General features: G+C 41.1%; 1 protein-coding gene and 1 long non-coding RNA gene across 2 annotated transcripts; one reads left to right on the top strand and one right to left on the bottom strand.

Annotated features, from left to right (window-relative positions):
• Positions 1-27,017: 27,017 nt before the first annotated feature.
• On the bottom strand, positions 27,018-37,112 carry LOC119502773. The gene is made up of 3 exons (XR_005210166.1): positions 36,413-37,112; positions 34,465-34,554; positions 27,018-27,213 (listed from the first exon to the last, which is right to left on the bottom strand). It is a non-coding gene; the product is annotated as an uncharacterized LOC119502773 (long non-coding RNA).
• A 427-nt stretch (positions 37,113-37,539) lies between these two features.
• Positions 37,540-71,244, top strand: tshz1 (teashirt zinc finger homeobox 1). Its single transcript, XM_037795493.1, has 3 exons — positions 37,540-38,158; positions 38,285-38,912; positions 66,648-71,244. Exons 2-3 carry the CDS (start codon positions 38,873-38,875, stop codon positions 69,989-69,991), a joined length of 3,384 nt encoding a protein of 1,127 aa, XP_037651421.1. The 5' UTR covers positions 37,540-38,158; positions 38,285-38,872; the 3' UTR covers positions 69,992-71,244.
• Positions 71,245-72,089: the final 845 nt, after the last annotated feature.

The following is a 72,089-nucleotide window of genomic DNA, read 5'->3' as shown; positions in this document are numbered from 1 at the left end:
TGAAGTATAATTTCACCAAGATATCCGCAAGACACCATTGTGTGTAATGGTGTTGTGCTTTAGTGTGTGTGTGTTCATTTATGTGCGCTCACAGTGATTGGTTGTCATTGACACTAAGCTATTGATTTCCACAAATGGCAATTTCTTTGTCAGAATATAAAACATGCATTTACAGTATAATACCCCTCCCTGTACATCGTTTTAATTTTGATATAAATGCTTGTTTAACACATTCATACATGCCCCTCATGTAAGTATGTGTGTGTGTGAGAGAGAAAAGCAACAGCTGTCAGGATGTGATGACTCCATTTCTTGACAAGCCTGGCACTGAGCAGCCATTTGGAAACTGAAGGAGGTACTGGCTGATGAGGAACTGCCACTGCCTATTAATTCAAGCAAAGAGAGAGGGCACATGGAGAGAACTGCTCGCACAGAAGTTGTGTCATGTTTTATCTTGAGTGTGAGAAGAAGCACTATTTTGTTGCTTTTGTCGGTGCACATGAGTTAGCTCATCAGTTTGTTTCTGATTTCAAAAACTAGTGGCTGGATTGGCATTACATTTGCTGTACACACTCATGGTCCCAAGAAGAAGAAGCTTATGGGATTTGGTGCATCTATACTGTTTCAGCATTATACTAAACTTGGGCTGCCAAGGTACCAAGTTGATGCCAAAATTCTGAAAACCAGACGGTACTTGTTTTTCTACAGAGACTAACAGCGTCCCGCTCCGTCCCGTCGTCAAAGGGACAATAGAAAATGTGTTTGGGACGCAGTAAACTCAGTAGACGCATCCAGGGTACGCTCCCCTATTTTTTCCCTGATAACCCTTTATTGTGAACAACAAATCTGTGTTGAAATCGGCATGTAAATTACCATTGATTTACATTATGGTGTGTTCAGGCTCTATTCAGTAAGTGGGCGAAGGTATTCAAATGTTCAAATGTAATCTTGTAAAATGACGTTTTTGGCGAGAAACTTTAATGAATACAGTTGTTTGAAGGACGAGTTTTCACAGCGCTATAAAAGAGATAATAGAGAGGGAATTATTAGCACCTGTTAAACTTCCTGATAAAAACCAGTATGCAAACGGTAATACAGGAGTGTATGTTGAAGTACATGGGATTTATTGCTTTTTAACGTGGTATTGAATTGATACAGAGAATCGTGAGCTAACTTGAAAGATTATTAGAAAGGTTTCAGACAGGTCTGTACAGTATTAAAAGTGATACTCTACTTACTGTATACTATTGAATGGTCCCCGTTTAAAGTTTGCACGTTGCCCTTTTCACGATGAAGGGAGAATTGAAAGCAGTTATAATGGATTTCAATAGTGACATATTCTCACAGCAGAAAAGAGTATCAAAACATCCATAAAAGCTTCTCAAACCCCCTCTACAGTATGATTCACATCTCTGCCTTGTTACATTTCTCTTTGTGCAAAAGTCTGTAAGCAACCAGTTTTTTATTTTCTTACTTTTCTTACAGAGGAATCTAAAGGAAAACCTTTGGATGGTATTTTATAGCATATATCTGTATTGTTAAGTGCTTTCCATCACCTAAGTATCCAAACATTTACTATTCATGCTGTTGTCGGTTGAAGAAAACATTGTGTAACTTTATGTACAGTATGTGTATGCACTGTATGCGGCCGACTCCAGAGATCCGATTCAAGGTCGTTCAGTGGACATAATAGTGTCCTCTGTAGCTTATCTTCACTCAATCCCTGTATCACAACTGACAGAGAGAAAATAGCCGCATTCTATGTACAGTACAGCACACACACATACTAATCTATTCCCTATGAGATATAGATAACCCCAGAAACCACAGGTAACACACAAACAAATCACAAGAAGTTCACTTTATCAGCAGCCAAAGGAGACCTGGCAACCTGTCTCCTCGCTATTGTTAATCGTTCTTTCTCTCTCTCTCCAGCCTCCATCTGTCTTTCCCCCTTTTCTCCCTCCCGTGATCTCTCTCCCTCTCTCTCTTGCCTTCCCTCCCACTCTCTCTCTCCCTCTCTCACTCTTTCCTTGAAGCCCGCAATTTAATAACATCAAGTGCTGTCAGAGGAGGCATTGAAAAATGGCTTCTATAAAACATAACGGCCTTAATCAGAGTGTGCCGAGGATTCTCCCTGCTGCCGCCGATCCCCCCCACCCATACTCCTCCTCCTCCCTCCCCCCAATCCCCGCCTCTAATGAATTAATGTTGAAATATGCAGGGGCTCAGTAGTCATTAGATGTGCGCCGTGAGACGTGATTTAAGATGGCTGCCTTTATGTGTCTGCCAGGCAAGATGGAGCGGGACGGGCCTGGCTGGACAGTGATTGTCTTGGCTGACTGAGTCAAAAGTGCTTTAAGACCATTCTTTGGTGAGGCTGATGGGTTACCTCACAAGTATTTCTTGTTGTTTTGTGTCTTTTTAAATAGGAAAAGCAGGGAAGTGGAGTGTTTATCTTTGTGTGAATATGGCCATGTGCCATGTGGAGACAGAGATGTGGACTGATAAGTTCAGGAGATTTATGTCCTTCCTCTGCCGGTTCAGTATGGCATGCTTTAGCCATGGCGTGGCTTTCTGCGATCATATGCATTTTCACCATGCCACCAAAGCAAGGCGTCACTGCTCTGACCTGTAATAGTATGGCCCTGATTGGCTTAATGTGCATGGTCATGTTCTGTAGGCTTCTACAGAGGAAGCAACGTTTCTAAAAAGGATTTCTATATTCTTCTGTCATCACTTTTTGGAGCTTATGTGTAACATACTGTACATACGAATCAATAGGAGTTGTTTCACTTCTACATTCTTGCTTGTTATTTTCATCTCACAATTCTGTGTTAAACCTGCAATAACTGTTTCTTTTTGGCCACTTGGGGGCAGCAGAAACAAGTTGTGAACACATCATTGACATATCATCACTTGTTAGCAAACAGTGGTCAACCTCTGGGTTCTGAAAAGTGAAGCCAATGCTGAAGTGTCTTAAACCTGCATTCTTTCTCATAGTCGCCAGCAGGGGGCGACTTGTCTGGTTGGGAAAAGAAGTCTGATTGTATAGAAGTCTATGAGAAATTGAGCCTACTTCTCACTTGATTTACTACCTCAGTAGATATGAGTTTATGGTCTCAATCATGATGTTCATTTAATCACTTTCGCCGTTGTTATCACTGTTAGCACCGTTAGTTGCGAGCCGCCAGCTCGCCTTCGCCATGTTGAGAGGCTATAGAAATGCTCCCCAACCCATATTTAGCATCTTTAATAATTTAAGTATTCTTCTAAACAAATGTGCCCAAACTTCTCTGGTTTGAGCTTCTCAACATGAATTCTTAGTCTTCTTGAATATTTAATTGAATATTTAAGGGTTTTGGATTGTTGATTTTCTGGGTTTAATTTTGCTTTATGAATCTAACAGTAAACTATTTTTTATTCTTCAATGTTTTCCTTAGGTGTCACCTGGGTCCAAAATTAACACTCGCCAGTCGCCAAATGTGCAAAATGTAAATTTAGTCTTTGGCAAGTAAATTATGGAGATAATTGCAATAGTAAAAAGCAATTTAACATTTTTGGCTGATAAAAAATCTGTCTGGCTGGTAATTTCTTTTTCATCTACCAGCCACCTTGAACCAGAGGTTCAAAAAGTTCATTTTGGGGTGTCATATAATTCATACATGTACATGTACTACTTCAGTCTTCGTCTCATACTGCTCATGTTGTCATTTTGAGATTGCTTCGCCAAATATGTTAATGGTTAACAGTATATTGATACTGTAATATGTTCTCAATTAGAAACGCTAAAATGTAAAGGCTGTTATAGTAATACATCTGACCAGTGAGCTCTACAGAATTCATAAAATCCATGATACTTCTTCAACACAAGCATTACCATCAAACATTCTTCAGACGTGTGTTTAAAAAAAGGAGCATCAAAGTGAAGATGCTGTAACTTTTCTGAACATTTTTTGACAATGTTTCATTACTGCCGGGCAGGTCTATAATCTATTTCCTTTGAGACTTCCTTCTTAAGTCGAGATCACACAATTATGAGAGCTCTCATTCTGACGGCAGGGCGGAAATTAATTAATAAATAAACACTGCATTTTTACATTCATCAACATGCGGTAAGAATAGCTCTAATTATCACAGGTGAATTAACACTTTCATTTTTGTGTCAAAAAATTAATTGTATCCCTTAACAGCTATTCCCAGGGGGAAGTTAAAGAAGAGAATGGGGAAGGTAAAAGGAGGAAAAAAACACAACAGTGCAGACCACCAGGAGTGCTAATTGCTGCTTTCAAAGCCTTGCATCAGTGTTACCGTCTTTCTAGGAGAGTGTACAGTGTCCCACAGAGAGATGCCGTAGGTAGAACCTTGTTACAAATACACGGATGTCAAGTCTTGATCTTCAGGACCTGGCAGGGAAGTTCTCTTCATCTTCACTTAACCAGGCAAGCTGACCGAGAACAAGCTCTATTTAGAGCAGTGACAGCATGAAGTAACTATTATTGTGAGACAGGACTGAACTGCGTATGTCAAGTGAGGCATTTTTCATGTTATTGCATGCCAGTTTTGAATCTTGACTTTGATCATGATGTACAGATATTTATATAAAGGGAGATCTATCAATTTTGGAAAAGTCTTCATGACTGTGTGCAAAAACATGCCAAAATGCATGACAGAAAATACACATTTTGTGGTCCAGTCCTTCTGTAAAAGGTTAAAGCATATAATGTATATTGCACACCCAACGTGTTCTCATCTCAAATCGTCATATACTGACGCTTTGTCAGAACCTTCGGCGTCACTCTTTTCGGTCGCATTAAACACGTGCTTAATGTTGTGAAGTAAACAAACACTTTCTTAGGTTCAGGCAATAAAACCTAGTTAGGTTTAGGAAAAAAACAACACGGTTGGCTTAAAACTACTACGTTTGTACAACTGAAATGACATTGAACGTTGTAAATAGGGGACGTGAACGAAGAGCTGATTGTGACGCACGGGACACGAACATCGGTCTGCTGGATGAAAGCCTTGTTTACGCTGAACCCATGTACCACCCCTCCCTCCCACCCAGTGTGTCTCTTTTCATTCTTAAAGCTACATCACCACACTTCTGGTACACTTTCCCTGAGTGTTTAATATTGACGCGGATGGGTTTACATTGTTAATCGAAAGCACTGTGCGTCTCATACCGACGCTCAAGGGTGCCTTGTGTACGGCCGTGACAAAGCGTCGGTATTTGACGCCTTGGGAATGAGAACGGTATGGCACACCAGCTCTGTATAGGGAGAGAGGAAAGAACAGAGTCAAGCAATGTAAATTTGCTTTAAGATCAATATCATGACACTAAAATCTACCTTCACACGTTTATAGGGTTAACTGTGAAGTAGGGCTGCAACTAATGATTATTTTCACTTTCAATTAATCCGTCAATTATTTTTCCGATGAATCGATTTAGTTGTGAGAGCATTGCGAAAAATGCCTATCGCAGACTTCCCAGAACCCAACGTGATGTCATCATGTTACTCGTTTTGTCCGACCAGCACTCCAAAACTAAAAGATATTCAATTCACTATCACATAAACAGAGAAAGGCAGCAAATCCTCACATTTGAGAAGCTGGGAATGTTTGGCTTTTTACTTTCACTGTCGATCGACTGAACAGTTAATGAGCCAATTGTTTCAGCTCTACTGTGAAGTAGTGTGCGGTCTGTTTTTGATTTTCAGAAAAGAGAAAGACATGAAGACTGAAAACCTTTTGACAAAATGGCTAGACTCGCTCACCTTTTTTTGAAATCTAAGTGTATGTTTGTTCTTCTGACTGACAGATTGTCTGAGTGGGCATGCCCTACTGAGTGTCTTTAACTCTTCTCCCATTTTGTGTGTTAATGTCTGAGTGAATATCCTTGTACCTCGGATGTGACTGAATGACAGAATGAGTGGGAGTGAGTGTAGGGATCACTTCATGCATGCGTACTGTGTGCATGTGTGGTCAACCCACCGGTGAATACCACTGCATTAGCTAGGCCATTAGCACATTTAGCTGTCTGTAATGCCCGACTGTTAGTGACACGTTTGGGTCCCCCCTCCACTTAGGCACCACTTTTGATAGACAGGACTGACATGCCAGGTGACAGTAATGTCACTATGTGGCAGCGAGCGGTGCCACCGCTCTGGAGACCACATGAGATGTTGTTGGCCTTCCATCTCAAAAAAAATAAAATAAAGAAATCGGCAGTGTTCCTGTCAAGTATATCATTACAGTAACATTTAAGCCATAATAACACAAGTGAGACATACCATGCAGTATTGGCACTGATGTGCTGTAGTTGTTGCCTCAAGGCCAGTTTTAGACATTTACAGATAAGTTGGTGAGACAACTATCTGACCAAAGAGGGTTGGAATTTTCTCAATACATAATCTTAAGTCTGATCTATATTTTTGTTGTTGACAAAAAATCGTATGTAGCCAAAGCCTGGTATACAGTAGCTTATTCTTTCATGCCATAGACCTCCACTTATAAATAAGCCACAAAAGCTGTGTTTCCATTCACGTATTTTATGCACATTTTGAAGTATCGCATTAGAAAAGCTGTACGGAAACAGCAAAATTCGATAAAACTTCATCGATTGCGCAAAAAGATTTTTTTGTTCGCTTGTGGTGGTTTTTGCTTTTTGACAAAAAAAGAGTCGATGAGCTAAATTGGATATGGAAACGCCCTTGCCGTATAAATTCAACATTTAACTCACATGACTGATCAGCGATTTTCCCATAACGTGCAAATTCTTGTTCCCAATACTAGCTGTAATGAAAGAACAATTAAAACTTGCTCAATTGAAACAAATTCCTGAAGACCTTTCTCCATTTTTGTCTCGTACGTGAGTTAAATGGCCAAGGCATCTTATTTTGTTTCCGGTCCGCAACCTCTACTTCTTCTACTCTGTTTACTGGCAGATTACAGACATGCGTAAAGCGTCGCCTATAGCACCAACTTCTGATGAAACTACGCTGTAGCCAAGTTTATTTGCTCCAAACCAGTTGATGGAAACGTGCCTAATTCGTGTTTCTTTACTGCGACATTTCAAAAGTTTGCTTATAGTTCGCTTGACAGTTGAATGGAAACACGGCTAATGTTTACAATGAGTAGGTACGATCAATAAACACATTGTTACCTTGGGTTTAGTTAGGCTGCTTGGTAATTGTACGGTTAGATCCTCCTTTAAAGAATGTCTTATATGTTCAGCAACCAACTTGAAGGACACATGTTTTAGGCATGTATTTTCAAAATAAGACTAAGAAGATAATTACTAGGGCTGTCAATTGATTAATCCATAATCAATAGTCCATAGTTAATCAAAAATCCTTGAATTTTATCTGTTCAAAATGTACATTAAAGGGAGATTTATCAAGTATTTAATACTCTTATCAACATGGGGGGCAAATATGCTTTCTTTATGCAAACATATGTATATATGTATTATTGGAAATCAATTAACAACACAAAACCATGGCAAATATTGTCCAGAAACCCTCAGTGTCAATGTACACCTCAGTATAAGCTGAGGTGTACATTGAGAAAATAAATTTTTCTCGTTCTCCTCATGTGTCTGACTTCGTGCTGCGGTCAAGCACTGGACTGTCACTGTCAGATTAATCCGTAAGTGTAAATCCAAATGTGGATGATGTGAAGTGCTCCTTAATCTTGGCTCAATATACTGCACACCGCCAGTTCACCATAAATGAGGCCATTTGATGAGCTAAGTTTGGACACAAGAGCGTAATGGCGGCATTAAAGAGGAGACCTGGGAGAATAGATGGCCGGACATCAGTCACTTTAATCACCTGTTTCATTATTCAGTGGATGGGTGCCACCTGGTCATACATGAAGGGTGTCAATGGGATCCGGGGTCTGGAGGGGAGCGAGACATCCTAGAGGGGAGCTGTGTGGCGAGTCCAGTCCAGAGAAACCTCTTTATTTTCAGCAGAGGCAGGAACACATTTGTCCGGCTCAGCGACTGTGTGTTCGCCTTTTTGAAAGATAGGAAATAAAAGAAATTGATTATATCTGTGTTGGTCCGATTTATCTTTGGAAATGAGGTCATTTCTTTAATCTCCTTCACTGGAGATTGCATCGTTATGATGAAAATCCAAAGAAACTGTGTTCACAGGGGTTGGAAGGTGCTGCGGTATTACAATCTGTTACTTCAAGTTCTGCTTTACTTTATGTGTTTGGCTGATTGAATGATTGGGGGCAGCCAGATGCAGGCTGGAGTCCTAGTTTGGGCTGAATCTGGATCAGTTTCTTTCTCTGCATCAGCAAGATTATTATAACTATCTTGTATATCATCTTTTCCTTAAAGTGCAGAGGGAATTACGAAATTGAAGAAACATCAAAATGAATGTAAAAACAGATTGACCCTGGCTTCCTTTAAAGACGACCTATGTGAACAGTTGATCTCAGTTTTTTTAACTGTATCGTTAAAGGATAGTACAAACAAAACTGACCTCAGCCCCAGTTAAAACATTTGAATTGTGGGTAAAGGTCAGGATACAGGAAAGGCAACCCATACCTATAGGATGATCCACACCCTCGCATCTCAGTGCAGTCCCATCGTCCACTTTTCACTGGCGCACACCACAGCAGAGGAGATAAGAGAGAGAATAAGCTGTCAGCAGACTGAGTTCGCCCGTCCCCTCTATATTCTTCACATTACTACAGAGGGAACAATGTGTCTGCAGTGGCAGGTGGCCATAGTTCATAATGTGCTGATGCTGACCAAGTGTCAGTTTGATCCATGGGATCGGTGAGTGGGACGGGGCTGTGGCTCCTGAATCCTTAAGCAAGCAACTGTGTGGCGCTCCTATGGGGACGGTCGGAGACATGATACAGATGAGACCGGCAACTATCTGCCTAATGGCAGACAGATACAAGGCAGAGAGAGGGGGGGGAAGAGAGATGGAGAGGGACAAAGACAGTAGGCAGGACAGATGAAGGGTTGAGTATCACGTTTGAAAAAGGCACAAAGGCAGATACTGCACTTGTCATTCGGTGTTATTTGTCATCACGGGCCTGTAACTCTAAAAACTAATGTGCTGTATCCGTCCCACAAACAGGAAATGTAAATGTTTGTAGGCCATTGTGTCGTAACAGTTGATGTTGTGTGTTTGAATGCGCTGCTGAGGCTGAAGCTTTGCTTCATAATAATTCCTCCATTTGGTGGTTAGAAAGCAAACAAAGTCCTCAACACTGTCCGCCGGTATTATAACCTATGTATGTGATAATGCATGATGGGGCATTCTGATATAAGGTGATGGATGAGGTGGAGACGAGATGGCCAGTTAGCAAAGGGAACAAGGGAGTCTGTTTATAAAATGTTTTCCATTATTTCAGTTGGATGTATTCAGCTTAAAGGTGCTAAATGCGAGATTGTGAGCATTTCTATTGCCGCCGCACGGCTCTCAACGTGGCGACAGCGGAGCCAGCGGCTTGGAGCTAACAGTGCTAATAGAGCTAACAATGGTAGTGTTTTTTTATGCAGCTAACAGTATTAACCTTGGAGGGGGAGCTGGAGGGTGGGTGCCACGCTTCCACAACAGTGCCATCAGTCGGGACGGCGTTATCAGCTGTAACCGCCGTATGAGCGCAGTGAGCTAGCCAGTGGGGTAACAATGCACAGAGAAGCTCGGATTATAACAGTCACAGAAGGAGAGTGACTTCATTCTCTGCTCAGGTAGACATTACTCCTTACTGTCTTTACATAGCAGATAGTTGTTTGCTGCTATATTAATGCTCTGGATATCATAGAGAGAACCTTTTAAAGTATAATTGCGCTGGGAAATAGCTGATGGGGATACAAACAATTCCTCAATAAGAAAATGAGAATCTTCAATATACCTTTTGACAATGTACTAGAGACCAATCACATCACAGAAACTAGGCTACTTCTAACCAGTCATATGGCAGTCCTTTAGGAATGGACAGTCCACTTCCCAAAATTGGCATCACAAGGTTGGATGAGCTCGCTGAACGCAGCATATGCTATTGTTTTGGTTTTAAAAGTTGTGAGGTGGAAGAGATGACGCATGTCTTCATTGTAACAAACTCACAAGACGTCGGTTGCATGGTGACATTTTGGCTTCTTAAAGCCCCATGTGGCCACGAAGTGGATGCCGGGAGGCGTATTCACGTTACAGGCGGGAAGGAATGCTTTTCTAACATGGGTCCGGTTTATTGTTTGGTCCTCTCTGGCCGCACTACACCTCTAAAAGTTCAACTTTTCCCAACTTTTAACTTGGATGCACTTCGCCACAGAATCAAACGACCCCAGCTCGCTGAGCTTGGAGCGTCCGCCGCAGCTTTCCATAGACGTTGCATGGCAGCTCTCTGCACTTTGCCACTGCTCTGGTGTGAATTGGGGATGGTTCCAGTGCGTCATCGAGCCATGATTTGAGGCCTGTCCAAAGAATCCTGAACACAAAAATGGAAAAACGGTCTAACTCCACTAATTCAGTACTATACAGTTCACAGTCTTTTTACATGTTTTCAGCAATTATTTTCTAACATGTATAATGTGTTTAGAAGCAACTCTCTGGACTTCAATATACCTTCAGCAGCAATTTAGAACAATGGTTAAAGTGTTGACTGGACTGTTTGAGGTGCCCTGATATTTTACTGGACACTGACCAGCCAATCAGAAACAAGTATTTTCTGTAGCCATGGCATAAGATACAATGATATTTTGTGGCAGTGTTTCAGGCTGCATGTCCACACCACAGCAGCCTAGGTAGAGACTGAGATGTACTTTTAGTCTGTAGCGCTGACACGAATAAACTCAACTTTGGAGGGACATAGTTAAGACACATTTGTTTACACACACACACTCCTTGAGGCAGGTTTTGCAGTGAGCGATGAGCCGAGTGAGCGTGATCAAAGCAACAAAGCGCAGCAGAAGAGACGCACACATCTTGAGCAAATAAAAAAAAAAGTGTAACTCACACACGCATCGACAGAGCTACTTTATCAGTCTCAGGATCTGACTCAACAGCATTTACATATTCAACAAACTGTCACATCCACAAATGCACGCTGGGGCCCGAGGCATTAGTTTGAAATAAATTCATTAAGAGACGAGTGAAATATTTACAGAGTGACAATATATTCATGTCACCTAAACAATGCCAGTTGATAAACTGTAACATGTAACAGCATATCTGCGAATTTAATACAATGTTCACTTGTTAAAGCTGTATTGTGAGAATACAAAATGCAATAGCTTAAGTGTTTTTTGTTAATCGATGAAGGGGAAAGTCAGATGGAGACAACAAATGCAGATAATCAGATTTATTTTTGTAAAGATATTTCTCCTACAACTGAGAGAAATGTTTTTGTGTGCAGGTATGTGTTTCTTTATACGGCTCCGTTATGTATTCTTTTCCTTGTTCATATTCAACTGAGCGTCGATGGGTTTACCCTCCACAACATCCCTGACCCCAGCTCATCTTCTCTCATCGTCCCTCCCTCCTCTTTCATTCCCAACTACTCCCTCCTTCCCTCTCCTTCTCTCTCTCTCTCTTCCTCTTTTGGTCTTCCTCTTGCGATTTATTGCACAGGGCAGGCAGACAACGGAGAAACCTCCCTGTATGGAACGATCTGTCATCTCAACATTATCATCCAAACACACCGCCTTCCATATTGTGCTACAAGGGCTTGGGCAAATTGCTATTTTTATGGGACATGATAAAGGAAATGCTACCTTATGTTCACATTTTTTACTGCCCAATGTTGGAGCAGGACATGCCATGATTCACTATATTGGAAACTAGTCTGTGTAGTGTGTGACGTGTGTGTGTGTGTGGGTTGAAAGAGAGAAAATGAACATGAATGTAAAATTGTCATCCTTTAAACAGTTCTACAAAGGTTTCATTGAATATATCCTAAAGTCGTGTCAGTCATAACGGCGACGAGTCTTGCACATTTGGTTTAAATTAGAGAAGAAAAATCAAGTGATGGATTAATCTCATTCAGAAATAGCCACACTACTGTATACGGAATATGTTTAATCTCGGTTTCAAATACACATATATGAATTATTTCTAATCTATTTGGGTCAACCACTGGTTCTCGTAAATCAAAAAGTCGGAGAGCCGGAAAGGGTAAAAGGGCAAAATAAAATGTGAGACAGAGAGAAAAAGAAAAACCTCTAAAGGCAAAAGGTAAACCTATTACCATGTTCTGTTCTGTGGGTAAGACGAGTGCATGTTGACTTCATCTGTCTGCTCTCTTTTCTCCTCCTCTCTCCTCTCCTCTCCTGTCTTTTTCCTCTCCTTCAATCCGTCTCTCCCCGAGCCCTCGGCGTGCCTGACAGCCAGCGCCGCACCAAACTGACAGGCCCTCAAACCGTGGCCAAGAAAGCGAGCATTAATTAAGTCATTGCTGGACTGTAATTTCCTTGAGAAGTAAAAAAATTTCCTCACACGCGAAAAGGTTACCAAGACCTTTTCTGTGTCAAAATTACCATGCGTCATGAATATTAATGCGCTTAATGAAGACAACCTTTGGTTCATCAAGAATGTTCCAGTAGCAGGTGCCAAGCTGATAAACTCACTCGGTGAAGGCTGTTTTTTTTCAGTTTTTCCTCTATCTCTTTCTTCTTTTTTTCAGTTTTATGTCAGATCCTTAGAGAGTCAGTTATTTAAATCAACATCTTCCTATCAGAATTTACTGACTCACATGAAAACACACACGCACATCTAAACACCGTCTCCTCTTATTCACTCTTCCTTGTCCTTGGGTTTGTTTCTCAGGCCTGCTGACTTTGATTTAAAAAAAGACGTGTTGATTTGAACTGTTTATTTCTCAGTCTGTGTGAGAGATTAAAACGAACACATGTCCTGTATATTTAGCTATATACATTCAGTCAAGCCTGTTAGCAAGCCAGTTATATCCTTAAACATGTTTCAGACAAGCTTTCGCTGTCTATAAGAAATCCTGAATGTTTAAGTGAGAACAGAGTCTGGTATTGAGTGGCTGAAAACCACTAGCTGGCTAGTTAGCACACTGGCTAACTAGTATTTTGTATACAGCATTCACCTTCAGACCAGTCGGGTGCCAGCAGTCAAAAATGCATCCATGTTTTTAATTCCACAACTGTCAGCAGTTTAGTCTCGCATGTATCCAGTGCAGCTCATGTGTCTCTGACTCTTTGAGAGTCACAGGAAACATCCTGACAAACAAAGACACACACAAGGTCCTCCACAGCACATTGGTCTGCACAGACTTAAAAAGATAGGTTTGTATTTTGTCAAGTCTTTCTTCTAAAAACAGTCAGCGATTGCTGTAATCAGTTATAGTTCTGTGCAAAAATGTGTTCTAAAGTTCATCCAAAGTAAAGTCTATATTTTTCATCCAAAATTGTCTCAAAAATAAATATGACCTCACGTTATGTCAATCACGTTTACATACCAACTCCGAAGGTTCGTGCGTCATTAAAGTTTTCAGAACAGGTTTGATTTTCTGCGTTTTTTAACATCTGTCGAAAGGCAAAAGCCTTTTAATATGAGGCTTCAACAGCCGCAGTTAGCCGAATTGAGTGGTTATCTGCGATTTGTAGTTCGCTTGTAGGTTTTCTGCCAGTGTGTGACAATCTGGAGACATCGCTCCGCCACAGCTCAGCAAGGAAACACTCCAGTGTCCAATGAATTGTAAAAAAAAATTGGAAGATTTGGCTCAATCAGACTGCTGAAAACTCATATTAACCAAGGACTGTAAATAGCGTACTGTTAGCTTCTAGACCACCATTTGCCATTGGTTTGACTCCTTTTTCCAAGTCATGTTTAGGAATAAATAATTAAGGAAAATTATGTTTTGTGCCTTTTACAAGAATTGCCTGAGCTATGCTGCCTTTAGTGTCACTATCAATTGGCACAACGAGGCTAAAGGAAACTACTTCCGTATCATATTAAGTGGTTTGCAAAGACCTCATATAGAGCAACTAGTGTCAACAACATGGATCGCTTCGTCTGTAACTGATGAAGCCGTTTACTTTGCATTGCTGTGTACTCAGTACACAGCAATGCAAAGTACACAGTACACTGTACTGTATGACTTGTCACTGACATGACTTAAGAGAGTTTACTTGACCTCAGAGGAAAACCAGTGATTTGCATGATTTGGTTGATTCATATTAAAGACGAATGCTGCCTTCGCTTCATACCCTGCTATCACTGAGTGGCCAGAGTGACCACGATCATATTCATTTTCATTTTTACACATTGATTTTGAAAATACCATTTGTAAACAGCGATGGCGATGCTACATCTTACCGAGTGAGAGCAAGTCACCAAGTGTCATTGACGGAGCTTTTGATCTCTCCGGCTCCGTGGATGAGCTGCCCCTGTACTCCTCCTTCTCCTCCTCCTCCTCCCCCTCCTCTGCCACGCCGCTGCCTATTATATCCGTTGTGTAATTGAGATGCAGAAGCATTGACAGAACTCATTTACTGCGATGGAGAGCTGTGTAATGTGGAAGGGAACACAGATTATTACATCAACGCACGCACACACACACACAATCACACAAAAGCAGACGGACACACACGTGTTAGTAGGAGAGAATGTAATTTGGCACCATGTTTGAAGAGCCTCTTCAGTTGTTCTGTACTTGTGGTCTCATGTAGCCAGGGAGGCAGAGGTGAACAGAGGTAGAAACGTGTTGGGTTGATTGCTTCCTGCACTGTTGCATCCTGGGGAGTATGTGCACAGGTGTTTATTATGACAATGTGGCTGTGAGGGACTGGCTATTGAAATGGGATTTTCATTAAGCCAACAAATCACTCGCTTAAACAAGAAAATGACAAACAAAAACTCAAATCAGAGAGGTTTATCTGTGTCAAAATGCGAAGAAATGTCTCGTCTTTTTGTCTCTCTCTCACACATCGCTCTACCTATTCTTCCTGCATCAGGATGACAAAGAAGGTGGTTCATCCTCTTGAGACAAAGGACCTCACTCACACACATGTGGACACACTCTCAAACACACACACGCATGCTCGCACACACATACACAAGAGCACCGAGGTCTGCTGTCATACACCTCTCATTAATTCCTACCTGTCAGCCGGCTCCCCCTACCGTATCGGCCCCCCGAAAGGTGACAGCTTTCCAATGACTGACAAAGGCTCTTTAGGTGATACAGAAGATCCCTAGCAACCGCCGGCTTCTGTAAAGTGCCCCTCAAATGTCACTTTTGCTGCTCCGAGACGTGCGCGCACACACACCCACACATAGTATTTTTAAAACAGAGGCCTGCTCTCAAGTCTTCAACCATCTTTGACATCCAGAGGCTACGGATGTCACAGAGGCCTCAGCTCTTAAAGCTTTTAACATCCGAGAGAGATGGCGTTGTTTGACAGTCCTATTGGTGGATGCTATTGTTGCGTGTCGTTTTCCCCCCTCGAGTGCATTGGATTTGCTTGTTTTTTTGTCTGTTGTAAGAGGCAGATAAGGAAGAGCGAGAAACAGAACCAAACTTTCCCTCCGTGTCCATTCAGCTGTCACGCGTTGAGCGGCAACAGCAAGCAATATTGGTGTCGACTCGTACTAGTTGGGAAGGGGTCAAGTACGTAGAAATGTTGGCTTTCTTGCGTTGACGTCATTCAGCTGTCGAGGCTCATTCCAGAGTGCAGCCTTACCTGTGTTTGGTGTTATCTGTGTTGTAGAGCTGGTAATAGTGGGCAGAGACGTGTGAAATATGAGACAGTAGTAAAACTTCACATCTGAGGAAGGAAGAGCAGGACAAGTACTTCTTCTTCAAGACCTTCAAGCACGTATTTTGACGGAATACTATGGGTGTAATCGAATGTGAACACATTATTCGAACGTGCACAGGTAATGCGCTCTGAACAGATACGAAAAACATCATTTTGTAGTATTCGCCCCCCTTCAATTTACTGCAAATATAACCCTACTTCCTTTCAGAGTTACACAAACTAAACTACTTAGATTTAGGGCTGTTCAATTAATCAAATTTCAATTACAATTTTGGCTTCCAACGATTATGATAACGAGGTAATCAACATAAAGCGATTATTGTGGCGCATTCTGTTTGGCAATGACTCGCTCATTTTGTCTTGTCTTGTATATCCAGCGCACCCTTTTCCCTTACAGTGGTGCGCTTTCGTCCCGCACGGCAGGTCAGGTACGGCTGCTAGGTGTGGAAGGATCTCCTCGTGGGACCTCTCCCCAGCGCTGGCTGGCCGTCGTCGGGTGTATTTCCTCCATTGCGGTGCGCCGTGACCGGTTCTATGACGGCTCTGAAAGGCCTGGGGTGAAGGTGGCGCTTTACAGCCCCCCTCACCCGGACCTCGCCGCTTAGTGCTCGATGTACCCTCTCTCCCTGTGGAGAGGGACGGAGGTCCCTGCTCTTGGCGTGGACAGTCCACAGTGCAGCTGATGTTGGTAACCCACCCGACCCGTCTTGAAACAAAGACCTTGCTCGTTTACCACGATTTGTGGGTGTGACTTTTTATGCCGTGTCATCACCGTTCGTATCCATACAACCAATGTGTTTATGATTAAATTGTTTACTAGAACACACTTCATAAATCTATCTCTCTTAATTTTGCTCTCAAAGTGCACCAGATGAGTTTAGCTTTAAAATGTAGACTACAATAATTTCTTTCTAAATGCATCATGTTTCCAAAGTCAATGAGTAATGGAGTTAAATAATCGTGATCTCAATATTGACCAAAATAATTGTGATTATCATACACAACTTGTTACAATCAGGGGAATTCACTCTTTACAGTGGTGTCAGGCCATCAAGACATCCATAACTCCGTTTATAAATCCTATAAAAAAGGAGCTACACATGACAGATCTTGTCTCATTATAATCAGATTCAGACCTTTTCTTCAGTATTAAAGTAAACAAGGTGACTGGACTGCTATTAGCCAAACCAGCAGGACTTTTCATGATAAAGACTAACAAACTTTATGTTTCACCCAAAAATTAGAACTCTACTTTTTAAAATTGCAATTCATCAATTGATCTAAAAGCGGCATGAATAAAAAGTAGTAAAGAACTAGGTAGCTTAAAACATCTTCATCAGCAGGAGGGCCGGATAAGCATCTAGAAACTAAAAAGAGTTTTGTAATGACGACGTGGTTAAGGCGAGCATCAGCTTTACACTGGTTGATGCAGTTTAAAACAGGGAACGTGTGTGGGAGAGAGTGAGGGAGAGGGAGCTTATCAAATTAGCAAGTATTACACACTGTGACTCAAATGAAAATCCCAACAGGGTATCGCTGCATAGAGAACAAAAGCTTTCGGTCTGTTGGTACGCTGTACACAAAACTAGATGGTTTCTGCAGATGGAAAAGTGCTGCTGTGTAACTCGGAGTGCAGAGTGTGATGCTTACTGACTTTATTGGGTCTGCTTATGTTTAAAATGTACACTTTTAGTACAGCAAGTATGCACTAGTGTTAGATGGAATCAAGACGTTGACTTATTGTTGGTATTTTAGCCCTGATGCACTTTATCACGGATGAATAACCCATCAGATTTTAATAATCATAATCACCTTGTAAGATGTTAACTGGATTTAAGAGCTTTGTCAAACAACTCAAATGAGTCTTGAGTTGCAAAGTTGTCAGACGCTCTACACATGAAAATCTTTTCCAGAGCAAGTGATTTTAAGATATGAAAAAGTGCCCCAGAAGAAACCAATTATCACAAGAACTGGAGCAAAATAATTTCACATTCTTATGCATGCAGAGGATGTCATGCAGGTTGAAAATTAACTCCATCAGTAAACCAGATGATTACATTCAGTAAATAACCACAATGTGACGAAGGCTCTGAGCAAATAGCCCTCCTACATTTGAATGCAAGTAGATTAAATGCGCCGGTACAGATTTGTAAGAGAAGTGTAGTAACCATCTACAATCCTGTTTTCTCTTTAAATGATGACAGAAACGAAGGGGAAGTATTAGCGCTGGGCAATATGGCCAAAATGTTCTATCCCGATATAGATCATTTCATACCTCGATAACAATACATATCATGATATAGCATGCTGGTAGTTCAATAAATAAAGGGTTAGGGTTAAATAGTCTATATGAAATAAACACATGGTAAAGCCCTTTTTTGTATACTCCTGTATGTATTAAATATTTGACAAATAAAAAGTACGGAATATTTTTTTCATTTAATTAAGAACTTTAGTGCAAAATGAATTTCAACAATTTCAAGTGACATTATAGAGAAAAAAATGATAAATATTTCCAGCTATACACTGACTATGTTTACATGCTTGCACACAAATACAGAGTAATCAGATTAAGACAACAGTTTGATTTAACTACACTGTATTCCCATAAACAGAATTATTATCAATTCAGCTTTTCTGAAAAACATAGTATGTGCTTTTTATTATCAATTTAGATGACGTAATTATGTATCATGATATCTCGATGTATGATTTCATCATGATGCGATTCCACTGAAAGACGATAAATTATCATATTGAATTATCATTCAGCCTTTGAAAGTATCAACCATAGACTGTATATAAAGATGTACGACATGACAGCTCCCCAAAAGTGAAGCTAAAACATCTGGATCGCCCCCTTGTGGCTGGCTGCAGTATAGGTCATAAAGCCCGCCCCCTTAATGTTAGTGGATGGGAATTTAATTAGTTATGATATAAAAAGGGGGTTAGACATGACAGATCATGATTGGTAGCTGTGAGTCTCTCTCTCTCTCTGACAAACTGTAGCCGTGCTCAGCTCGCGATTGGCCCGGGCGGAGGACCTCGATTCCGCAGCTCCATCACCCGATCACTACTGCGTAGACTCTGGCTCCAAATGATGTAAAAATCTCAAGATGGAAGCTCCAGTATCCGGGACATTTTGGCTTCACTTCTGTACAGTGGGAGTCTATGGTCTATGGTATCAACAGCTAATACTATTGCACACTTACACTGTTACCATGTGTTGGTTTACACCATAAATGACCCCTAAAGGTCATTCATGGCAGAAGAATAGCTGATGATAATATATGAAAACATTTGCATCATTTGCTTCTCGCAATTTTCTGAAATATTTCTTTTTAACATGGTTTATCTCATGGTATCTGTGATTTAATCTGTTTCCAAGGTTATTTACTGCGTTGGAGTCAATGATGTCGAACTTTGAACCTTGCTGCAAGATGATAATTCTTACATTCTCCAACACCAAGGCGCTATCACCCTGTAAGAATGAGGAAAGTGTTGAAAATATATAGCTCAGGGATCCCTGCAGAAATTAATTATATAACCTATTGTAGCATGCCTCAAAAGTTCACGGTGCATGAAAAACTTAATATGCATGGCCTTCACCTTTACAGGCTCATAAAATTGTAGAGTTGTGCTTAATTTTTTTTATAATATGACAGAGATAATTTATTAAGACCGGCATATGTTAATAGCACTCTACATGGGTGAGACTTTAAAAAGTTGGGTTTGATGTCCACTCACACAACCACAGAAAGGTCAGTGCTATTTTTTAATACGGCTCTAATGATATTCATGTTCTTCTTTGTCGCCACTTTGAAATTGGACTTTTTGGAAAGCAGTGGAATTAATACTATTGTATTTAAGAAAGAAAATGAGGTTTGCGTGAGTGTGTGTGTGTGTGTGTAAAATACATGATCATAATCAAGGTTTTTCCGTGATTACAGTGCATGATTTAGTGGTATAACCTGTGTGAGTGGACAATGCATAAGGGAAGTACAATATTATACAGAGACTCACAGGATAACTACACACAGATACTTTTGGTATAAAAGTTCATTTGATTCCTCCCAAACCAGCTGCTTATTTTATGGGAGTCTGTCAAGTAAAAGATGTGCCACAATGTTTTTGTGTCTGAATGACTAATGGGGACCACAATTTTTGAAATTGGTCCGGTATTGAGGGATAACGCTGTAACCGGCAGCCACGAAACAAGCTGCGAGGGCAAGTGAGCAAGGCCAATGTAACGTTACGTTTGTGAAACTGACAGACTCAGATCTTTATCATAAGTGTCTGACAACATTATGGAAATGACCCTACAGAGAAATAAAAGGTTTCACTTGATCCGGTCTATTTGTTATAGTGTCCAAGTCCTGCTCAAGGAGAAGACTGAATATCCGTATACTCTGGCTCAAATAAATACGGGCGACCATCGAATTCAAAGACCTCATCCACATTGTGGAAATCATATAAATATTCAGTCATGATATTGAAAATCTTTTAGATAACACTAAGCTACGCTTTCTGTACTGCAACACAACAAACTCTGCCCGGCTGGGCACCATGGATGTATTCTACTATTCCACCGTTGTCTTCCAGCAACACATCATTTCGCCAGATTTCACAACGAGACTTCCCCTTAATCGAGACTCTTTCCATAATGTCATACACTTACATACATAATAACAATCGTCTGTCATGGCAAAAACAAGCACTTTTAGTGGACGTAAATGACGGTGCCAGCTTGCCCCAATAGGATTACATTGCAGCCCGTGAGCAGCTGCCGTCTACAGCGCTCTCCCTCAATACTGGACCAGTTTCAGAAATTGTTGTCCCTATTAGTTAGATAGACACAAAAACATGGGGAAATAGGGTCCAGGTTGAAAAATATTGAAGTTAGCCTTTAACTAATACTGTTTTCTTAATAAATGACCTAGAAGCTAGTTGTATTTCATTTAAAAAATTTATATTTATATTTAAGTATATTATTTTATTTTCCTGGCCCTGCGATGGACTGGCGACCTGTCCAGGGTGTACCCTGCCTTCGCCCAATGTCGGCTGGGATCGGCCCCAGCCCCCCCGCGACCCCTAACGGGATAAGCGGTTGCAGATGGATGGATGGATGGATTATTTTATTTTCAGTTTGTATATTTGTTCAGTGTAGACAAGATTTCTCATACTTCACTATACTTCTATTTGACCCATATCTTCACCATGCTTTCTGTGTGAAAGACAACCTAAACTGAATATGAAAGAAAGGTGTAATTGTCACTTTTCTAAACCCTTTTTAAGCACATGTTTGAGCTGGACTGATGAAGCCGGGGCTGTGCATGTTCTCAGACCAGGCCAGCTCTGGCAGCCCTGCCTACTACTTGATTACGCCACTCTGACAACCCGGCAGCCTGGTAAGGTCAAGCCCTACAGAGTGTCAGAGAGGTGGGATGATGATGCATCTCTCTGATGCCTTCGTTTTTCACCTCTTGACTTTGTTGTTTTTCTCCTTTGCGTCAGTGTCAACTTTTTTTCGCCCATCTGCCGGGGACGTGTCTCCCATCAGAGCTGGACAGTCGAACTGTTAACCCTCTGCATACCTGGGCAGTAAAAACATTTCTCCTTCTTGTACTTTTTGTTGTGGTTGTTGTGAAATACTCACTCAAAACTGAATTTGGCTCAAAAGTGACAGTGCTGAGGCTTTGCATCCTCTACAAATTTCAGTGGCATATGTTTGTTAGGAGATACCATTTAACGGCATCATGCAAAATATGAAACTTTGCAATATCTTCTCACGGTGCACTCATCACTCCATGCCGTGTGCCGACCTGAAGGCATCATTTACAGACGTGAGATATTGTCCTATGTGCTGGTTTCACACCAAATGCACCAAGACGGCACAGTTTGCATGAGGTAGTGCACAGATGAATCGCAGCACATGCAGTAATCTTACAAAGCAGGTAACTATGGATGCTACTGGCCTGATAATCGCACTGAATTGCCATTTAATTTGACTTCAGTTATTATTACTCATTTATTTGAATTGCTGAACTAATCCAAGACGTGTGCAATGATTCAAAGGAAACAGGCTAAGATACGGACTATGTTGGAATATAAACAATCACAATATTAATTTTCTAACGTGGTATACCTATCCTCTCTGATCTTCTCTGCCATGCTTTTTTTTACTCAAATCCCAGGAGAGAGGAGTAGAGTTGGATAACTCAGAGGTGATTTAAGAAAATGAAGGTTTTCACCATTTTTCTTTGCAGTTAAATTGACACCATCATAACTTTGTGTCCTGTTAATGACTGTGGAGGTACGGTATGTGTATTCGGGGGTCAGAGCTCAATTTACTTGAACTGTGGCTGCGAATTCTGGTGAAGTTTTAGGAAATCGCCACTATGTCTCACGCAGCTGCTCTCTCCATTGCAAATGGAAATGCAAAGTGTCACACATTTGGTGCGAAGGCCATGTTATTGTGATGCATCACAAATGTACATGTGTGCTACTTTAAAAGTTCATTGTGTAGGATTTGGCAGCATCTCGTGGTGTGGTTGCAGATTGCAACCAACAGAGTACCCCTCCCCTCACTCCTTCCTTTCCAAAACTGCGGTAACGTGAGCCACCGAGTGTGAAACCGTTGTAACGCCAATCGCCTTGCTCCTTGCCTAGTGTTACCATAATAACACTACTTTAGGAGCAACTGAAGTCAGACGGCGGCTGGCGGTACCACGGTTTTGCATTCTGCGGCTCACGTTACCGCAGTTTTACAAGCGTGCCGGAGAACTACGGTGACCTTCAGGTAACGTAAAAACCTGAAAGGCTCTCTCTAGAGCCAGTGTCTGGTTTGTCCGTTCTGGGCTACTGTTGAAACATGGCAGAGCAACATGGCGGACTAATAGTTTCTGTTAATAGATCCCCCGAATTGGTACACATTGTTCCTTTAACCTCGTGAAATGAACAGTTCTCTCCGAAAAGTAAAAACAACATCTCATTGTTTAAAATGCCCACAGTCTTTACTATCCATCCTCTAAAAAGATAACTCTTTAACAACAAGTCCTGTGTCTGACAACAGGTATTTAAGTGATGTGCTGTACTGTCATGGCAGCATGTCGATTCTTTTATTTATCATAATGGCATCAACATATTCATCAAATGATCGTCATATAATTGTTAAATGAAACAACACACAAGAACAAAGCTTTACAGCAAAATCAGTTTATATACACAGCGTCTTTATTAACTCACATACGCTGCATTTTCAACAAAAGAACAGTGAGATGTGCTCTCTTCTCCTGGATGATTGCAAGTGGCTTGTAGGTGACAACAGCTGCCGTGATCCGGATGTCTTGCCCTAAAGCCAGTCGTCCTGTGCGCCTCTGCCTCTGTAGAGACGTCTCTTCTTGTTAGCATGTAGCGGTGGATATTTCAGCTGATAATGCAGCAGACTTCGCCGGAGAAGCCGAGGTCAGGGAATCGGCTATTCTTAGTGTGACCTCAGTCATATTTCCCATTATGTCTGAAAACAAATGGGTATAAATCACAAAATGGGATTCTAAACCGTACGATAAAGCTCACATTGGTAAATCTGTGTATTTGTCAGATAATGTGACTCAGGGCGACACAATGGGATGCTGCTCTGCCAGATTTTCCCTCTTGGTGTTGGTGTGTCTGCGTCAGCGTCTCTGTATGAACAACGGCGAGGGAGGGAAGCTTGTGTGTGTGTGTGTGTGTGTGTGTGTGTGTATGTCGCTGTGGGTGTGTACACGGGGAGCGATGCATGTGTCGGTGCTCAGGTGGCAGATACCCTAGGTAAATCATTTCAGATCCATTTATTCAGAAGCCTGTGTGCAGACGACACCTGCACAACGCTGCCAAAGAAGTGCCACGATGTCAGCGACTTCGTTTGGAGCTCTGACCCCCGGCTGGCGTGTGTGTGTGTGAATGTTCGTGTGTAAGCATGCTGTATATACATATACTGCGTCTTTATTTGTGTGTAGTAGTATTCTGTGTCTTTATGATGCTCAGTCGAATGTCTTATTCAGAGAGAGAGAAATAACAGCAGAAGCTTTTCTGTCATCTGTTATTGCTTCTGTGCTGCTTTCAATGATTCCTGCTTTAAATCTCGCTTCACTCCCGAGGATGATCAGTTAATTTAATTACTCTAATCAACAAACCGACGCTAAAAAGCAGGATTGTTTGGTTCTTAAATAGCAAATTAATTTTTAAAGCGCCCGAGATCAAATTGATGGTATTTATAGTCGGGATGAATTTATATATTTTTTTTGATATGACAGCTGTCTTAATCTGTGTTCAAAATGAGCTTGTTTTGCGTGTGTCATTTGCGCGCTGACAGTCAGTTGTGACAGTTGTAAAGTGTTCTTGAAAAAGCGCCCGACGTGGACACTCAAGGCAGCCAGACGAAAGATTTGCAGGCTGTGATGTCTGTGTGTCAAATTACTTATCTCGCTAAGCATATGCTGGCACTTCAGAATCATATACTTCAAACCCCTCGGCCTTCAAAAGCGTCAAAACGGACTGTCTTATTCAACACATCAGTCATGTAGCCACCAGCAAAATGAGCGAGATGTCATTTGCACTCAACAAAAAGCTTCCAGAGACATTTAAAGACACTCTTGATGACTGTTTCAATTTGGAGAGACTGTTAATGATATCGTCTCCACTGCCTTTTTCTTTTTTCTTTTTTACGAAGATACAAGTGAACGACAAAGAGTACTTAGATGTGCACTTCAGCTAAAGCTTTGCCAATTATTAATTTGAATCCCGAAGACAATTAGTAAATCACTACGGCAACCATTATCCAGCTGTTGCCCTGGATTTTTGAAGAGCGAGCCAATCTTAGGGTCAATTTAGTCTGCCAGTAATGACGAAACATAAAATAATGATTCTCTCTATCACACTATCGCACATGTTTTGTGCCAATAACAAAGTCGTCTTTTGTGTGATGAGCCTGAAATAAAACCCTACAAATAATATTGACCTAATAATAGAGGAAAAAAAACAAAAAAATATCTTTACCAAACACCCGCTGTGCTTTCTCATTCACAGTTTTCTTTTGTTTGAACCCCTTTCCTTACACCTCACCACACACACACACACACACCAGTCCTTGAGCTCCGAGCAAATATCCCACTTGGTTTGTACTGTTCCAAGTGTTAGAGAGGGTTAAACTATTTCATTGCACTAATTGGCCAGTGTCACTCCTGACGTTTGGATAAACAGCGGAAAAGAGGGAAAGCTGAGACAAATGATGGCTAATTAAACTGGTGTGCGTAGTGTGTACGTGTGTGTGTGAGAGAGTGTTGCAGAGACAGAAACCAGCTGACAAAAAAATGGAGTGACGAAACACCCGGCTTGACAAAAGCAACAACTACTTCTTGCGATGGAAACTTAACATAAAGAGAAAACTACTTTGTGCTTTCTTTGAAATCCTCAACTTCTCTCTAATTGGGTTTCATTCAGCGCTGACTGGGAGGGAAAGGGAAACAATGATTGGACACAGAGTATTTTGGCAGGAGCAAGCAATTTTAGGCTTGAACTAGAAGTGTTTTATTCGGGTTAGAAGTCTTCATTTTTTGCAATTTCCTATATTGAATGAGGATTTTCATTAAAAAGCAAGCAGAGGTGTATATATAAATCTCTCTCTGCCAGTTATCCCTGGCCCTCACTGCTGCTAGTGATCTGATAAAACAAAACTCAGATAAAAACTCATCTTAAAGGAAGGAGAAAAAGGAAGATAGAGAGAAAGTAGGGGAAGCAAACTCTTAAAATGAGCTGAGGCATGTCTGAACTCCAACCCACAGGGGACATTTGTTTTCAGAGGTAGCGTGTTGGCCCACCACATCATCCCCGGGGAGATATCTTCCTCACCATTTCTCTGCTACTTCACCTCGTGTTACAGCCTCTCTCTCTCTGTCTGACTGACTCACACATGTGGACGCACACACATAAACACACACACACATGCTTGCATACAATCCCTCAAACCCTCGCCCAACCCCCCGCCTCGCCTTTCTCGCATTTGACCACTTGTCAAGGGATGTTTATGGGCCATTGTTTGCAGTGCTGATGATCATTGTCACCGGTTGATTCCATTACCCATAGCCCTCTGATGGATGGGGCCTACCCTGACGTCCACTGATACGGGTGTCCTTGACCACTGGGGCAGACGCAATGAACGGAGGGGGCAGTGGGGTGGAGAGTTGGAGCTTCTATTTTTTTTTTTATTCAGTAGAAACAATGCATCATACTGTTCAAATTATTTTAAGGTGCTCATTATGCAGGTACAATGACGCAGAAAGATCTAAAATAGTTCCACAAAATGTTACGCAAATCTCTGAAATGTGGGCAACGTAAAATGTGAATTAGTGTGTTTCCAACAACGATGTGACAAGATTACATATCTGTTTAATTGTTCAACATTATTATCCCAAAAGGAAATTGTTTTGCAGTGTGGGCGTAAAAACATACACAAGAAAAACAACCAAAGAAATACTCCACACATGGCCAACTAACCCCGTCATTCCCATACAACTACTGTAAACTGCATTCTCAATTACTTTTCTCCCGAATTATGGTTACCGTTTTAAACAGTTTCAAACACATGGTTCACATTGTAAATAGAAACAATACAAAACAAAACAGGCAACACAACTACGTGGTTAGGTTTAGTAATAGACATCATAGTTTGGCTTAAAATGACTACGTAAATAAGTGAATGTTGACTTTTGGTTTCACTTGGTACACTAACAATGGTCTCCTGGGTTAAAGCCCTGTGTTTGTTTGACCCATCCACCACCTTGACTTCCTCCCTACGCGGACTTCGCTGACTGTCATTAGAAACGTATTTGTGATACGTCAAAAACAAACGTAATCCACAACAAGATATGTTTCCCTTGAAACGTAGTTCACAATGCAGTTTGGTTGTATGGGAACATAATGTTTAGGAGACAGGGCTGGGCCAACAAGTCCTCCAAATTAAATACGTTGTTTGTAACTAACTTTTAGAAAGCTCATATTGTTATAAATCACTGTGGAATAACACATCTGTTTTATGATGTCACAATACTGTAGTGAAGGTTTGGTTAGGTTTAGGAACAAAAACTACTTGGTTAGGGATCATGATGTGGGTTAAAATGAATGGGAGCGTCGTCATGGTTACAGTAATAACAACGTGGTTACGTTTAGGTAACGATCGTGGTAATGCTTAAAAGAAACCAACATTGACTAGAGGTAGGAAATGGGAACTTTTTATTGACATTGTTGCTCAATAATAACATAACCTGACTTCCTCCTTTGCTCCCGACATAATTTCAACGGCCGCTAGAGGGCTTTTGCCACCTCAGTGTCAACATTTGCCGTTTGGGGAACTTCCTGGAACGAGTTTCTGTAGTTCATCTTGGAAGCACAGTCTCCACATGGCAGACACCCAATACCTGTGACAACATATACTGTATGCTTTCATACCACACAGGCAGAAGGAAAATAATACGATACCACAGAATTTGATGTAAGAAAACTAACACAATACAGCAAAGAACAATACACATAATAAATTGAGCACCTGATACATCATAGTACTCTATTTATTCTTAATTTTAGTAACATTGAAGCAACGTCAAAGTGTATTTTAGAGTATTTGTTTCCATCAGCTTTTATTTTATCTTCTCTTTTCCAATATGTCAACTTTTCTATCTCAGCTGAGAAGAAAAAGTGTTTTTGCAATATTTCGGCTTTTTTTTACAAATTTCCGACATTTTTTTAATTTGAAAATGCACATAAAATGGATGGAAACGTACGTAATGACCATCTTATCTACTGATTCAAGCAATCAATACATTTGTACATACATAAATAACCCAATTACTGTGAATACCCAGACTGAGATTATAGTTTAAGGCATGTACAAAGCTCGCTCATGAAATAACACAAGTTTATATTAGTTTTTTAATAGTTAATGTCCAGAAGGATGTGAGGTAGCCTGCAAGATTAAGAGGAAAACCAATATAAAAGTAAATTCAGGGACTTTGTTGGTGAATTTAAAGAACTCCCCAATGCGATGTACTAACTGTAGTGTTAGTTCTTCCTTCAAACGCATCACTCCAGACAAACTGCTTTGCATTCACTCTATTGATCAAGAGTTTAAATGACAAGAATCATTTGAAAGAGAGATGTGTAATCATGCTCTTTTTATCGAGCTTTACATACTCTGATTACGACTTTAATTCAGATAATATAACTTAAAGAGTTAACGTGATAGCTGTAGTAATTTGCGTTGCTTCCCTCTGGTCTTAATCACATTATTACAGTGCATGTAAACACACCGAGGGGTTGCCCGTGGTCCGGCCTCCTGCCGTGCTCAAGTGTCACAGCATTATTTGAAACTGTCTCCGCCATCTCATTGAATTAGTGCTCCAGACTCACTGAAACAGATGAGCTTGAAGTGAAGGAATCGTTCAGAAGTCGCACATCACGAGCAGACAACCGCAATTACCGATGGTAGAAGATGGGCTTGGGTTTAACCAGGCCGAGGCCACGCTGTTGTGTCAGTGAAGGATTGGCCGCGGTGTTTGGTGACGGGGGATGAGGCAGTGTTGATGGCTAAAACATTTACCGTGGCTCCAGCTATCGTAATTTTTCACAGAGCCGGGGCACCATTGATCAGGATGATATCTGGCAGAGGGGAACGTGTAGTTAAAGGCACATGTTTAACAAGCTTCTCCCAAAAATTGTCACATAAAGACTTTCCATTATTATTCCGAACAAAGACAGAGTCGTTTTCTATCCCTCAGATCTGTCTTTTGTCAACCCGTGCTCGCTGGACAGATTACTTCTCTTAGGGAATAGCTTTCCTGGATCAGACGAAATATTGTTCTCAGACAGAAACAAGGCCAGATGCTGCACTTTGAGGTAGAAATTAGCCCCATTTTGTTAAAGTGTCTTAATGATAGCTGAGTTTTCTATAACTATCAAATGGACTGTCTCGTCCTTGTTCCTTTAAGACAATGCCAACGTGCAGAAAAAAGCAGGAAAACCCAAGCCTCCAATAAAACTAACATTAATGGCATTACAATATGCAAAGCTATGCTAATTTTATGCATACTGTCAACCTACATAGTGGCTGTTCTTCGGTCATTTCAAAAGATATGACTGCAATTAGACGACAATTGATTGAAATCATTTGCGTTTTATGATTCTGTTACTTTTGAGAGCTGACAGGGCGTTGTACGATCCACTGACAGTATATTTTCTCTGCACGCGGAGATTAACTACTATTATTGACCCTGATGCAAACCAACGGGTAATACATTTCAAACAAACTACTCACTATCTCGCTGATTTGCATGTGGTGTGTCATTTACCATATTCCCTGATTACCTAATGATTTATGCTTTAATATAATGCACAGAGGCTTTTCAAAGCAATATGCGTACCGTACCTTTACGGTGACTTAACATGTCGGAGACAGAGAAAAATTGAAATGATAGTTTAAGGGCTGCGGGGAAAAAGAGAAGTCTTATCAGTTAAGACTTGCTTTGTATGTAGGATTTTTTTTTCCTTCTCTCCTTGGAAGGCAGGGGTGCAGTTGATGAATTCTTAAGCAGATCTGGCTGATAATTGTATTTCATAACTGTCATGCGGAGAGGGACTGTCCGCTGAGAAGCTATTTGTGTCACTGCATCTCTCTCCCTCTCTCTCTGCAGCCTCTTCAATAAAACTCAAATCACGACAGAGATTGTTAAGTCTACCTCCAAGATTATTAAATCCAAATGGAGAATTTACGGGTGACACTTCATAACAATTAATCTGAGATGCTTGATTAATAAAGTTCGCTCGCCCCCCTCCTCTCTCTCCCTCATTCTCTTCTGTCTTCCCCCTCCCCATCACTAAAGTTGTCCTGTTTGAGTGGGATGGAGGAGGAGGGGAACAGACGTACGGGTGGCAGGATGGTTGTCAGGGACGACATGAGTGTCATTCTTTTTGATTAATGGAGCATTGTGACCCCGCCCCTAACCCTCCTTCTTTCCCAGCATGCCCACTCTCACCTCTCCAAACCCCCCCCCCCCCCAACCAACCCACCCCCAATCACAGGTAAAAATAGATGTGGGTCAAGTTACATTTGAATTCTACCTAGATTTGATAGGGGAAAAAGATAGGAAACGTAGTACGGAAGGGAGGAAAGAAAGAAAGAAGAAGAGAGAAGTGGAAGAAAAATAGAAAGGAAGAACAAAAGAAAGAAATATAAAATGAAGATGAAAAAAGAAAGACAGAATTGAGAAAAAAAAACGAGAGCTGGAAAGAAGCAAAGAACAAACCAAAGAAATGAATGAGGAAGGCTAGAAAAGGGGAAGGGAAAGAGAGAAAGAGGAGGCAGAAAGACAGATTTTTGGAGAATGTCACCTACCTAACCTTGTCACCATGTTAAGTCAGCTGTGATTAATTAGTTGAGTGAGAGCGAGCAATTAGGTCAGGAGTTTGGGGTGTGTATGAGTACAAATGTGTGTGTATGCATATGTCAGTGTGTTCATGCACAACTTTTTTTTCCCTATCAAGATCCTTTCATTAACAAAGTATGTAAGCAGTTTGTACAACATATGAAATATGACGACTAAAACAATTCAGCCAGACAACAATACAAACAACAGTAAATAGATATATTCGTAATTATAGATAAGCAAATAAGTTAGGCAATGGGTAAAACATGAAGAAGGAAGACAAAATAGCAATAAATAGATAAATCAATATATAAGGTACGATACAAGTCCAGTTGTTTTTAAAAAAGGTTAAAGCATTTCATGATAAATCTCTTAATGGAAAACTGAATCTTTTCTAAATAATGTAATTCATGACCTCCTTAACCCGTATACTGTGGCGGCAGTGGCTCCCCCCACTTAAAACAGAGTAAATCTCCGTAAAGCAAGTGTTGAACAGAATAGGGCTGTCCCGGATACCAGTTTTTGGGCTTTGAAGCTTTGGTGAGAAATATTCGAAAGAATTCGAAGCTTCGCTGAACAGCGCGGCGCAGCAGGCTGACATGTTCTTCTGTCTGTCTGTCTCCATTTCCCGTTTCAGTGCCTGGGACAGTGCTGCTGCTGCACTACTGTACACACACGCACCTCTACACACAACAAACAGTGATATCGTCTGAGAATAATTCATAATAATTAATGTTGAATATGTATAATGAATAATGTTGTGGGATTATTCCTTATTTCATGGGCTGTTTTGGGATTTATACATTGTTATTACATATATAAATATACAAAATAAATAAAAGCATTCGGATAGTGATTTGGAGGTCTAATACCATGGCAACAGTCGAAGCTTCGAGGCATTCGGGTCAGCCCCAAACAGAACCATCACATTGGCCTGAGACCCACTCGTGAACATCCCATGGGGCAATGAGTGGGTGGGGATGGTCCTGATCTTTTTTGTATATTTTGTCTGAGAAAGCGTTAAAGATGGATTTCCAAAACGCTGTCTGCTTCGGTCCCATGTGGCTCTGCTCTAATCTCACACAATCCTGCTTTGCATCAATGAAGCCGATGTACAATTTTCAACAGTTTGAAATGCGACTTGCATTTGGATTCCGTGTCAAATCTGAATTTACAACAAAATGCAAATGGTCATATATTCACAGTTTTTTGCTCGGTTTGCAATAAAGAAAAACCAAGAGGGGTAAAAATAAGAGTTTTTTTTTTTTTAAAAAGGGCCCTATCGCAGAAATGTGGCTCCAGATTCCTCTGAAAGAGTTTGAGGATAAGAAACCCTTAGACAAATCCTTGAACCAGTAAAGGCTTACAAAAGATCATATTTAACAATGATGGCTATATATTTTCCTTTTTGCAATTAAAGAGTCCCTCTGTGTAATTTAATGCTTCTTTTCAAGTGTCGGGTCCCCCGAGACTTGGCCTGTAGCTATGCCATCGCTCTTGGTGATTATCATTAATGAATGTCGGCGAGGACCATCCCTCAATGTGACTAGGGAGGAAACACAAGCCCTAATTAAAGGTTCCTATTCATAAATATATGCCTCAAACTGCACGGATCGACAGGCGCTGTGCACACAAGTCATTTTAATGTCAGGAAAGCACCTTTTTTAAGAGCGTTTTCTCCCTTAATGTATAGCACGCCAGCAGCTAAGACAGATTTTTGCAGCGAAAAGCTCGCAGCGAGGGATCTGTGCAATTTGAGATTCGCAGATTTAAATTTAGGAGTAAAGCTGGAGATTAGGATGCACTAATTTGACATGTACGAGGGCTGATAACAAAACTGTAGTCTTACTGTATAACTGAACATTATGATACAGTTTTTGCATGTAATCCTCAGGAGACTTTGGTGTGTTTTATCGCAAAAGGTTACAGGGAGCTCCTTGTGTTGAGAAGTCACACTGTGCATGGTATTCCTCTATTTAAGAAGTGGAAATATTTACAAAATGAAAATGTTTAACTGATTACAGCATGTCACCGAGAAAGAAAATAATCCTCGTGTTCTCTCATAAAAAGTAATTTTAATCATTTTAATTGCTCCAAATGCAGACTGACAACCGCTCTCATAAACACCAGTGGTTGCATTGTCACATCAGCTCCCCAGACAAAGCTGTTGGTAATTGTTATGTGAAGAAGATCATGTTAACATTGAGGATAATATTGAGTCTGTCTGAATATTTTTTTTTTTTCACGGGGGGCTCAAAGTGTCTTGTCGGAAAAGGAGCTCGGTGAAGACAAACATTTGGCTGCTTCTCCTTCCTCCTTAATGGCTGAAAAATGCTAATTGGAGTGCACGTGTCAGAGAAAACAAAAGGGAAGGGAGGAGGAGAGGGAAGGAGCGTGCGTGTCAGAGCGGCTGGTATTTCGAAACGTGAAATATGTCACTTTATTTAGCCGAGTTGGGGAGGATTTTTTCGCAGCGAGGTTGTTTCCAGGAAGCAGGAAATCTCAGATAAAGTTGTGCCTGTGGTGCTATGTATGTAATGTAGCTCATGTGCTTTCTGACGCTCTGTATATATTCCGCTGAACAATTATTTCATAGTTCATGTAAACAAGCTGAAGTTGCTTCCTCTCCTTTCAGCTTTTCTTGTTGCCATAAAATAACACCTCGAATCCCTGCGAGACTCGGATCCTTTAATAAACTTGCATCTGTCAACCGCTGCACGGCATTTCATCACGTCCGAACTGACAAAATCAGGAAAAAAGCAGCTCAGGTGGGGATTACAAACCTTTAATTGCATTGTCAAAACTACAGCAACATATCGTTCTTTTTTAAAGTCTACACATTAAACAAGTCGTGGAAAAGTAAATCTCTATAAAATATCAAAACCTTTCTCTCTCTCCATACTCACACTTGGCATTTTAATTATGCAGTCTTATCTGATAGATGTGGAGATATAGCTCATGTCAAAGTTAGAGCCTCTTCTTTATTAATTTTTTTATTATATATTCTTATATTCAGCCTGTCAATGAGTGTCTGGGATCTGATAGGACCCATCATTGATTGAAGATTAGTCAAGATTATGAAGAGAGGCATTATCATAAGCTGTAAGCCTTCGTCATTCCAAATGTTAACTTATTTGAATGACACTAAGGGAAAAGATTACTCTCTATTTCATTCAGTCCACCAAGAATAAGTTTAGACGTCCGGCTGCTGCTGTGGCAGATCTCTACACAACTAACGTTAAAATAGAAAAGAAGAGGTTCGTCAAGAAGCACGAGACGTTAAACACCACGTTAGTAGTTGCACGCCAAACCTTTTGACATCAGAGGTTTAAGGCTGCAAAATGGTTCGCCACAGGCCAAAATCTGCAATACAGCGTTAATTATTTATGAGTATTAAGAGGTGGGCGTTAAATTCTTGGTTTATGACATGATTATTTTTTGGTGATATGTTTTGCAAAATAATTCAAAAAATATATCTTTAAATTGAACTGAAATGCATCAATTTCACCAAATAAAATGTGTTGACAGATGAAAATAACAAAGGATCATATTCATACAGTAATCTCTATGAAAACTTATCTTTACTGTGTATCAAACAGTTCCACTAAAACTGGTTTTCTGGTGTCAAACAAGGACGACAACTGAATTAAATCACGGTACAGTGTGTGGCTCCGACACACATTTTACATCATTTTAGTGCAGAATAAATTCTTTTGTGGCAGTGATGATGATGATAAAATAATGGGAGGAGAAGGATAGAGATAATAGTGATAATGATGAAGCATAGAGAAGACAGAATAGGATGAAAGAATGTAATATTTGCAGTGGTGGTGGTTGTGGACATTTTTAAAGTGGCCTATTTTTTTGTGTCACATGTTTGACCAAGCATTTGTTTGTTTTTTTAACTGCTCATTGGATTTTTCAAATAATTTTCCAGATTTAATAAGTGGCATACAGAAAAAAATATAGCTCAGTAGGATTGTTTATTCTGTGAGTTCATGTGAAAATGTATATTTGACACATACATATCATCAATGATATTTCTCACTCACTATAAGACGTATTATTTGATCACATTTATATGAGTAAATGTATATCAATGGCATATCATTCTTATTATTTTTTTATTCCTTTATGGTAACCCCACTGTGTTATTCAAATTTACAGAATTTACATTTTTATTAAAAAGTATATTTTTCATGATTTGGTCATTTGTGAGTTTAAGCAACTTTTTCAAACAAGGTCCCTCACCTCATTTGACAACCTGCAGAGCTCCTTTTTGCAGTACGACCCAGTAGATCGTATAAACAGCTCCTCTCTTTGTAGACGGTCACGTCAGACCTAGAGAAAAAACAGACAAGAGACAAAAGAAAGAGGAGAATAATGTATGTAAAATATACATGACGACTACATGGATGTTCTCGCCCGCTCTGAGGGAGGTATCGTCACACAGAAGAGAAGGAAACAGGATGACATGTCATCACGCTGTCACTGTGCCGCAGTATGTGGGAGAGGGGCTTCATGTATACAAGTTGGGGGGGTGGTGGGAAACAACTGTTTGTGCATTGGGGTTTTGTCATACATGCACATGGACACGGGTGGTTGAATCACGGGTAGTGGAACTACTGTAGCAAGCAATTTGGATCATGATGTCCTGATCGTGTGTGGCTTTCTGTTTTGAAAAAATATATCTGAAGTCACCGTATATGGAACACATTGTACATATTAGGTCATAGGTCATAAAGAGAGTAGTGCAAATTCCCAAACGTGTTTTTTTTTTATCTCGTCTGTAGAGTTTAATATCTGTGACTTTCAGGGAGGAGCAGTGCAATTTGGTGGAAATTCTTTTGAAATAAAACCCCATACAAAAACACATGAGTTGACACTGAAATAAAATGTTTGTACTTTCACAGTAGTTGTATATTTGCCGTCTAAAGAGACGAGGGAAAAGAAGAAAAGAGAAAAAACCTGAATTAAAACAAGCAAGATATTATGAAAGAAATGCAGAACAAAGACAATTTGATCATAATAACAGAAAACTTTTCATCATTTTAACATGAAAATGTGAGCGTGCTCTCATTCTGACTAAGTCCTGCTCGTGTACAGACATTTCAGTGCAGAGATGGTTCCTACCCCTTCGCCTCTTGAACCACATGTCCCCCCCTGCTGGCCCAGGATCACATCCTGCACAAGCTTCACTGCTGCATGGGATTCCTCTGCTGCATCTCTGCTCCATAAAAACATGCAACCTTTCAACAATACCTCACTTACAGTACCAAACTAACATCAAAACATAAAAGTGAATATGTCAATATAGTGTAGCTTTTATTGTATATTATGACAAAAGGTGGGTTCATTTTATTCTCAGTTTTTAGTCACTGACCTCAAGATTTTCCTGAATAAAAAATCTTATATTAATGAGCACTGAAGGTTGAAAATAGTTTATAAGCCAATTATTTTATTTATTTAAAAAAATAAAAAATGTTAACTTCACTCAGAGGCTGTGAAGCAGTTTGCATCTGCATCCCTGATGTAATTACAACCAACCTTTAATGTTTTTGTTACATAGTGTATGAGGTATACTGCAGTATAACACAGTCACGCTGGATTAGAAAGGCAAATTCAAGCATTTTACTTTACAAAATATTCAACAACAACATTCATAATTATTTTAAGTGAGCCAGCATAAGCTACAAAATAAAGCATCAAAATTAAATCTTGTTTTTCGTATTAACATATGAGCAGGTTTTCAATGTGATGTGTGTATTTAAAATGGTAAGAAATTAATCTTAAAGGTGATCAATTTGAATAAATGTGTGCAAAGCATCTTCAAGACATGGAACAATAACTAGTGATCTGCACAGCTCTCCTGTCTGTCTGTCTGTCTGCCTGCAGATGGAATATTAGTGACGTAAGTGGGCTCCATCAATCAGCATGCAGGCTGCTCTGACAGACAGGGACAGACAGATGTTGGGGCGGTACTTGGTATTTCTTTTTTACCACATAATAGGCGACCTCAGACATCCTCTCTGCGCAGACGATCTGTTTTTTTGCAGACAGGCAGCAGTGGCTCAATAAAAACACCGTGCGTAAAGATGTTGTGAGGCGCTCCATGGCTGTGCGTAAATGATGAGGAGGAGACACCCAACACCACTGTTTATTACCTGTTCACTGAGGAAGAGTAAAGACAGAAACTCACCAGAATCAGGACGTGTTTGAAGACAGTTTGTAATCCTTGTTTCTTGTAAAGGATCCGATGTAGATGGCTGAATAACGTCCCTTAAAGTGGCCACAGATGAAGGAAGATGCGCATGATGATGCCATCCAAGTTATGCTGTGATTCTATCACTCAGTAATAAAAAACAAACTTTGTTCCCTTCTTCTCTTCTTCTTCTTCCTCTCAATCCTCTCCAGCAGTAAATCAAGCAGTCTCATTTTGAGATAAACATTAGCCCACTTGTGTGCCCTTTTATAAACACTTTATGGTGGATAATAGTTATAGGACGGAGTATGGAGGCTGTTAATGGAGCCTCTTGTGGATTCAGAGCCCCTCCCTCTTCACCACCACAAGCCTCGCTTTAAAAAGGTGTAACGAATCGATCCGCAGCCTCCTTTGTCCCACTAAAGAGGTCACTGAAAATCTCCACATTTTTAAAGCAAACTTTTGGAGCCGAGCTGAGAGACACTGCACACTTAAAACACTGTCTGAACACGTGAAAAAAAACTGATTTTTCTTACATTTTGTGCCTGAATGAGATAAAAAAAATTGTTTTATTCTGAGGAAAAAAACTTGATATAATGTAATTTGCTTATGTTGTGTTAGTTTTTTTACATTTTGTGCCTGGATGAGATAAAAAAAAATAAATAGCAGTGTCATAAAATTATGTTTTATTCAAGGAAAAAAATTGATATAATGTAATTTGTTTATGTTGTGTTAGTTTTTTACATTTTGTGCCTGAATGAGATTTTTTAAAAAAATCAGCAGTCATAAAATTGTTTTATTCTAAGGAAAACGTGATATAATGTAATTTGCTTATGTTGTGTTACAGTTTTGTTTTGTTTTTTAAATTTTGCCACATGAATTATAAGTGATTGATGTTTCAGGGTATATAATCCTAATAATCAGTCAGGCCTGATTTTGCTGTGCTTGTATAGCAAAGATAATCCTCCTTGTGTCGGATCAACAAAGTCTAATAGGTTTATTGGTGCGATTTTATATGGAGATTTTTATTTTGTATTTTGCAAAATTAAAAGGCAGTATTTGTGTTGTCCATGATAATATTGCACCTCATAATAAACCATAATAACATAATAGTGACTATCAAACCAAACCTCATTGTGATTTTTTTTTTTTACAAATCTCTCTCTCTCACACACACTGTCAACTTTTCGAGGCAGCTCTCATTCTGTTGTTTCAGTGCTTTAAGTTTACAAATCGCCATGTTCACCAACAGGACGTACCTCTCTCTCTCTCCTGTATTATTCTGGTGCGCACAGATAGACATGGAGAGAAATGAAATGAAAGAAAGCCATCCCATCCCAGTGAACAATTAGAGCCTCGGATTGACAGGTGGGCTCTGTGACTGTCAGGGTGACGCTTGTTGGAGGGGTGGAGTAAAGGAGAGGCCGGAAAGGCAGCTGGATGTGTCTGTCTATCAGTGTGGAGAGCTGAGCTGTCTGAACCTGAACGCACCGCGCATCATCACCATCAGCCAAATGTGCGCACATTTCATCCACTGCGGAGAATATATCCAGAGAGGGGGGACGCTTCTTTTCTTAGAATAAATAACAATAAATAAAAAAAAAATAAAAAAAAAAAAAAAGGCAGGAAAGAAGACAGAGTGCGGCTCAGAGGGGCGGGCCGTGTTTTTTGGTGATGACTTTCTTTCTGAGGAAATTCGTCAAGTGTCCGTGTTGACAATCGGACAGACGGACAGCGTTTTCTGTGAGTATTTCATTATCCTAGGGGGTGTTTTCAGTGAGCTGCTGCGGGCTTTCTTTCTCTGTGCTGATTGACACACACACCCAAGCTATAACGTGTCACTCTTTCCTCTCTTTTTTCCTCCCAGAGACTGTAGTAGCGGAGGTTGGAGAACCGGAGGAGAGCTGGCACCTGGTGGACTGACGGACAGACTGACGGACGGAGAGAAACACACCAACACCACCGCGCAGTTTGGACTCAAACGCAAAGAAGAGGAGCTCCGTTTTTCTTCACTTTTGTCTGAAATAGTCAACAGCGAGGGTTTGGAAAAACGCAGCGAGGTGAGGAGCTCCTTCAGCTGTCCATAATACCTCTCTTCTCTTCTCTTCTCGATCCGCACGTTTTGCTTCCACCGATGACTTTTTCTGCGATCGTGCAGAAGTTAAACGGACCTTTTCTTGTGCTTTATAATCTTCATTTTCTCACCGGACTATACCGACTATAAAAACATGATCAGTAGAGATTAAAAACATCCACTTGCATCGATATAAAAAGAGACTTCTTCATTCACCCACCTCTGCGAGGGATCTACACTTTCATTCTAAGAAGAAGAAGAAAGAAAGAAGTGAGGAGGAAACGCGGCTGGCTTTGATTTCCTCCTTTGGGTTTCCTCTCTCCAAGCTCGTCCGCTCATTTTGATCTCTGCATGAAAAGTCCAGCGGAAAGTCTTGCAGCAGCATGCCGAGGAGAAAGCAGCAAGCACCGCGGCGGTCAGCAGGTAAGAAGCTCCTCTACAGCGCTACAAAACAAACACAAACAAACACCCCACTCTCGTCAGCAAACAGACGCACTTTATTCTCCCATAAAAGAAAGCAAAGGGATCAGTACGTAGATAAGTTTACACAGCAGTGTACAGGCCTGATGCAATACAAGGACAGTAGAATCGACTGTATGTGCAGCATAGAGCAAACCTCTCCAAAAGCCCTATAATAAGTTTATTTCTACTAATCTATAAGGCGTATTTTTACTGGCACCAGTATAGTTTTATCGGTGCCAATTCAGCCTCTTGTAGAAAATGAATGCACTTCAGTTTCACTGCTTTTAAAGCTGATCCTCCACTATGGTTTGCCAGCCATCCAAGTTCTCCAAAACAAAGCTCATCTTATCTCATTTTTACAGGCTAACGTGTTTGATGTGTTGGTGCCAGGGAAAGAAAAAAAAAAAAGGAAAGAAAAAACAAGAATTAAAGCAAAGTGTGGTATTTTCAGCCTGTGTTCCGCTCTGGGGATTGCCATCCTTGATTTGATGCTTGATTGATCGCCTGTCATGCGACCGCCTTTGATCTATTCATTCCTGATAAACATCAGTAAATCATTCACCACTGGAGACACACGCATGCGCACCAGGCAGCAGCTGGACTCCCTCAAAAGGAGGAGAACTTTTTTTTTTCTTTTGGCCCCCGCCTGAGGAGCAAAGAAAAGACAAATTGAAAGAAAAAGTTCTCAAGCGGGATAAATACTTTGCGATTAATACCCAAGGAGGGAGGGAACAAGGGGAGGAGGGTAAGGGGGTGCTGGGGCGTAGCGAGATCACAGTGGAGCATCTAGTACGGAAATAGCCCCAAAACACTGCAGGGTGAAGAGGGGAGGTTACCTCCAATGGTCACTCCAAGCTCTTGACCTGACCTCTGTGTGCATCTCTTAGAAAGAGGAAGTGTAGTCATAAAACAGGAACATTATATACATCTAAACACCAATACAACAGTGATAAAGTATGTAAAATCACTGTAGGGTATCATAATAAAAATGTAAATTTAAGTAGTTTCAGGTGAGCATCTGTAATAATAAGCACATACAGAGTTAAAAGTGAAGCATTTATTTGTATTTTTCAGGAAAAAGTACATATTTTCAGAGAAATTCCACGCCACAATCTCCGTTTCAACTCCCACATATTGCCTCTCTGACAGTCGTGCCTCCATGTTGCCGTTAACTTGACCAGACGTGAACTGTTCCGAGAGAGAATCGCATGTTTGCGTGAATCCATTTGATGTCCCTGGGCGACGTGCGTGTGATTGACATGCGTTTTTCAAATGACGGGAGAGGAAAAGGGGGGAGGAAGAGGAGAGAGCCTTTGAAGTTGGCGCAGTAATGACCAAAGCCGAATAAAACAGCTGTAGAATGTTAAGCAGGCGGTGGAAATGTGAGGTTAAGCAGACTTAATCAAGGTTGTGACAGAAAGACTTTGAACTCGGTGGGGCTGTAATTTCTAATTGACGCCAGGCTTTAGTGATGGATAGAGGGGGAATTTGTTTGAAGAACAAGCCTGAAAGTGAATAGTGTCGGTTTTGTACATCCGCCACAAACACTGGTGAAATCCCCCAAAAGAGAGAATACAAAAAAAAAAAGAAAGTGTTTCCTGTTTTCTGGTCACTCAGCCGAGCTCTGAAGTGGCCCCATTCGTGGCTCAGCTTTTGAATATTGATTTAATTGTCTGTTTTTGTGACAGACACATACATCACAGGCAGTAATGGTCAATCCCAACTTGGCAGGCTTTGTCTCCACATTATTTCCAGCGTGTGACATATGGTCAATCCAAAAACTTTAACACCTCTACTGAAGAGTGTGTGTGTGTGTGTGACTGCTTCCTCTGTGAAATCGTGTACACACCTTTTAAACACAGGCTATTTTTACAATGCATTACCAGATATTTCCACAACCTGGATTTGTCACTTTGGAGTTGCACTAAAACAAAATGTTGCATACGCTCCTCAGAGAGAGAGAAAGAGAGAAAGAGAGAGAGAGAGAGAGAGAGAGAGAGAGAGAGAGAGAGAGAGAGGTTTCAATGGCTCTTTGTATGCCATTTTAAATGGGCTCTGTTTCATCAGTCACAGTGATGATTTTAGACCCTGTAATGGCGCTGTACCCTATCTAGTTTATGACCAGTGACAATACATCAGTGTTCTTTCATTTGGAACCACATTACTGCATCTGTTAGTTTTGGCAGTTGAGTTCAGCGCAGTGCAATTTGAGCAGCAGAGACTTTTGCTGCAGTCATTTGTCGTCATTTTCCATTTTTTTCTTGTCTCCTCTCACTGAAGTGCTGTTGTGTTGTGAGGTATTTCTCACAGGACCTCGAGGCAAACAAGGCAGTAATATCAAGTAATTATGATGAGAATTAAAATGTAGCAGGAGGTGGAATTTAAAAAGACATTAATGGTATTGTGACTGCGACTTAAAGCGAGTTTTGTTTCTGTTTCTGTGACGAATTTTATATGTTTAACTCGTGTACCATGTTAAGACAACAACAAAGTGTACAACCTATGTTATTGTGCCAGTATTGCCTTTGACTATGTGCGATCACAGTTGGTGCTGAAACGATTAATCGATCGACGGAAAATTAATCAGCAACAATTTTGCTATCAATTAATCGTTTACATCATTTATCGCGCAAAAACATCTCTGGTTTTGTGCTGCTTTTCGGTTCTTAATGTCATCGGAAATTTCATATTTTCGTTTTTTGGGCCGCTGGTCGGACAAAACAAACAATTTGAAAATCTTACCTTGGGGTATGGGAACTTTGAAAAGTAATTTTTCAATATCTTAACATTTTATAGACAAATCGATTAATCAAAAACAGTTCTAACCTTTTTTGTATCGCCGTTTAAAGAAAACCTTATACCGTATCGGATATCGGGTCGATACTGACTCAAATAGCTGGATCGGGTATTGGTGACAATAGGGCCGATCTGTTCAGTTCAATTCTATGTTTATATAACTATATACATTATATTTCGTCATTTTAATTCCTGTTTAAGTTTTGACCAATTTGTTGCTGCATTAAAAAGGTTTACAATTGAATTGTAATTCCTGTTAAAATTTACGATATTTTACCAAGTTGCTGGTGTAAGATTTATTATTTTCATAATAAATAACAATTCAGTAAATTTATATCTATGTATTTACTTGTTACATTTTGTTTAACAAAGTTAGGAAAACAATGTTTAAGTGAGTTCTGATGTTTCCTTACACATAAAAGAATGATCCCAGTCACTTCCACACAGTGAGGCATACAGCTTATTAATTAAACACTGGTATCGGATCGGAACTCTGTGTCCGCCGATACCCAAAGTCCAGGTATAGGTATCAGAACTAAAAAAGTCGGATCAGTGCATCCCTAGCATCGGACTGTCTGCATCAATAGCAATAGCATGTTTAAATATGGCAACATACCGTTACACCTAGATAACCAGTAATTAGTTTGTTTTGTATACAAGATATACAAAGAAGCCATAATTCTGTATTCGCCTTGATGCTGAGGTCACAGTTTTGATTGCTGTCTGGAAATTAATGGTATTGCTGCACGTCTGCTCTCGCTTATAGTTTGCCAGCCGCAGTATCTTAAATCAAACACTGTCACTCTAAGTAATGAATCTGTCAACTAATCATTCAGCACGTCAGTGTGATTACAGTGCGACACCGTGTGGAATATATTCCACGGGAGTTAAAAAGGCCTACTTGCAAAAGAATGTAATTTTTTACATTTAGTTTAACTGAGACAGAGGAAGAGGCGGGGCAAACAGTGGGTGACCAATCCACAGTGGGCTGGACCAGGAAACAGCTCCATACTGTAAGAGTAGTGGATGGACATCTTTATACTCGCTGTTCTTAGGTTGAATTAGGCAGGGGATCTGAAATCCACTCAGTTTCCTTTCACTCTTAGACGTTTAACTTTAGAAATATTTGATCCTGGGATGGATTCCTCTCTCCACTGACAGCAGATAGAGCAGTTTCCAATCTGACAGAATTAGTGCAGGTCATGAAGGGAGAGAAAGAAGTGACGTGCTGTGATACTGTCAAACATGACCATGTGGAAAAGATCGTAATTAGTTTTCCTTTGTCTCCTCTCTTGATAGAAACGTTAGGCAACTGGCTGGCCACTCACACACACACACACACACACACACTGATGCCACTAATTAAAAAGTTTAGCACTCTAAACATAAATCAAGTGTTCAGGTTACAGTCAGAGATGCTGTTAATTTCTTTAATACGTATGATTCAGTGTCTCCAATAAACGGACTTCAGTGCTACGTTTTAATGATCTGTCTGTATAGCTTAGCTCAGCATGTTTAATTAAAGCGCTCTGCAACGTTTTGTCCAGATTGAAGCCACAATGAGGTACGCGCCTTGCCTTATGAGCTCCTCCGCCGACATCAGCGGCTGCCTAAACAGATCCCCCCCGTTTACTGCCACGATCGCTACCTCAATGCAAAAGGAGGCTCTTAATTATGACTTGTGGGTGGGGGGAGAAGTTGAGCTTCCCTTCTTCCCGACGGCATCGTTAGCCGCGGTCCCTAATTATCCAGGTAGCTGACGGATCAGTGACAGGGCCCCACCGATTAATGCTTACAAATTCAGCAAGGTGTCAAGTCTGCAAGCTGCCTTGATATAATCAACTCGGTGTTAGCCACTTCTCACACAGCCACCCCCAGTTGTTCCAGTGTACGCTCAACAGCACAGGTTGCATGCAGCGTGACGTCGAAATGTGTGATTTGTTAAGTGAACACCGAGGTTATGAATGGTTGTAGTCTCAAGTCTGGATGTACACTTATTGCTTAGTACATGAACTCTCACTGTAAGTAGTCGTACAGTATATGCAGTACAGCAGTAGTTACAGAATAGCAGCATATTTGATACATCCATCGAATGTAAAAGATTTTCTTAATACTTTCCCTCTGATCTTTGTGGTTTAACAGCTTTTTGGTTTGTTTGACAGAACAGGAACAAAGTTCTAAGCCAGCATTAATACATTTTGTTGGTGTTGGTGTTGTTGTTGTTACTTTGCATTGTATTTCCTCTGCAGAAATTTAGCTCACGGCACCTGTCAACTAAGAAGCCGTCGCCTTGGAACCTCGTGTTGGTTTTATCGGGATGTTTCTGATAAAGTATTTAATGACATTTGTCAGGAGTTGAAGCGGCGCTGTGAGGAAAAAAAAATTATGTTACTTGAAGTGAAAAGTCTGTAGATGAGAACAGAGCATGTCGGTGTGTTTATATGTGTGTGTACTGAGTAAGACGAGTGTGTGTGTATGAATGTGAAATATTCTGATCCCGTGATAAGGCAGTGTATGTAAAGTGTCATTAACAGGTGACATTGACTGAAGGAGTCAGTGGATATATTTGCTATCCCACACTCCGCTACACCCGCCGTTTCATTTGCATGTGGTGTCGGAGCCAGTAGGCCTTCAGGAAATCAAAGACGCACACACTAATGCGCACACTCGCACAACTACACTCTCTGTCCTCATCTTCGTGGAGGTTAAGTGACAAATGAAGATCGATGACTGCTCTTATGGAAAAGAGAGGGCCGGATTGAAAATATGTGGGAATTAGGCTCGCCAGCGGGGTGACGATGTAAAGGCATTCAGCGCCGCAGCCGCGAGGTAAAACTATCCCGGAGCTTAATGAGGTTCAGAGGAAGCAGGAAAACCTGGATTTTCACTCAAGCACGGCACAAGGAGCCTTGACAAAGAAATAAAGAAAACAAGGTCATTTTTTGCGGGAATAAGACTCACTAGCGTCCTCACGCTTAAACACATCCTGCATGTGGTTATTGTCTCTGATTTTCAGTGTGTCCCTGTTTCCCATTTGCAAAGATATCTTGGCTTCGAATCAAAACAGCTGCACAACAAAAGCCACAATGTACAGTGGGGATGTAACCGTGGTTTAGGGCACCGGTTGCTGATTATTGTGAAGCATACACACAAAGTGTTGCTGCTGGTTGAGTGAAATAGTCGGTTGGGTGAAAGGAGAAGAGGGTTAAATCACAGGCTGGGTTTATAAAATACATTTATATACAAGCTGAAAATGTATCCAACACAAACATGGATTTCACAAAGCATATGTGACTGTGCCTTCATCCTGGTCATCAGGATTTATGGATAGGGCAACAACTAACAGTTATTTCCATTACCAATTAATCTGCAAATTGTTATCTTGATTAATTGATAATCGTTATGTCCATAGAATGTCAGAAAATAGTGAAAAATGCCTGTTTAATTATTATTTAATTTCACAAATGTCTTTTTTTTGTATATATATTCAGTTTACTGCCATGTATGACGATAAAAGGCATCAAATCCTCACATTTGAGAGGCTGAAAACAACAAATGTTTGCCATCTTTGCTTAAAAAAAAAAAAAAAAACGATTATCAAAATAGTTAACAAATCATTTTTTGATAATCGACTAATCGAGTATTCTGCTAATAATTGCACTATTTAGACATTTAGACTTTTTTTTCCCGCTTGTTAAAGGTACAGCGTGTAGGATTTGGCGGCATCTAGTGGTGTGGTTGCAGATTGCAACCAACTGAGTATCCCTCTGTTCTCTCCTCCCTTTCCAAGACTACGTAACGTGAGCCACTGAGTGTAAAACCATGGTAACGCCATTCGCCTCGCTCAGAGGCCGTCCTTACCATAATAACACTACTTTAGGAGTAACGGAAGTCAGGTGTCAGCTGGCGGTACCACGGTTTTACACTCTGCGGCTCATGTTACCGCAGTTTCACAAGCGTGTCGGAGAACTACACAAAGATTCTTAGATTCAGGTGATTATACACTAATGAAAACATAGTTATGAATAGTTTAAGAAAGTGAGAGTTCCAGTTATTAGACTCAACTTTGGGCAACTGAAGCTATGCTTGAAGCTGCACACGTTGTAATATCCTCACTGGTCCCGCAGGCTCTAGCAAAGCAGTAAAGGATTGTGGGCAATCAGACAACCAAAGTGGGCCAGCTGCATTTGCTCCTTCTTCTTCACACAAACATGTATCCGACAGTTTCTGTGATAATTCAAGCTGTTTAAAAATCAGATAAAGGAAGACAAAGGGAGTTAGGCTAAGTGTGGAAAGAGGGAAAGAAAGATGCAGAAAAGATTAATGGTAAGTGATGATTTAAGGCAAGAAGACGGGAGGTCTGGGGTACACTCAGAGGTCAGTGTGTGCTCAGGGGAGCCTCCAGTCTACAGTGTGTTTTCTGTTGTTTTCCCATGTTCCCTTTGCAACACAGCGGTCTTGCTTGTGTGTCTGTCATCTAAGTACTTTAGTATAAATGCACTTTATGTTTTTAGTCATCAATCCCAGTGTAATGTTACACCAGTGTATCTGTCTGTATTGTGTGTGTCCTTGCATGATTGATGCTCTGTACGCCAGACAGACGCCGCTATTGGAGAGACAGAGTTTGCTGCTGTGATCTAATTTGTCCAAAAAACAAAAATACTCTGCTCTGATTCGGTTACTTGTTTTCTGCATTTTGCCCGGGTGATGTCAGAAATTACTCGGCATTGCTTTTTCTTTTTTCTTTTTTTTTTGTAGTGCTACACTTGATGTATTAGAAATTTCCACAGAGGCGGCGCCTTGTTGCAGTAATCGTGGTGATCATGCTAGAGATAAAGGCTGGAGATACATGGCCACCATAGCAGGCGCAGTGAGGTTTATATTACTCTCCGTACTCCTTTTTTTATTGAATCTCTTGCTCCCTCGTATTGCTGATACTTGAGTCAAGAGCTCAGCCGGTTAAGCTAAGACTGAAAAAGTGTCTTTGATCCACAAAGTAAACATTAAAAACCTGTGTTGGAGGTGAGTGAGTTGCCACCGGAGGCCCTGTACGACCCAGCCCTGCTTCTGTTAACCAGCCTTGAACATCTGGGTTGAAGTGGGGTGGGTACGAGGGGAAGAAGACAACAGAGGGAGAGAAAGACGGGCTGTGAAGAAAAGGTATTAAAAGTGACAGATGAACAGGACTTGGGCAGACGTTCTCCTGCAGCAGCTGTGACTGCTGCCATCGCTCTGACAGGTGTCAATTAAGAATTACTGCCGAGGCCCTGTAGTCATTTCATCCTGCCCAGCTGTCTGTCTGTGTGCCTTTTGGAGAAATAACACTTTACCCTTGTCACTGCTTTAGCGCTTAGCCGCGGTCGCCCCAGAAAATGAGAGCATGGCGGGCACACTAATCGATAACCAGTGTATTAGCAATTATTTTGCCCATTGATTTACGGTGGGGCAGCGACTCCCATCGTGTTATTAGCCGCTGATTACATGCGCCTGTGCTGTGCTGCAGACACGCACGCCAACGCCACACTCGCTTTTGCTGTTGCCAGGTAGATGTATTTTATCCCTAGAGCTAATGTAGATGTAGAGGCAAAAAGAAACACATATTTCCATCTTGATTGTCAAAGTTTAGTCCTTGAACTTGTCTCCAGATGATGAAGAGCAGTTTAATTTAATTGTCTTTATAGGACAATTAAATTATAACAAGTCTGGTTACAGAAACCACTTTCACTACTGAATCGTCATGTGACTGCCACAGTAATACACGATTTAGCTCTCAGTCGTATCTCAAAATGAAACAATCACTCAGGTGTAGCTCTCTGGCTGAAAGTATGTGTAATTCATGTTTTCTAGTATGAGGATTTGAAGCACTTTGTTCTTGTATGCACCTTATTGGCTTCCCATAATTCCAACAAAAGGAACTTGCAATGTTAGAATTGTCACCTCATGGGTTAAAGATAACTTCATAGGCCCTCGAGTAAAAGAACACATAATGTTTTAGCTACTCGTGCAGCAATCCAATCCGTATTGGGACCTACTGTACTGACCTAAATAAGCAGATCAGTTATCGGCCAGACGTGACAGATCCACATTAAACAGTTTCCTCATTAATAGTATCAGAAGAGAAAAAGTTGGATCAGTGCATTCCTAGTTTTAGCAATTTAAACTTTCCATTTACTTTTCATTTTTTTAAAGGTTCTGTATACAATATCCAGAGCATTAATATAGCAGCAAACAACTATTTGCTATGTAAAGATATAGAGGAGTAATATCTACCTGAGCAGAGAATGAAGTCACTCTCCCTCTGCTCTGCACTGCGCTTATACTGCGGTTACAGCTGATAACTACGTCCGTACCGACGGCGTCGTTGCGGTAGCGTAGCACCCGCCCTCCGGTCCCCCCTCCCCAGGTAAACACCATTAGCTCTGTCAGCACTGTTGCTGTTGTTAGTGCTGTTAGCACCGTTAGCTACGAGCCACCAGCTCAGCCGTCTCCATGTTGAGAGCCGTGCGGAGGCAATAGATATGCTCTGAATTTCATATTAAGCACCTTTAACTTATAGCTAACGGATTGGAAAGTTCTTGCTGATTTCAAAAGGGGCTAACAATATGTATGATTTGCAGGAAAGCTTGAAACAATTGTAGAAACTGTCTAGTGAAGTAATTTCAAGGCTCTAACTACTGCAGTACCTTTTGGCTGAATTTTGTATCTCAGCAGAAATTCCATTAAAGTTCAGAAAAGGGAAAATGAAAACTTTGTAATGGAGAGTTGCATCAATTCTTCACGCCAGACTATAAAGCAATCCTAAAAAGGCTGGAGGCTTACAAATAGAATTAGTGTATTTTGTTTATGTTTTTTTTTTTGTGGTAGTCAAAGCAAAGGCTGGATATGGGCTTGAATATTTATGCTCATGATAGCTGTACACTGTTGGTGTTTAGAATATAATCCCCTTTTAAACATCAGGAGAACATTAACATTAATCAAACGTATGCAAACATAAGCAGCGGTAAAGTTTCTTCTTCTCTTCGTAGCTCTAAGGAGAGCTTTGGTTGAACTGCATTCAGAGCATGTTGGCAAGAACCAGAGCGCTGTATATCATGAGAAGAAAGGTTTTTGTTTTTATTACATGGATAAAAGCTGGCCTCAGCATATCCAAACAGCAGCCGGTGCAAGTGGACAAAAGTCAGGGGGCGGAAATTTCTATCCCCAAAGGAGTGTTTATTTAACTGATAAGGTGGGTTGAGAAGCAATGAATATCATTTTTTTGGACACTAGTTTACTGCAGATAAGCCATCTGGGAATGGAAACAGTTAACAGATGACACTTTGTCCTTGAGAGCGGACGCTGAGGAAGGTCATGCTGCAGCCTGGTGTAGTGCCACTGCCATCCTCCCCTCACCCTCTTCATCTTTATCTCAGCCTACTCCCTCTCTCTCTACTCGTTTTTTTTTTTTGGGATTACTGCCCCCCTCTCTCCCTGTAAGCCTTTTCTCATCTTCCTATCTGTCATCAATCTCTATCTTACTGACTCAATTCTCCTCTACCCTGCTCACATTTTCTTTCATCTTCCTCCCTGTCTCTCGCCCTCATCTATCTATCTCTCTCTCTCTCTCTCTCTCTCTCTCTCTCTCTCTCTCTCTCTCTCTCTCTCTCTCTCTCTCTCACCGGATGCTCAAGAGTCAGTGAGCTGGTTACAAGAACATGAACTCGACATCTGAAAGGGAGAGCGTAATATACCCTTTCGGGCCCACTGGCCTTGTTCTCGTGTTTCAAGAACCTCTTTTTCCAATAGTTTGATTTCAGCGACATCCTGCAGTCACACTTGTTGTTGTTGTAAAAATCTGATAGGTCATGGGGCACTTAAGTCTTGTGTCATCTTCTTTGAAGTCTAAACACATGACTGTCATATATTTTTCCAAGACACATTTCCTCTCCCATAAAACATGTTGCACAGGGAAAAGAATCAAAGCATATTTTGTGCCATTGAGTTCCGTTTGAGTCTTGCATTTTAAAAGAAACCCATTGACCACAATTTGCTCGAGGTTACACTAAGTAATCACTTAACAATCGTCGGCTTGATGGGCGGTTGAAAGGGGATATAACGTCTCTGGATCCCAGTCGATTACACAACACCACATGCTACCCCCAGAAGTTCCTCCCAAATCTTCCCTGAGCCGCCGTGTAGTCTCAGACGGTGACAATCACAGGGGGGGTATAAGCTCATCTCTGTCCCTCTAAGTCGTCTGTCTCAGAGGGAACAGCGGGAGGCCTCTTGTACGCCCAAACATCTCCTCTGTCAGTGCGTCTCTCTCGCCACTCAGTCCCCTCGCACACAGCAAACCAACTCTGTCTCAACTCACTGTCCACCTGAGCATCTGTTTCTGATCACCTGTCTCTGCCTGTCTGTTGACCCGACTGTTTACTTTTCTGTCTCCGGTCCATCTGCCTCTCCGATGGCACATGATGACAGGACCGCCACCGCATCAAACTAACCACCCTGAAAACATTTTGACATTGAATAATATTTGTATGATAATCTGCATCAACATTGACGTAAATACAATGAATGATGTCTGGTGTTGTGGAATGTAACTAAGTACATTTAGTACTGTATGTAACTAAAGTTTTGATGTACTTAACTTGAGTATTTCCGCTTTATACTGTTACTTCACTACATTTTAGAAGAAGCTCTTTTTAGCTCATTGCATTTATCTGACAGCTGAAGTTACAAGTTACTTAACTGGAGTCTTGTTGTCACTGTGAGGCAACCAGCAGAGACTCCAGGAAGTTACTGTGCCAGGCCAAGAAATAGTCAATACATAACCCCCTATAAAGCCACACATTTCTTACACAACAAACAAGATATAACGTGTTAATTATTGAGCCTCAGAGGTGCTATTTAGTTGGATTTTTTGTACCATTGAACAGAGCTGTTTCCAGATTTTATTCTAAGCTAAGCTAACCAGCTGCTGGCTGTAGCTTCACCGTATAGACATGAGAGTGGTATCGACCTTATCTAACTCTCAACAAGAAAGAGAATAAGTGCATTTCCCAAAATGTTGAACTATTCATCTCAGGATTTTCATATTAAATATGTGATTAGCTAATAAAATACTATACATTGTCACAGACTGAACAATCCAACAATTTATACAGTAGTTAAAATGAGTTCCACCTCGACCAGCTACACCGTTAAAAATAATGCTTACACATCAGTGATAATCTATATAATAATCCGTTAAATATATAGTAATATACCAATGACATCATGATTAGGGTCGTGTATTGGCAAGAATCTGGCGATACGATACGTATCATCATACAGGGGTTACTATTCAATATATTGGGATATATTGCGAAACTGTAAGCAAGGCGATGTATTGTGAATTTTTTTAATCCAATTTTAGTTAAACTGTCACAGTATAAAGAACACACTGCCATATGCATAAAATTAGAGTAAAAAAGTTAACTTTTTTATGCAATCAGAACATTGGGATCTGTGTTTGCATTTATCACAGTCCCTGTAACGTCAGCATCGTAGCACAACTTTTAGAGGGCACATACACTGGGAGGGTACATCACTTTTGAAAATTAAATAAAGCATTGATTATGTTAATCTTTGCATATAAACTATTTATTAAAAATCAATACAGTGTTTTTGAGGATCGATACAGTATCACAAAACATAATATTGTGATACTCGATATTTTAGATATTTTCTTATACCTCTAATAATGAGTATTTTTATTTTTGATACTTTGAATACATTTTGCTTTTTTTGTACTTTTTTTGCTGAAGTTACTTTTTGAATGCAGTACATCAACATATATTCTATATACCCATTGAACATTTTGGGTTTGTTTGTGTGCAAAATATCGTCCATGAAAGGCTTCTGGATCTCGTCTAACTGGTCCATTTATGTCCATTTAGTAGTATTTGCGTCTGCCTTCTACCGTACCTTATAGTTTGGGGACTGTTTGAACTTTGTGAAGGTCTGTGTTATATATTTGTCATCTTGCTAACTAATGACAATATATTTGGAATATGGCCTTACATTCAAAGTCCAAGAATGGACACATTCCCAGTGTGCATGAGTCATTTCTAGGTGCGAGTGTGACATACTTATTTTTACTTAACTAATCTGTTTTTCCTCTCCATCTTCTCAGTTTGTCACTTCATTCCTTCCCTGCCTTGGCTCATAGTTGGAGCCTCGAACTTCTCTGGTTTAACAATAACTGCTGTCAGATTTAGGCAACAGAAAATGAGCGTTGAGAAAGTTATAAAGTTCATATTGAACTGCAAGTCCGACCGTAACAATATTTATATCGAACTGGACATAACCATCGGCGAGAAATATTCTTTACGTTTACCAAAAGTATATTAATAATGTACAGGAGGGCTGCAAATTTGTATTTATTTTTTATTTTAATTATCAATTAATCTGCCAATTATTTCCTTGAATAATTGATTAATCGTTTGGTCTTAAAAATTCTACAAAATAGTGAAAAATTGCCATGACAACTTACTAAAACCCCAATGTGATGTCATCAAATTGCCTGTTTTGTCAGACCAACAGCCCAAAACCCAAATGTATTCAATTAGCTCTCACGAGAAGTTGCAAATCCACACGGTTGAAAAGCAGGAACTTGGGAATGTTTGGCATTTTTTCTTCAAAACAATATCTTACATTTGAGAGGCTTTATACGTCATAATGCCTTTTTGATTTCCATACACATGGAACACATTAATAACAGCATAAACATTAATATCCATCATGAAAAAGGTCAGATGAATTCACTTCCACCATCATTTATTAACACAGCAGAAGTACACAAACGGATATGTTAAAGTTTAGATTTACGTGTCAGCGTGATTTCAATCATTCATCTACACAACAAAAGAAAGAAACGTGTGCAGCTTTGAGTTTGCTTGAGGGTTCTCTAACGTACCCAACAACCGGCTGTTTGTGATATTCAGTCTGAATGAAAACAGCTTTGTGTGCTTTATTAAAAAAACAACTTATCAGTGTGAGAAACAGGAGTGCAGCGTCCGTGTTTGTGATTAGAGTTCAGGAGGTGCGTCACAGGCCTGGGAAGGTTTTGGGCCGACTGTAAAATGACAATAACACAATTAACATCCACGTTAATTTATCTAGTTACTTTATTTACACAAGAAGACCCGGACAATATCCGTAACGTTAAGTTCCTTTAGTGTGCACACACGGAGAAGCGTTTGTCAGTAGGGAGAATGTGCATGTCAGGATTGGTTAATTAAACTCAGTCTAACTAAACAAGATCAAGGAGCAGAATGGCTCGCGCTGATTAACATCAAGTTTATCGAGTTCAGTCAATTATCTCGTTACACTCTCTCCTCCAGTAACTTCATCACGGTCTATAGCAGTCAGAGAGAGGCGAGGATACTCTAAATTCTAATTTTCAAAATAATTGTGTGCATCAATGCTGAATTGTTTAGAAATGGTGTTTTCTCACCCTTTTTATAGCAATCCGCATTAACCCATTTGTGCCCAAAGACTATATTTAGTATGATAAGGAAAAATTACACAACATTTGTTCTGATTGGTAAAAAGTTTTGAAATTTGGTACGGACATACTTTAGGCTAACAGTACAACTTTGACATTTTTAGATCGCATGAAAAATCACACTATTATTAATATTCAAAGTCAGATTTCTTTTAAAAACTAAGGAAAAACACTCACATTGTGTTTGTTTATTAGATGTTTTCCATATGAAATATTGTGTTTACATTGCATACCTGTGCATATATTTGATATTTAACTTGTTATGAGTTCATAGATACCAAATACTTGACTGTGCTCCTTGTAGTTTCTGAGATACAGCCATTTTGTTATCATTAGGACTTTCAATTGATTAAAATATTTAATTGCGATTAATCTCATGATGGTCTATAGTTCATCAAAAAAATGTATCTGCTCAAAATGTACCTTAAAGGGAGATTTTTCAAGTATTTAATACTCTTATCAACATGGGAGTGGGCACATATGCTTGCTTTATCTAAATGTATGTATATATTTATTATTGGAAATCAATTAACAACACAAAACAATGACAGATATTGTCCAGGAACCCTCACAGGTACTGCATTTGATTTTGCCCCAAACTGCATGTGATTATCATAAAGTGGGCATGCCTGTAAAGGGGAGACTCGTGGGTACCCATAGAACCCATTTTCATTCACATATCTTGAGGTCAGAGGTCAAGGGACCCCCTTGAAAATGGTCATGGCAGTTTTTTCCTCGCCAAAATTTAGCGTAAGTTTGGAGCGTTATTTAACCTCATTCGTGACCAGCTAGTATGACATGGTTGGTACCAATGGATTCCTTACATTTTCTATATTCATATGATGCCAGTATCTTCACTCTAGCTTTAAACTTTTGAGCCTGTCACAACCTAAAAATCACAAGTTACGTTAATGTGTTAAAGGAATTAGTGGCATTAAAACAGATTTGCATTAACGCGTTATTATCGCATTAACTTTGACAGCCCTAGTTATCATACTATATTTCATCTTTGGGCACATGGGACTTCTGATTTTTCCTAAAATACAATGGAGTCTATTGCAAAAACAATAGTCCCTGGTAAAGACTAGTAGATAGTAAAGACTTTAGATATAGTATGATAAGCCCTATTTGTGCTTAGGCAATCCCAGAGAACACTTCTGCTAAAGGAAATAAAAAAATTCTGTTGCAGGCACAAATGGGTTAAATACAAAAAAAGATGTTGCATGTTTTGTGCATTTTTCTCTGAGGGACAAAGTGTTACATGGTATTGCAAGGCTGCACTATAGTCGATCCAGGGCACTTAACATCTTACTTCCATTTCCAAAAAGACAAGATATGACATTGTGCTGTGAGGTTCAATTATAGAAGTTCAGAACACCTACTGCAAAAGCTTGAAAACTTGCGCGAAGCCGTTAAAAGGGCTCTCCTTGGGACAGGAAATTAACACACTCGACCGGACAGGCCTGTCTGAAGAGAAGTCGGTTAAAAAAAGACGTTTTTCACATATTCATTAAAACTATTTTAAAACTACCGTCGTCGGCCTCGCGGTGCCAGACAGTGGAGCTACTGTGGAAGCAGTGCTGATGGCACAATCCTGAGCGGGTGAGAATGTGCACCCCTCCTCTTGATATTTGGGATCTATTATGTATGGAGGAGCTGAGTGTCTACATGACCGGGGCCAGAGAGCTAGACAGGACTGAGTGAGGCTCTATTGTGTGTGTGTGTGTGTGAGGAGGGGCATAAAGGGGTGAAAAAAAGAGGAGAAAAAGAGTGACAGCAGACAAAAAAGAACCAGGGAGGAAAGAGGAGGGGGCGACGGAGGGAGGGAGGGATGAGGGAGTGGAAAAAGAGGAGGCAAAGCAACAGAGGAGTGAAAGAGAAATGACTTGAGGGGTTGAGGGATGGAGAGAGAGGTGAATAAAGCGAGAGAGAAAAGTATCAAGGCAATGGAGAAGAAAAAAGAGAGAGAGAAAGAGTGAAAGCAGTTGGATAGTGGAGGAGAGAGAGGGGAGGATGTCACCCATGGCTGCCACTCATCACTCACAGCTTAATGACGCTGTTTTTTTTCCTTCTCCCGCTTCTTTTCCGTGGGAGAGGAGGAGGGGAGGGAGTCCGGCCCAATCAAACCGGGTCATACAGAGTTCACAACCTCCAGGTGGGACTGTCCTCCACCAGGGAAATGTGCGTGTGCATGTGTGTGTAGCTGTAAGGGCCGTCTGGACGCGGAGATAGTTTAGTATCGAGGACGTTTTGAGAAATTCTTACACAATCTGGCGAGGTATTGCGATGAGAGACACTTCTGTAAACACGGTTAAGGTTTTGTTTTGCCTGCGTGTCAGCCATTTTATGTTGGTTAAGGTGCAAATGCCTTGTCCAAAGTTTGTGTTCATGTGTTTACACGTGTGTACGTTTGAAGCATGTGTGTTTACGTGTGTGTACGCGCGTGTTTGTTTTCAAGGAAACCACTCCGGCTGTCTGTTGCCTCCTTCTGGGATTGGCTTGATTCCTATTGGAGTTTTGATTCAGCTTGTGTTTGTGTGTGTGTGTATGTGTGTGTGTGTGTGTGTGTGTGTGTGCTCAGCTCCACTTGTCCTCTCACTCAGTCCCGTTTCTGGGAAGCATCAGCCGTTTAAAACTCAAACGGCAGGATTTTATCCCCTCGCTCTCCTCCTCGCACCAAATTTGGGGAACAGCTGGGGCGGCCATGACGATGATTTGTCTCCCTCTGCCCGTCCGCCTGACAGGTTGAGAGCATGCACACACACACACGAGTACACACACACACACACACACACACACTCACTAATAGGCACATACACGCACACAATTAAACATGCACTCAGTATCGCAGACAGACAGGCACAAACACACAGACACATACCCCTTATAAGAGGCCATGTTCTCAGGGCGCTGCCAAAACACTCTGATTTCCTTTAGCCTGGGCGGCCATACATCAGCTCGGGGCCTCCCAGCCCGGATGGCAGGGGCTGACAGAATGACATGTGTCATTTATCAAACGAGGGGCGCCAGGCCTCAGGAAAAGAACAGACCGCCGCGTGACAAAGCCCCCCGAGAGCTCTCCTCCACTCGCAACGAGGGGAGTGTGTCATGGGATAGACACTGACAAATCTGCGGAGATAGAACACACATGGATACACGCTGACACCAACACACAAGCAGAGGAAACACACACTGAGAGGCACTTCCAGCACAGATACAAACCCAGTGATCACTCAAGCTGCATTGTGGCTTTAAAAAGCATTTTTTTTTGCTTGTGTTTTAAAGAAAGAAAAGTCTTGTAAAACGTTCAACTAAAGCGGAAAAAAAATATATATTTTCTGGATTTTAACGTGCTGGCAGCGGACCTACAAACACACATACCCACACATACACCCACATATATGTTTCCCTCGCAGGCAGAGAAGCCGCATGCCAAAGCTTCTCCTGTTGCCAGCAGCAGGCCTGTCTGTGTGCCCGTCCTTCTTAATGAACGGTCACTGGCTGCCGAAAGGAACTCTCTTAGTTGGCAACGCCGCTCCATCTCCTTCCTTTCATATCCATGCCACCACATACTACTCACAATATCCCTCTTTTCTCCTTCATTATGTCTCCCTCCTCTTCATTCCTTCCCTTCCCTTCCCTCTACCCTCTCTCTCTCTGTCGTGATCCCCCCCTCCACCCCCGTTTACTCTTTCCATAGCCTGTTCATTTGTCTTCATAAGCCTAATTTATTTTCTCTGCCAGATGCAAGCTGACAGCCATCAGTCTCTCTCCCACACACACTGACGCACACACACCTGACCCCCCTGACACGCAGACGAATACACTACCGGTACGCACAAATGCACGTAGCTCTTTTCTCGCTTTTTATTTCATTTACTCCGTCTCTATTACACACACGCAGCCCGTATTACCTCACACTGCTCTGAGGTCAGCTCTGCAGTCGCATACCCTCTGTTTTACCCCTGTCCTCCACCCCCTCTCCAACCCACCCAAAAACCCGCCCATTAACATTACTGAAGATGGATGTGTCTTCATAGCCGAGATTGATTGCGGATATAGAGTTATGGTGCCATTTGTGTGTGCGTGTGTGAGTGTGTGCGTGTTAGTGTTAGATGGAGGGCACTTTGGGAGGCGGCGTTTGGAGCTGAAATGTGAGGGAGGCAGGCTTTTCTCTCGTTTCCAGAACCTTCCAGCCGTTCGTTGTCTGTCCGCAGTCTGATATTGTGCTCTGTTGAAGGATTGCTTCCTCTCTTCCTGCCTCTCTCTCTCTGACTGTGAAGCTGTTCATAGCCATTGTACGCACACACAGGCATGCATAGTCGCACACAGACGCAATCAGGCTGAGATGGCTACTGATACTAGTCCACTTTGAGAGCCCAGTACATAATTTACTGACTTTCTCCAGGGACCCTTTTTCAGCCTCTAATCCCTCCTCCCTCCTATCATTTCTTCTTTTGTCACTTTATTGCCATGGTCATCAGGAAAGGGAGAAAAAAAGCTGCACACATACACACTCCAAACTGCTGTGTGGTTCAGCGTATGCTTTTGTTATTTTTTTTCCTTTTTTGTTACGCCCCTATGCTATTCATCAGCCTTTAAATCCTAAACTAGTGTTGAAATGAAACAGTAGAAGTTTGTTTAATGGAGCGCCAGACTTCAGCACTAACTCGTCACTTAAGCGGGCCGAATGAAAAAGAAAATGTGGCGATGCATAAAGGATAACTGTTTTGATGGTGCACAATTGCTGGAATTTCCCCGGTGACACATCCAGTTAAAAGCACTAAAATGTTTGGGGACGTTCGGTTGTCCTGAGCAAGCCTCCTGCCCCGAGGGTTTGCGGTTCTAATTAATTTCCCTGAAGTGACTTTATGGTTTTTAAAGTTATGATTTCTTTGTCTCTGAGGTCACGTTCTCACAAAGTCCTCTGCATTCTTGTGCTCGGGCTTATGTTGCATATCTGGTGTGTGGTTTGTTTTTGAATGTCTTACCGAGAAAGTAGATAAGGGTAGAGAGGAGCTGATGAAATGCTTTGATGCAGAAAGACAAAATAACGTGTGTGTGTGACTGCCCAATAGTTTTAAGGCCTAGTCATATCAGCCTTTAAATCAGCAAAATCTGTACAGTACAATCAGTAGATTCGCTCCAATTAAGTGAATCCGTCAAGTTCAACTTTGGTGAACTTTGATGTGTGACTTTGCGCCGTTGACAAATAGCAAGCTGTACTGACCTTTGAGAGAAAATAGAGGATGCTAACATAGCTTAGTAGCTGTGTTGCATCATTCACTTTTAATTAAAAACCTCCTCTGTCAGAGTGAAAACATGCTCCACAAAAGAGGAATGGTTTTCAGACAGGAGTCGAATAAACTGTGTGAACTTATTGTCCTGTTGGCGACCGAGCTAATGAGCTTGCTAGCTTAGTGTTGGCATGAAATTATGAAAAATACGAGGGGAAGTAAATGACGTAGATGAAGTAGAAGAAGCCCTGAGATCTATAGAGTGCTGCAGGAGTCCTAAAACCTAAATGAGTTAGCATTTTAGAACGTCCGGTTCCCTCATCCCGAAGTCAGTGTTTTCTTTAAAGATGATTAGATGTATGAAATAAGGTCTGTGGTTCACACAAGCTTAAGAGATTTTAACGTTTTGTTCTACGACATTAAATACATCAATAAATACCCCACTCGTGAATTTTGAAGCTTTTACGTGTTTTAAAAAAGGCGCTTGCTTACAAGTGGCTAAGTGAGACTACAAAACGTCATCGACTCGTCCGCCTTTACAGTCTCAATGTGTATTCTTGCGTCCATGCAACCGTGGTGTACTTTTGTTTATAGCCAAATGTTATCTTTTTACTTCTGGCGATCGCATTCACACTTTAAAAATCACTAAAAGTGGTGTTCATTTGTGACGATTATCTTGTTGAACAAAACGTGTAAGTATCATAAACGTGTGTTTGCCACAGAGCTTATTTTTCTGCAATAATCCAAAACCCAATGGAAAAATCCCATTGGCTTTTTGTCGAGGGAACCATGGCGATGCTAACTTCCTGGTTGGCCTACAAAAACACATCATCCCTGCTGCACTCTATTGTGACTGACTAGCATTAGCATCTGTCCTGGCTGGTTAGCTTGTGGTCAGCCACAGTAGATCACCAACTAACACTGCGTGTTTAGCTAGTCACCAAGCTTTTAGAGACAAATGTTCTGCAAAGACGCATGGATGAATTTCACTTTGTCATTTGCTGGTTTGAGTGGGTCTTTACGGTGCCTCCTTCCCACAGAGAGTAAAGGATCAGATTCGTGGAACCGTGTGTGTGTGTCGACATGTGCGTATGCATTTTTTTTCTCTCCCTCTGTCTCTTTTCCTTCTCTATGTTTTGTTCCTCAGCAGTGTACAAAGTGGATGGCCTCTGTGAATTGAGGGGAGGTCTGACAGCGTGGAGAAGGTTGATTGATGGCTTATTGTGCAACCGGACTCGGCTAGACCGAACTGGTTAGGTTGTGACCCTGTTTTGGCCCCGTGCCCTCTCATTTTCTCCTTTTTTTTCATTCTCTCCTTTTCCCTGTATCTCACCGTCTACCTCTGACACACTCTAACACACTAATGCGTAAATATACACGTATGTTCAGACCGTAAACACACTTCCCTCTTTGTGCTTCTTCCCCTCCACCCCCTCCTCGTCTTCTTTGCTGCACTAAACTCATCATTGTTGCCATCATTCATTCTTCGCTGTTTCCTTTCTTCCTTCCTCTGCCCACTTTGTTTTCTTTGTCCCTGCTCCTTCAGGACAGGTTTTGTCCCGTGAGTCATTTCATCAGGTTTCATTTTACAGCCTCTATTCATACAGTCTGAAACACTGGACACTCTCAAGAAAAGCTCAAAACGACCCTAATGGACAAATCCAGTGCCACTTTCGATTTGGTTCACCAACCAGTTCTTGCCAGCACGATAATCTACCGACGACAACAATTCCACACGAGAGACAAAGTTCGCCTAAACACCAGGCACACTAGTTTAAACTGTGGTTGAGCCTGTTTTTTCCTGCACTGATTTTCTGCTTCTATTCTCCACACAACCATAGTGATTTATGGTAATTATCCATCTTTGGGGTCATCCATCAACTGGTTGTTGCTAGGCGATGGGAGCAGCTGTTGTTTAGTCGGGGGAAGCTCCACTGTCAGGGGCAATGCAGGTGAATTCAAAAGACGGCATCTATGAAGAAAGGATGAACCGTGTTATTTTGTTAGCTTGTTAGTTTTGTGATTCTGATTTAAACAGAACACCTTTCTGTCATGTAACGGCCACTCTTGATCGAACCAAAATAGAACAACTGCAATGATTATGACATAACAGATAGTTAAATCTGAATTTTGATACGTCTAACTTCTCATGGATGGTAAAGAAAGTGACGTTTAACAAATGGCATCTGTCTGATGCAGCCCACGTTGAATCAGCGCTTGGCATTGCTTGTGTAAATCTCACTCACATCATCTTTAATTAGCATTAGTAATGCATTATCTGATTCCGTACTTTGCCTGAAAACAAACCAGATGGTTTGAAATGTGTGCGCAGCAACCAGAGCAATGTTCGATTGTTGGGCGTGGGGGGTTTTGGCTGGAAAGCGGAGCAGAAAGGGCTGGAATCTGCCGCGCCGATGATCTAATGGCTGTTGTTTCATCTCAGAGCAAGCAGGCACTGACAGTTCAGGGAAAAGGTGATTTATAGACCACAGTCACTGTCATGGCGTGTCGAAACCGGCTCACGGGAGATCTGAACAAACAGGGAAAAAAACAAAAAGAAAGAAAGGGAAGAAAAGAAGAAGAGGAGAAACTTGCAGAGCAATTCAAGGAAGAACTGGAAATCATTTTCTTCACATGAAAATGGCTGCAGTTCTCCAGATTAGTTGCTTTCTTTTAACGCTGAGCAGCTATCATTTGGTCTCTCTCAGTCACACTGAGCATATATACACATATTGTACTCGTAGTGGCCTAATGAAGCTGAGCCCAGTGTCTGTGTGACCCATTTAAAAAGGCTATTAGCATAATATGAGTTCAAGTAATTGCAAATTACTTGGAAACATATGTGAAAGCCCTCAGGACAGTCCAAAGTTTAGGAAAAGGTCATTTATCTAAATTTATCTTTTATAAAGAATCCAAAAGCAGTCACACAGACTCAGTGCAGGAAAACAAAGAAAGTCCAAATTTAAAATGTTGTCTGCACATGTAGCGACCAGCATGAAGAGCAGACTGTGCCGGCTGTTTTGTTTTCCCCAACCGGAAGAGTCGTGGAAGCTGAGAAGGTGGATTTGTACGACACACGAGCTATTAGAAGCCCCGGAGCTATTGTGCCATATGGTGGACTATTCCATGTGGGTTAGCGGAGGGTGGGGCAGCGGAAGGGGGGGCTGTGTTAGGTAGGCTTTTACATATCTGGTCAAGCAAGCTGCGGGTTAAATTATGGTGAATACGTGGTATCCGTGGCTCCACTTATCTGTGCAGCTTCGTACTGTGTTGGGAGGCGGTGGCGATAATAAAACATGCTTGAATCTAACCATAAAATCCAGTTAGTAGTTTATAATTTAGATGACAATGTAGATCTCAGATGATTCCTCTCTGTATGCAGAATTGTCTGTTGGTTTGGTAGTTGTCTGGAGGCTGAGAGGAGACTGTTGGTCTGTGCTAGTTTGCCTCAGTGTGCGTCGTTCACAGGGTAGTCCAAAGAGAGTGTCAGGTCCTATGAAACCACAGCCCGACTATCCCGGAGAGAAAAAAAAAAGAGCGAGAATGAAGAGGACGGGGGAGAGCAGAGAGAGACAGAGATTGCCTGACATACTAAGCATTACCATAATTGGCTTTTCTACATGATAGGACAGAGGAAATAATAATGTCATTTTATTTACAGCCTTCTCTCCGCTGAAACACGCACACACTCATGCACGGCGTACAGGTCAATGACACACACTGATCAGGCCTGTCCAAAGCCATCAGAGGTGAGTGGCAGGGAATGGAGGGGCCGGTGACAAAGCGAAACGGGAGAGAGAAATAAGACTGCCACGCCAGAGCTCCCATTTTGAAGGGCCACTAAACGGTGTGAGGGAGCCTCGGCGGCCGCCCCGCTCCGAATGCAGCGCTCGGCCACGCAGGGTAAATCAGCAGGGTGAAAGCTGGCGGAATTGGACATTAGCACCGCAAATGAGAGCCAGGATTGCCCTCTTCTCCGAGACAACATGAATAAATGAAGAAGGTTTAGAGGGGAAAGTGTGTGTTTTGTGTGTGTATGAAAGAGAGGGCGGGTAAAAAAAAAAAGAGTTGTGTTGATTGTGCCAGTGCCATGTCACACTCAAGTTATCTGACCTGGTCTTGCGTTATCTCTTAGAACTGTGTTGCTAGATTTGTCACTGTAATAATAAACATATTATAATATGTTGTGCTATTGGGCAGTCAAAGTCATACTCAGTGTAGCTTAAATTAAAAATGAATTCAGAATTCTCTTTTAAATATTTCTTTCCACTGTTAGACACACAGTTGATGATTATGTGTCCAGGCTGGGTTAGTTAGAGCTGGATGTCGTTTGAAATTTTAGATACTAGTGGTGAAATGCCTGAATTTCTTTGACTTTTGTGATACCTTACTTTGAGGAATATAAACTAGGGCTGTCAATTGATTATAATATTTAATCGTGATTAATTGCACATTTTTTTTATTTGTTCAAAATGTACCTCTAAGGGAGATTTTTCAAGTATTTCATACTCTTATCAACATGGGAGTGGGCAAATATGCTGCTTTATGCAAACATATGTATATATTTATTATTGGAAATCAATTAACAACATAAAACAATGAAAAATATTGTCCAGAAACCCTCACAGGTACTGCATTTAGCATAAAAATATGTCAAACTGAAAGGCAACAACAGCTGTCAGCGTGTCAGTGTGCTGACTTGACTATGACTTGCCCGAAACCGCATGGGATTCATTCACATATCTTGAGGTCAGAGGTCAAGGGACCAAAATTTAGGGAAAGTTTGGAGCGTTATTTAGCCTCCTTTGTGACAAGCTGGTTGGTTATCGGTACCAATGGATTAATTAGTTTTTTTAGTTTCATATGATTGCAGAATCTTCACTCTAGCTTTAAAATTGAGCCCGCTGCAACCTCCGAAATATCTATTGCGTTAAAGAAATTAGTGGCGTTAAAGCGAATTTGCGTTAACGCATTATTATCACGTTAACTTTGAAATGTAAAGCTTGTTTTTGTTGGACAAAAATCCCTTATTCCATTTAAAAAACAGATGCCAAACTTGACTCAAATGTCAAATGTCTTAACAAAAGCAGCCATACACAAACTTTACTTGAATAAAGTACAGTTTAAAATTTGATTTAAATCAGTAAATATCCAATTAGAGAATAAAAAAAAAACAAGATTATGAATCTGGCCAGACATTTAGTGCCAACTTTTGGTGCTCGTTGCTATGGACACATTTCAGTTGGTAAGAACAAGTATTGATATCAAGGCCTAGTCCATGTTTGCATGAGTGAATGCATGTGTGTTACACATGTTTTGGTAGCAAAGAAATCGTTATCTCGACTGTTTTCTCAGCTCAGTCACATTTGTTCTTTCAAATTTGTGTAAAAAGCAAGGTGTTGTGTGTGTGTTTTTGAGTGTGTGGACCTCACACAGCTTCCTGCCTTGGGGGAGGGATGTAGTTTGGGGGAGAGGTGTGTGTGTGTGTGTGTGACTGGGGGGATGTCCTACTGTGGTGTCACCTGTCTGCAGCAGGAAATCCTGGACTCTGGGCACAACAATAGTGACAGGCTCCTCTCCAGACGCAGATGGCTTCGCTTTCCCCCCGCCAGCCACATTGCATCCCTGCATGCACCTGACACACTGTGACACTTGACACACACACACACAAGTGATCAGCCACACCTTTATTACACGCACCTACAAAGTAGCACACACGGCAGAAATTTCACTACTTTCTCTCTCCTGATATCTCGTACTTAGTTTGTTGGATGGTGTTTAACTTGTTTCCCTGTCATGTTTTTTTCTGTAAGATTCGCGCACACACACATACATACACACACCTCTTGTTCGCTGGCCTAAACACATCTTTTCTCCTCTCTTTTCAAAACTTCCCCTCTTTTCCCTATCCTCCCTGACAGCACAAAGTGGGCTTACGTTTTTGACTGACAACCACAACAGACACCTTCCCCCACTCCTCCCCTCCGCCCCCGTTTTAATCCCCTCCCTATCCCTCTCTCCCTCCCTCTCCTCTTCCTCTTTTGTTCTGAGTGACGCTCGAAAGCCGCCGTGTCAGCATCTTTTCCATCTCTGATTGCCTTATTAGCCGGCGGTGGCACCCGCAGCTTTTCTGACACAGATGGTGAAGGAGGAGGCTCGAGCGCGGGGGGGTGAAAAAAAATGGCTGACTTGTGTTTGTTGTTGTTACTTTCCCCTCCCACCTCCTCTCTGGCTTGTTTGCGTGGACACTGACACCTCGGGCTGACACTGACACACTCCTGACACTGATGCCTGTCAAGGCAACATACGGAGGATGACAGGGAAAGACTAGAATCTAGCGCCGGTGTGCTCTCCGTGTGTGAATGTGTGTGTGTTTGTACTGCTGTCAGGTTTCTCTCACTTTGTCAGCTCAGCTGCTTTTGTCTTTAACTACTTTCACCACATTGATTCTGAATAGGTTCAGTTTTGCATTTATTTCAATACACTGGGCTGCATCTTGACAGGGAGGACGAGACAGGTTGAAAGAAAGCCGTGCAGCTGCGTTGGCAAAAGGTTAAAATCTTCTAATTTAGAGACCAACTCAAGTGAATGCGTTCAGTGTAGCCTGTGTATAATTACAATCTTACAGTTAAGAGCAAAACTAGCCCAGGAATAGTTTAATTAAAAAGAAGAAGGTTGTACATTTGAGCATGTACGTTCTCTCTCACTCACACACACACTTTCACACACATACAAGGCTGAGAGTTGCAGCTGTTGGACCTCCAGCTTTTCCCAGGCAGCAGTAACTGGCACCTCACAAACATCAGGTATTATGTCCATTCCGATTATGGGATAGAGAGCTACATGCTGTTTGAAGCTGACAGCACATCTGCCTCCTCACTGGAGACTGATTCTGGCACCTCAGACAAGCATCTTACGAGGAATGGATTGGGGGTAGCTGCCTTAGCATATTTCTCCTTCTCCCTTCTTCTCTGTAATATTTTTCTCTTAATCTGGTTCCAGGATCATATATAAACCTTTTCATCTTTTTGTTATTATTGAGAATTATTCCTTTTAATTTCTTCATTTTTTGATTTAAGCTCATTTGGAGTTTAAAAGATGAAGCAGATTTTATCATTTTCGGAACAAATGATTTGTGAAAAGACAGTTAAAGAGAGTGGGCAGCCATTTTCCATTGATACTATAAATCTCTCTCTCTTCTTTTAAAATGGCACACTTGAAGCTGTGAGTACTCTGGGAGCATAGGCAGTAACAACACGGCTTGTCATGTCCACTGCCCGTTTCCTAGCATCACGCTGTGAGGACTTCCACAGCCGATGCCAAGTTGACTCCAGCCAACCATGGCTTGGCACGGCTGATGCAGCTGGCATTTTCCTCCACTATCTCTTACTTGTGAATCCATAGTATGTGTGGCACGTTGGAAGAAGAGAGCAAATCAAAGTCAGAAACAGATCTGCGGTCGCTATACAGCAGCAAAATAGACAATGAAATACTCTGCATAGAGTATATGGCTGTAGGCTGCTCTGGCATTTCAATTTGCTGATAAGGAAAAATGTTTTATATTTGATGAATATACTGAAATGTTTGCACATATGCAGTAAATTCATCTTATTAATTACCACTCAGTATATGTTGTGAAGGAAGCATCAAAGTGAGTCTTCAGCAGAGCAATCACTGAGGCACATTTTCCTCTTTCCTGTTATTTTTTTTTCAATTGTAAAGAGACAAAAATGTCTTCATTTCTATTGGGATGTAACAGATTTCACCACATGATTAATAAGTATCATCTTCGCTGAGGATTTGTTTTCTGTGTAATTTTAAATTTTGCTTGTTTTTAGTTTTTAAACTAAGCAGAAACACTTCTTCTGCTCTCTACCCTTGCTGAGCTGTAGTGTTCAATAGCTTCATTAGGCAGCACAGAGAAGAGGATTATTTGTCACTGTCAAGATATGGATGTTTGCCACTTTATTATTGCAAACCTGTGTCCTCTTCTGGGACAATTGACAAAAATCTCTTTAGGATTATTGCACATACCTCCATCATATAGTAAGGGTAGTAGATCCATAATTGGTGTCATTCTATGTATAAACAATATCTAATGCCACTTTTCCGCTCTTTTGTGTTTTCCAGCTTATGGACCTGAGGATGAAGTTACAGGGGATAAGATTGATGAAGAGGAACATCTGCAAGATGACGGCCTTTCCCTGGATGGTCAAGATGCAGACTATCTTTTCAATGATGACGAGGACGCAGGTGATCGTTTCAGCTGCCAAAACTCTCCACTCAGCAATGGCACCAACCCAGACGCTGGGTACGCCTCTCCACTCAGCACCACCAGCGAACACCTGGTGGACCTCAAGACCACGTCCACCTTCAGTGATCAGGACAAGGTAGAGGAGAAGCTAGGGGAGAGCACAGAGCCCATCAATGGCCTCTCGCTACAGGACAGTCTGGCAAAAATGAAATCCGTCTATGCAAACCTGATCTCGGATGCCTCCTGGTCCAGCATCGCTATGGACATGCTTAAAAGTAAACAAGGGAACAATTACGCAGCTAGCAACGACAATGGGAGCAATCACAAAGGGAGCAATGGGTTCCTGAACAGTCACAGCCCAGGCAACATCCATCTGAAGAGCAGATGTAGCACTAGCAACGCCTCAGCCACCACTAATATTACCATCAGCAGTACCACCACCAGAGCAGTGTCGAGCAACAGCACCAGTGTAAACTCTGGCAACGCAGGAGGATTAGCTTATGACTGGCACCAGGCAGCGTTGGCCAAAACCTTCCAGCATACCCCATACCAGCTGCTTCCTGAGCCAAGCCTTTTCAGCACCGTGCAGCTTTACAGGCAAAACAATAAGCTCTATGGCCCGGTGTTTACTGGTGCCAGCAAGTTCAGGTGCAAGGACTGTAGTGGTGCCTATGACACTTTGGTTGGCCTGACGGTGCACATGAACGAGACGGGCCACTACCGTGATGACAATAAGGATACCGAGGATGATCGAAGCAGGAGGTGGTCCAAGCCACGTAAGCGTTCTCTGCTGGAGATGGAAGGCAAAGAAGATGCCCAGAAAGTTCTTAAATGCATGTACTGTGGCCACTCGTTCGAATCCTTGCAAGACCTCAGTGTTCATATGATCAAAACAAAACACTATCAGAAAGTGCCTCTAAAAGAACCAATGCCAGCTCTCACCGCAAAGCTGGTACCCCCGACCAAAAAAAGAGCATTTCAAGACTTGATGTCCCCGAGCTCGCCAGAGTCCGTCTCATCTGGCATACTCCTGGGAGAGTCTCCCAAAGACCAAAAAATGACCAATCCTTACGTCACTCCAAACAATCGATACGGTTACCAAAACGGCGCCAGTTATACTTGGCAGTTTGAGGCACGCAAGGCACAAATTCTCAAATGCATGGAATGTGGCAGTTCACATGACACCTTGCAACAACTGACAGCCCATATGATGGTCACAGGGCACTTTCTCAAAGTAACCAATTCAGCCTCTAAAAAGGGTAAGCAGTTAGTTTTTGATCCTGTTGTTGAGGAGAAATTTCAGTCAATTCCTCTGCCACCGACTACCACACGACTCCCAGCACCCAATGGGAAGTCGCAGCCTGACTCCCCGTTGCAGCCCACTAGTCCTGAGGACAAAAACGAAGAAATGAAAGATGATGAGGCAGAGGAGGAGAAAATGGAAGCGATGGAACCAGAGAAGAAAATAAAACAGGAGAAAGAAGATCCTCCTGAAAAAGCTGATAAACCTAGAAAGGCCAGATCTTACCAATATCTGAGAGAAGAAGACTTGGAAGAGGCGCCTAAAGGTGGCTTGGACATCCTAAAGTCTTTAGAGAATACAGTTTCAAGTGCAATCAGCAAGGCCCAAACAGGCTCACCAACCTGGGGGGGATACCCCAGTATTCATGCTGCCTATCAACTCCATGGATCCTTGAAGTCTACTTTTCCGTCATGTGCACAAGTTCAACCTTTGTTCAGCAGCAACAGCTTGAAGGTACTGTCCGCTGATTTGGGCACTCTGATCCATTCACCAAATAGCCCCTCTCCACCTCCAAGTCACAAGAGCAATGTGCTGGCTATGGAGGAGCTAGTTGAGAAAGTGACAGGGAAACCTTCAGTTAAGAGTGAAAAAGAGGAAAAACCTGTACAGAGTAAGGGCAGGTCTGCAAAGTCTCCCTTGCCAAATCCTAAAGACAAACAGGCTTCACCCAATCCAGAAAACAGCTCAAGGGCAGTGAAAAGCACTGCAGTAGAGGACCAGAGTGATTCAAGAGGCAAAGAAGGAGAGCAGACAGAGAGCAGAGTAGAGACACAGATAAAGAGTGAAGTTGATTCACCAAAAAAGCCTGTAAGCAATGGCTGCAATAACCTGAGCATCATCACCGACCACTCGCCTGAACAACCACTTGTGAACCCTCTCAGTGCTTTGCAGTCTATCATGAACAACCACTTGGGGAAAGCTGCAAAAGTGGCCACCCCCTTTGTGGACCCCTTTGCGATGCTTTATAAGATCAACAGCAACTCAGCTCAGATTAAGTCACCTGAGCCTGTGAGTCAGTGCTACGATGACGATGATGATCAGCCCATGGACTTGACAAAATCCAAAAACGCCAATGGAAGCACACCTAAGGGTGCTTCTACACCAAACAACAATGGCAGCGTAAACAACAGCAAACCAGCTTTCAAAGATTTCTCACAGTCCTCGTCTCTGCCCCTGCGGGAGAATGCTTTGATGGATATTTCAGACATGGTCAAAAATCTGACTGGCCGTTTGACACCAAAGTCTACGACCCCTTCTTCCGTCTCTGAGAAATCAGACCTTGATGGTTGTACTTTTGAGGACAGCTTGGAGGAGCTGTCGCCCATCCAAAGACGGAAGGGCAGACAGTCAAACTGGAATCCCCAGCACCTCCTGATCCTCCAGGCCCAGTTTGTCTCCAGTCTTAGGGAGACTCCTGACGGAAAGATGGTGATGACTGACTTGGGACCCCAGGAACGGGTCCACATCTGTAAATTCACTGGTCTCTCCATGACTACTATCTCACATTGGCTGGCCAATGTAAAATACCAGTTAAAGCGGACGGGGTGCACAAAGTTCCTAAAAAATATCGACTCTGGCCAACCTTTGTTTTTGTGCAGTGACTGTGCTTCCCAGTTCAGGACTCCCTCCTCCTACATTCACCACTTGGAGTCCCATCTTGGGTTTACCCTGAAGGACCTCTCAAAGCTTACCATAGATTTAATAGACCAGCAAGCAGTCAGCAGAATAGAGGACAAGACTTTTAGCTCCTCTGGACTTTCAGAAGAAGACACTGGCTCAGTATATCAGTGCAAACTGTGCAATCGGACATTTTTGAGCAAACATGCAATCAAATTGCACCTTTGCAAAACACACGGAAAGTCACCTGAGGACCATCTTATCTTTGTGAAAGAGTTGGACAAGTTCGACAAACAATGAAGATAAAGCTGATAGCATGACAGATTACTGTTGCACTATAAACTTCAAGCTACAATCTGTCATAACAGATAGTGCCACAACTGTATTGACACATATTGTAATGAAAACATGGTAGCTTTAATACCACATACTGTAATTATTCAGTTATCCATAAATAACAGGACCTTGCGCTGCAGAGGCTCAAAGCTACAATATAAAAGTTGAACTTTTGGTAACATAAACGTACCAAATTGGTGCAGCAGCCATGGCACTATATAGTCACTGACTGATTGTTGCTTTCCTAATGCACTGCATCTAATCTGAGCCTTTGGGAAAAGTCCATCCGTTGTTTTAAAACTGGACCACGCTCTTATTTTGATCACTGATTTTGAATGATTTTTTTCAAGATGAATATATTTCAACACAACTTGCATATTATTTATGAGACAGTTTGTGCATGTCTTTTATGTAAAACAGTGAGCATATTATATCTAATGAAATTTCAACCATGATGATCCCTGTTTATCAAATTGCAGGTTTAGCTGTTTAAATGAAGGTATATGGTTATGAAAGTAGCCACGTGAAAGATGATGTTCTAAAATATTAAGATGACTTCAGCACTTTAAGGAAGTGTAAATTGATGAAGAAATGTGTGGGTAAAAATGACAACACATCATCGTTTTGAGTTTTAATTTCCTTGACCAACATGGCAATTTTGGGGACTAACTATAATATTGTTTTGTATTTGCCATTAAATCACATAAATTCTTACAAAAATTGTTGAGAATATTTGTTTCTCTAGTAAAATATCTTTTCCTGGTTGTTTCAACATGTACAGTATTTGCGTTAGTAGGCTACCAATTTTATTATTGTGAAGCTACAGTTGTAAAAATTAATGAAGTTTAAAAGTTATTGTATGAATAATCAGCAAGTATGTATACATGTATGTCAGCATATCTTGCTCTTTACAGTTCAACATTATTTGTACTGTGTGCATTTTTATAATGTTATTTTCTAGACAAATATGGGGGAAATGTATAAAACTACAGAATATTGTCGGACCACAATGTCCTTTTTCAGTGAAAAGTAGGTCCTTCAATGTGGTTTACATAGACTTTTACTGGCATCTGCTCTGATGCATGGTCCTGTACATAACATTGAAAAGGTAAATTCTCACCCAATGATAGATTCCCAGGTTTTATCATCAACCCAATTATTCAGAATGGCATTCTTTTATCCTCAGTTGTAAAATAAACTCCATGTCCTGGATTAAATTGTGGTGTTGTTTGAGTGATTTTGGGAGAGTGTGAAATCAGAACCTGAAACACAATATCATACTGAAAACTCTTGCCAATGTTTTATGCCTCCGTGCCAGCCGTGGCTTGAGGCATTATGTTACGGGTTATATGCCCGCCTGCCCGTCTGTCCACCGCCCGTCCATCCATCCATCCATCCATCCACCCGTCTGTCCGTCCCATTCTCGTGAAGTGATATCTCAGGAACATCCCTTAGGGAATTTCTTCAAATTTGGCACAAACGTTCACTTGGACTCACTAGGATGAACTGATGAGAATTTGATTGTCAAAGGTCGCTGTGACCTTACAAAAAAACGTTTTTGGGCCATAATTCAAGAATTCATATGCTAATTATGACAATTTTACACATGTCTAATAGGATAAAACGATGAAGTGATGACATTTTGGACAGACATTTGGATGTAAACTGCAACTTGACTGGTTGGCGGAGGCAGTAATTTGAGTTTTCAATAATGTCTGTTCTGTTGTCCTTTTTAAATACATAAATAAAATACACACATTTAAAAGTAAATATAAACAGAATGAAAAAAATGAATGAAAAAATAAATGAGTAAATAAAAAATAAATGCAAAAATAAATAAATAAACACAAAAATAAATAGATACATTTAAAAATAAATACATAAATAAATGAAAGGGAAAATTAAACAGGAGTAAATAAATAAGGGAATTCATCCAAAGATAAATAAATAAAGAAGCAAATTAAAACAGAAATATCAGTTTGTCACATTTTATAAATTAATTAATGGCTAGATTTGTTTTTAATATTTTTTGCTACATTTAATGACATATTCATTTATTTAT

Source organism: Sebastes umbrosus, chromosome 15 (genome assembly GCF_015220745.1).
Source record: "Sebastes umbrosus isolate fSebUmb1 chromosome 15, fSebUmb1.pri, whole genome shotgun sequence".
Taxonomy (NCBI): Eukaryota; Metazoa; Chordata; class Actinopteri; order Perciformes; family Sebastidae; genus Sebastes; species Sebastes umbrosus.
The sequence above is the reverse complement of the archived record's forward strand: the minus strand, read 5'-3'. Positions and strand labels throughout refer to the sequence as shown.

Excerpts from the sequence above, each read along its gene's own strand:
- tshz1 (XM_037795493.1), top strand. The coding sequence starts at position 38,873 with ATGCCGAGGAGAAAGCAGCAAGCACCGCGGCGGTCAGCAG. Across the intron at positions 38,913-66,647 it reads AGCACCGCGGCGGTCAGCAG|CTTATGGACCTGAGGATGAA; the intron begins GTAAGAAGCTCC and ends TGTGTTTTCCAG.